This window comes from Melitaea cinxia, chromosome 21 (assembly GCF_905220565.1).
Source record: "Melitaea cinxia chromosome 21, ilMelCinx1.1, whole genome shotgun sequence".
In the NCBI taxonomy this organism is placed as follows: Eukaryota; Metazoa; Arthropoda; class Insecta; order Lepidoptera; family Nymphalidae; genus Melitaea; species Melitaea cinxia.
This window is the reverse complement of record NC_059414.1, coordinates 10,928,803-11,000,891: the sequence shown is the minus strand read 5'-3', so window position 1 is coordinate 11,000,891 and position 72,089 is coordinate 10,928,803. Positions and strand designations below refer to the sequence as shown.

The 72,089-nt window shown below is 32.0% G+C and overlaps 5 protein-coding genes and 1 non-coding gene across 6 annotated transcripts; 3 read left to right on the top strand and 3 right to left on the bottom strand.

Annotated features, from left to right (window-relative positions):
* Positions 1 to 21,255: 21,255 nt before the first annotated feature.
* Positions 21,256 to 27,984, bottom strand: LOC123664024 (serine/threonine-protein kinase 40-like). The gene is made up of 8 exons (XM_045598651.1): positions 27,948 to 27,984; positions 27,314 to 27,795; positions 26,609 to 26,842; positions 25,362 to 25,494; positions 23,893 to 24,073; positions 23,139 to 23,232; positions 22,645 to 22,836; positions 21,256 to 21,864 (listed from the first exon to the last, which is right to left on the bottom strand). The coding sequence occupies exons 2-8, from the start codon at positions 27,791 to 27,793 to the stop codon at positions 21,319 to 21,321; spliced, it is 1,860 nt and encodes a 619-aa protein (XP_045454607.1). The 5' UTR covers positions 27,794 to 27,795; positions 27,948 to 27,984; the 3' UTR covers positions 21,256 to 21,318.
* A 1,422-nt stretch (positions 27,985 to 29,406) lies between these two features.
* Positions 29,407 to 33,676, top strand: LOC123664148 (AFG3-like protein 2). The gene is made up of 2 exons (XM_045598749.1): positions 29,407 to 30,998; positions 32,742 to 33,676. Exons 1-2 carry the CDS (start codon positions 29,546 to 29,548, stop codon positions 33,605 to 33,607), a joined length of 2,319 nt encoding a protein of 772 aa, XP_045454705.1. The 5' UTR covers positions 29,407 to 29,545; the 3' UTR covers positions 33,608 to 33,676.
* A 284-nt stretch (positions 33,677 to 33,960) lies between these two features.
* On the bottom strand, positions 33,961 to 38,565 carry LOC123664147 (transcription initiation factor TFIID subunit 3-like). Its single transcript, XM_045598748.1, has 2 exons — positions 38,345 to 38,565; positions 33,961 to 38,192 (listed from the first exon to the last, which is right to left on the bottom strand). The coding sequence occupies exon 2, from the start codon at positions 38,170 to 38,172 to the stop codon at positions 34,660 to 34,662; it is 3,513 nt and encodes a 1,170-aa protein (XP_045454704.1). The 5' UTR covers positions 38,173 to 38,192; positions 38,345 to 38,565; the 3' UTR covers positions 33,961 to 34,659.
* A 3,421-nt stretch (positions 38,566 to 41,986) lies between these two features.
* LOC123664149 (general transcription factor IIH subunit 1) lies at positions 41,987 to 54,155 on the top strand. Its single transcript, XM_045598750.1, has 11 exons — positions 41,987 to 42,140; positions 42,612 to 42,813; positions 43,772 to 43,908; positions 44,851 to 45,052; positions 48,270 to 48,375; positions 49,377 to 49,502; positions 50,169 to 50,405; positions 50,848 to 50,946; positions 52,807 to 52,933; positions 53,355 to 53,545; positions 54,033 to 54,155. The coding sequence occupies exons 1-11, from the start codon at positions 41,987 to 41,989 to the stop codon at positions 54,153 to 54,155; spliced, it is 1,704 nt and encodes a 567-aa protein (XP_045454706.1).
* On the top strand, positions 47,630 to 47,702 carry Trnat-ugu. The gene has a single exon. It is a non-coding gene; the product is annotated as a tRNA-Thr (tRNA).
* Positions 54,156 to 62,888: 8,733 nt separating the features above from the next.
* Positions 62,889 to 70,250, bottom strand: LOC123663988 (syntaxin-12). Its single transcript, XM_045598623.1, has 6 exons — positions 70,096 to 70,250; positions 69,528 to 69,755; positions 68,348 to 68,513; positions 66,520 to 66,648; positions 64,253 to 64,391; positions 62,889 to 63,082 (listed from the first exon to the last, which is right to left on the bottom strand). Exons 2-6 carry the CDS (start codon positions 69,746 to 69,748, stop codon positions 62,907 to 62,909), a joined length of 831 nt encoding a protein of 276 aa, XP_045454579.1. The 5' UTR covers positions 69,749 to 69,755; positions 70,096 to 70,250; the 3' UTR covers positions 62,889 to 62,906.
* Positions 70,251 to 72,089: the final 1,839 nt, after the last annotated feature.

Below are 72,089 nucleotides of genomic sequence, written 5' to 3'. Positions count from 1 at the left end.
AAAAATCTAACAAAATGGTATACACTAAGTCTAACTTCACAAAAATGAATGAACAAAAACAGAACTCCTACGAGTAATGTATTTCGAATTGCAAATATGCTCTGTTTTGTTATTTTAATTTGAAAAAGATTTATTGCGCACACAACAGTGGACAATCTGGGAAAGCAAAGGATTAACCGGTGTATGAAACAAGATGAATAAATTACAAACAACAATAAGAAATCTAAATTCCAATTTAATTATTCAAGAATAATAAATTGTTGCCAAATCAAATATTTATGATTTGCTTACTAGTATAAGAGATTAAAAAAATATCGATGATAAATATTAAAAACTTTCAAATTCAAACTATTAGACCCTAGACCGATGATGTATTTTACTTACGAGAATAATATTGAGAATAAATTATAAAACTTAAATGTAACGTACAATAGTACTACGTCTCACAATCATCACATATTCTTATATCGCCAAATAGAGCAATCATGTCAGCTAATGTTATCAGAAAGTCTTCTGCAACAATATAGCTTTACTTAGGTTGGGAACAATTACTCTATATATACACTTTTGGAACCCAACTAACGGTCTACCAAAAACACATTCCGTATACATTTTCTTGAAGTTCATGAAATGGAACAAAACCACGTTGCCAGTATCTTAAAAGATAATTCGAAACGTCATCCTCGAGGCTACGCTATGAAATCGAGAAACGTTTTAACCCGATAAGTCGGTTGTATTTCAACCAGGCTGGGTGCCTGGTTATCTTTGTTCTGTATATCGCTTACTACTTATTCTCACTAAAAACTCGAAAATGTTCATAAACGGATTGATTGGCAGCTATCGGCTTACACTAGTACATTTAGAAGAATAAAATTTTGATACAATAATAAAAGTAATACTGAAAACTCATCCTAAATTCCGGATAATATTGATTATTCTTCAAAATATGTAGCAAAACGTAGAAGTAGAGGTTCAATCAAATAATTAGGTTAACAATACAAGTAGGTTAGTCTAAAGGAGGTTGAAATAAAAAGTTTTGTTATGAACTAGTTTTAGTCTCGTAGTAGCGTACTTTACAAAGCCAGCTGCAGGCGAAGCATGCATTATGTATAACTTTTTATAAGACGCTCCAGAAAATGCAATTTGAAACAAAGTATCAAGTTTAATGTGATTTCAGATTAAAAATGGCGAGAAAACACTGAGTCGGAAGTGTATAAAATGATTTAGTTTCTTATTCGGCTTTTATACGATTTTTGTTTTTGTAGCGTTTTCATGAATTTTGACACTTTAAGATAATTTATTATTTGACAAATTTGTAAGTTATAAGTAAAAAATATGCTGTGTGGCTACGGCATTAAAAATATAGTAAATATAATAAATACTTTTTCAATACTTATTTTGATTAATATTTATACAGCGGGATAACCATCCAACTGCTGGCTTTGAAATACACAGGCCGAAGACGGGCAGCAACGTCTTCGGTGCGATAAAGCCAGCCCTGCGGTCACCAACCCGCCTGCGCAGCGTGGTGGTGGACTATTGGCAACACACATGAGTTCACGCCATTTTTGGCGCGAACTTGTGGAGGCCTATGTCCAACAGTGGACTGTAATAGGCTGAAGTGATGATGATGACGATGAAGTGAAAAATAATTAAACGTTTTAGAAAAAAATAGAAAACATTAAGTTTCCATTTTGGATTGTTGTCTATAAAAAATATATTATATCACGAAAATAAGTATAATTAGCTTCATAATTTTACGCCGGCAACACAACACCGAAAAATAATATTCAAAGCGTACGAGAGAAATAAAAATTCACAAAGAAAAACAGTATACTAATTAAAGCATAATCCCGTTCTTTATAATTGCATCCATTAGCTAATAACTCTAATAACAATTTGAGTTCAGAGGGATGTTTTATTACGTCCTAAATTAAAACCAGCTAGAGGTAATCCGTCAACAAACGTCTGCAAACAAGATGGTGGAATAGGATAAACAAAATGGCGGACGCAGGTGCAATTTTAAATGCGGAATTTTTTAAAACGATTTAAAGCTTCTTCTTTTTTAACAAGGAAGGCTGCGTTCTTTCTGTTAGTTTATTTTATCCTGAAGTTTAAATTTCATATTTAAAATCTGTTAAAATGTGAAAAAAACGCAGAAATGAATATAAGTATATTACTTATTATTAATGAGCTAATATATAATAGTAATATGAAAATTAAGTGTACTGTTATTTTCTAAGAACATTTTGCGGTATTTATGATAATTCAAAGCTAGTTTGAAAATTAATGCTATTGTTTCATATGCTACGCTGATTCCATCTAGATCAATGAATCCACATTATTCAGATTTTTTTTCCAAGATTTTAAAAATATTTTCTGAACAATTGTTATTTATCTATTTAATACAAAATGTTTTTTTTAATAAAAATAAGTAACAGCAACAAGAACTACAAGTACTCTTTATTGCACACCAAAAAATTTGAAAAGTATAAAGCAATAATTGTAATTAAAAAAAACCAGAGTTATTTTGATACTAGCGACCCACCCCAGCTTCGCACGAGTGCAATGCTAATACTAAATATAAAATAATTAAATGTAGTATGTAATATATGCGCGAAAAACGTGTTTATTTACGACATCACGTTAGAAACCTTTAAAACTATCAGTGTTCCTCTACTATATTATGCGTGTGTTATACATATAAACCTTTCTCTGGATTAACTCTATTTACTAAAGAAAACCGCATCAAAATCCGTTACGTAGTTTTAAAGATCTAAGCATACAGACAACGGGGAGCGACTTCGTTTTATACTATGTAATGATAATTCGTTAAAACTCACTTATTTTATGTAAAATTACATTACTGAAATTCGCTTTCAAATTATTCCGTGGCATTATATATTGCAACTTATACCGTATACGATGGGATTAACTAGCTATAAAAGCTATTGAGTGTTCCAATCGTAAAGCGTGAATTACCCGCTCGATTGCATCGCATCTATTCATGACGTTATATGAGTTTTATGACGTCAGAACTATGAAATAGTAGAATCGTTTATAAATTTGTATTATATTAAACGTAATCGTTATAATTGTTAGTAAAATTTGTCAACTGTCGCTTCAAAAGCAATTTTATATTGTCATTTTTCGAATTAAAATCATATTAGATTTTTACTAAATTAAGTTAAGTATACTACCGATTCGGAACGTTGATTCTGCCCAGAAGAATCGGACAGCAAGGAACTGCTGTGCTTCATTCCTTTTAAAAAACTGTCCATATTTATCTATACTAATATTATAAAGAGGTAAAGTTTCTAACTTTGTTTGTTTGGGGGTAATCTTCGCAAATACTGATCTGATCATGAAAATTCTTTCAGTAACAGAAGGCTATATTTAAAAAATAATCGTATATGTAAATCAAGTTTGAGAAATGCGAGGGAGATGAAACGGTCATTCTCCAATTCGGCGTTCTTTGCCTAATTACCGTGACGTTTTTTATTTTTCACTGATTTGACTTAAACACATTAAAATTAATATGAAACAAATCAAAAATACGAATTCAATAATTAATTTGGCACGTGACAGTTAATTATGGTTTTCTAGATAATGAGACTTAAAAAATTTATGGGTATGGTAATTAGAAAATTTTTAGGTTTAATGTAACGGTAATTAGAAAATATGCTGTGTGGTTACGGCAGTAAGAATATAGCCACTCCCTCTCTTCCCGTGAGTATCGTAAGAGGCGACTAAGGGATTACACAGTTCCACTACCACCCTGGAACTTGAAAGTGCCGACCGATGGCGGGATAATCATCCAACTACTGGTTTTGAAATACACAGGCCGAAGACGGGCAGCAGCGTCTTAGGTGCAACAAAGCCAGCCCTGCAGTCTCCAACCCGCCTGCCCAGCGTGGTGACTATGGGCAAGACATGACAAGACACATGAGTTCACGCCACGTTTTTCTTGAAATATATTCTCTCTTGCCAGGACAAATGCGACTGATCTCATCTTGCTCTACAAAAATTTGGACGTCTTGTTTGGTTTTCTCTACAGTAGTCCCTATATTATTATTATGTAAATACTTTGGTTCTATTTCTTTATCATGACTTTGTTTTGGTTTTGGATGTAGCGTGTTTTATATTTCAGTCTTAATGCTTGCTTCCTGTACTTTTCTTTTGCTCTTCTTAGCTCCTCTATTGTTTTGTCTCAAATATGACATTTTTTTATTTGTTTTCTATACATGCCTTCTAAATAACAATAAGAGTGAGATTTTTTACGTATCGGTTTCTCGACAGTTTTGAAGATGGTGACGTTGGTGAAGTTGGTGTTGAACACAAGGAAGACGCTCGTTCCGTAATATTCACACTTGTATCTTTATTTTTGGTCAAATGCTCATTATTGATTAATAATAAAATAACATACTTTCAGTAGAAGATGATGACAGAGTACTAGATGGACGCGGCTTTGATGTGGGTAAAGAAGGTTTAAAATTTGGTGTCTTTTTCAAGGGAACTAATTCTTTTTCAAAAAAAGTCGACTCCAGAAAAATTTCGTCTTGCTGATTATCTTCTTTTTTTGATTTGGGATTTTCGGGACAATTTTGTACTCTTTTAGTGTACTTTTTCGCGCAGCGAGTATGATAAATCATTCAGATGTGGTGTGACAAAGTTTCAAGAGGATCTGTTATATTGTTATCAAGCACCTCTATATCTAAGGTCATTTCTTCCTCGATTGTTTTCAATTTTTCCTTTTCCTTTTGTTTTTTATAGTAAGCTCTGAAATTTTCTCTACTTCTTTTTTGAGTTTTCTTCCGGCTTTTGGTGACATTTCGCAGATAGGCAGTAATTTTTTAATTTTTTTATCGTACCCTTCTTTCTCCTTTATTTTTTTTTTTGATTGCTAATACAAAAAGGGGCATTTTTAATTCGTTCTCGGCATTGTCGCGCGGCAAGCCTTCTATTTTCTTTAACTTCCTCTTTGGTCTTTTTAGGTTTTCCTATCCTATAAATTAAATAATTTGATGAATGGTCAGCATATATATAGACATATTTACGGACAATAATAATAATAATCGACGAAAACCGCGGTAAACAAGTATTACTTTTTCATACAACGGTAATTATAAACATATGGTAATTAGTATACGGTAATTAGAAAACGATAAATTTTCATAAAAATGTTTAAAACCGACACAGTATACAAATTCTAGCTTATTACAACGTACGGAGGCCAAAGTACTGTCTCCATTTACATGATCAACTTGGGTCTATCTTAAAAATCTAGTATTAAAATAAGAACAACGGTAATTAGAAAAGTTTTTAACCAAGGCTACGGTAATTATATACTCACGTGCTTCATTGGCGGTACACTAACATGAGAGTCATACAACTGTTGATGGACCTCGGTACACACTGAGGAGACGCGATGCGTACGGTAGTGATGTGCCAAATATTTTTATTTAGGGATGTGCACTCGAGAACAGCAGATGTTACGGTAATTAGAAGTTTCCATTGGACATACGATTACTTCATAATAATTATTTGTAGACTGGTTCTATTGAGTTGATATTTTGTTATGCGATACACGCTGCTTAATATCGTTTAAAACGTTGAACGGATCAAAGTAAATCTATACGCTATAAAAATTACGAGCAAGTTTTAAGATTAAGTTGGTGTTCGGACACGCCACGGTAATTAGAGAACAGAGGTTTTTTGAACATAAGTTAAATTAATTTAGTCTTAATTACTTAAAACAGAAGCGAATATTTTTTTTAAAGCTAGGTACGGATGCTATCTAAAATATATAAAAAAGTGCATGATTGAATATGATAATATTACGGTTTAAACAAGCCCGGACACGAAAAATTTGCTAATCGGAGAATGGCCGGAAAACTTTACTATATATTTGAATCGCAAAAGTAATAAACCGCCAACGAAGTCGGCACTGGTCGGCTAGTTTTAATTATATATCTGTTGCATGTGTCATAGTAAATAGTGTAATGTTACAACGTACGTAACCTCAATCTTTGTTTATGATTACAATCGTTTTATATTATTTTAAATACAAAAAAAAGAATAACTATAGCGTTATTTTATTAGAAGAAATAATTCCACATTTATGAAAAAAATATTTGGAAAAAAAATGTTTGGGGAGGCCTATGGTTAGCAGTGGACTGCAATAGGCTGAGCTGACTGACTGACTAACTGAAAAAAATATTTAAAAAGTTTTAAGCTATACACCTATAGAAGACAGGAAAAATCACGCTATTAATGACTACTAGTAAAAACGTAAACCAGATCCTAACACAAAATAATATGTACATTGTACATATATAGAATTTTTGTTATAACTCCGTATTCAAAACACGTGAGATTTATTACATATAAATAATTAAACTCGCATATCTACTAGGTAATTTGATGGATCTCGTTAAAACATTGCCTCAGGATGTAGTTCAGTGGGTAAAGCTTTATTTAATTAAAGGGTAGCGAGATCATATACCGACAATTTGAGGTTAAGTGGTTCATCTTTCATGATTCTGAGTGTATTTGTTAAATTAACATATCGTTTCATATGTTACCGGTAAAACAATATTCGAAACCCAATGAATTCGTCCCATGTTGAAAAGGTATATTTTAATGTTCATTTTATGTGATTTATTACCATTACCGTTATAATATTTGGTATGTATTTATGACATCTTACCGTTTATATTGGCATTTTTCTGATTATATCTACCAACCGGAAGTGGAGCAGCGTGGTTGATTAAGCTCCAATTTTTCTTCTTCGTGGAGGTAGAGACCTATGCTCAGCAGTAAGATGTTATATGAATCGTACTTGACATTTATGATGCATATATTATATTCATAGTTGACGTTATTTAATTAAATTGGTTTATTATCTCGTTCCATTCATTCCATAAAGAAGATATATATCTATATTAAATATTATTTGGTTTTTATCCAAAAACACTGTTTCTACTTATTTATTATTTATATTATGCATTAAAGTTTATACACATAAGACAGAATCGGTACATCTTATACAATACGTAAATACTAACCAAAAGAAAATCTACCGCTATTATTTAAACAGTAACAGTGCAGTGCAATAGTATGATCAAATAAAATTATCCTTCTTTTAGTGCTACCCCATCACAAACAGTAGTTCAAAGCGTATAGCCCGCGGTCACAATTTGCCTAATGCTTGTTAAACAAGAATAGTGGATTGAGCCTTCCGTACTACAGATTGAAGGGAATTAAATATGATATATCATTTGATTTGTTTATATAGATGAGGAAAATTGTTTATGTTTGTTACTGATAATATTTATTAATTTAAACATTAGCTCATATTGTCTTTAACAAAATTCCTGTTTAAAATTTTACTTAAATTTTAAAAAAATGGTGTGTGTTACATAGGTATATGCACTTTGGCTAAACATTAGATCGGGTAAAAAGTTTATTCGTATTTTATATAAAAATTCAAGTTATACAAACAAGTACAACAAAATTTATTTACATTAATTATAATATATATTTACCATTTTTACCATGTTCGATAACTTGCCGCCACCTCGTAAGTAGTGACAGGATTCCGTTGCTGTAGAAATGTTGGGACTTCTCTTTAAAAAAACCACGACAAGGATTTTTAACAGTCCTCACAACAACTGAAGACAACAATTCAACAGTCACATTTTTCCCTTTTTTAAAGTAAAACTTTAAAATGTACCGAATTTCTTCCTTGGATTCATCAATTTATAGGGACAGAAAAACAAATGAAAAGTGGCAGAAACCGGTTTTTTAATTTTTAATTTAATATTTAAAATTTAACCTTTTAATGGTATGAAAACCCGCCAGTTACAAACAATACAACCAAAAAGATTTTATTGCAACTTTTCACTAGCAAATACAAAAAAAATTACCGCAACTAATTGTGTATTTGTTACACACTATATTATTTAATTGTATAAAAATTGTGTAAATTTTAAGGGTTTAATTTTAAAACCATTCTCTACCAGTCAATATTTGTTTCGGCTAATTACACACAACTTCTTTTTAGTTATATCATATTAAGCTGACCCAGCAATAAAATGACCACCACATTTTTATTAATTATTTTCTAATTTTTCTATAAGTATGCAAACCTTATCAAATCTAATTTAGTGCAGTTCTTCGGAAGTTATGCGCATACATACACTAAAGCGATCCATTTTTATCAATATAAAATACATAGTATTATAAAATATAATACAAGAAATCCAGACGAAAACTTAATAGAATATTGATATTTCCAACGTAAACATTTCAACGTTTCAATTCGCTGCATTTGACAAGGATGCACGAATATAAACATTATAGACGTATAAAAGGACAAAGCTAAAACAAATGACGGCGATCAATCCCCTTCCGACGGTACTGAATGAAGGCCTAATGCGTATCATCACATTTGCACACACAATTCAATTCAATTGTAACAGGGAACTACTAAAGGCTAAAATAAAGTATATAAAAATGTAATATGTTACATTTTCATTTCAACTTGCTTAGTTATATTAAAATATTTACATATTTTCAACAATTTCTTTAGGAATAAAATTGAATCTTAACGTACATGCCAACATGCTTGCTGTTAAATAAAGTATACAGACACATATAATCAATATGTTTCAAAGTAAATCAAAAACATTGAATACTTTAAACAAAAGTCAATGGGAACGTCTTACTTTTGTAAATAAATAATGGTTTAAGTACATTTTTTTTATATATGTATTATCCGTTTCGTCTATTGTACAAAACTCAAAAAACCCTACAACATATATATAACACACTATAACTCTTGACTGCTTTAAAATGTATTAGTGCAAAGTAATTTTTAACATAATAAATTAAAACAGTTGCGAAATGTACCTAACCAAGACTATCTATCTACCTAGCTGCTCTATTAAATAATAACTGTTGAAAAACTCACTCTCGTAAGTTGTAATCATTGTTTTCTATAATGTAAAAGTTATTTTCTCACACAGAAAAATTTCACAATCAGTATTTTTGAAAAATCGTTTTTATAACCCTCCATAATTCACCAATTATTTTAAAATAGTTATATTGTATTTTTTTTTTTTTTTATAACGTACCACATCCAAAATCTATTCATCCCCTCTATGATCCTCGACGTATTTGTGCCAAACAAATGACAGTCAATATTTCAAAAAGTGTATCTCTCTAAATTATATTATTTGTTCGCGCCAATTTTTCACGTCCGTTTTATATTTTCATCTGATATTTTATTATGATGATATCCAAATGATTACTTATTGTTTCTTTTGTTTGTGCGAGTTTTCGTTTTTTTTTTTTTTATTGTATCTCTTTGGTAAACACTAGAAAACAAAATGTTAATAACATTTTGTTTTCTAGTGTTTACGCGAATTTCACTCATTGAAATAAAACAACTTTTTCTGGACTGACGGAAGTCCTCCTGTGACCATGGTTGCTGTAAAGTATCCGAAACGACGGGAATCTAAAGAAGTTGATAAACCGCGAATCCGAAAAAGTTGTTTTATTTCAATGTTTTTAACATTATTGACATTTATGACAGATGTTCTGTTGTATGTTGTAGTGTGATGCGAGTACTTGAGTAGATCTTGTCTGCTCTTTTATTTTTCTTATGATGCGAGATTTATCAAAATTGCTTATATAGTTTTCAATTTCTAGATTGGAAAACAAAGAAATTTTACCTCTTTAAACACAACGTATTTTATTTACTGGCCCATTCCAGCTCACTAAATGTACTAAATATCAGAGGTCAATAAAAATTCATGATAAACTCGACCCCTATAAAGGTAACACAATAAGTCAATATAATGTTACTTTTATTATCCATACCAAAGTAATATTGCTATCATATGACCATTACCGACTATCTACTGTAAGACGAACGTGATTTGTTTGAAAAATATTCCTTGTATATCTTTACTTAATATATGTATTGTCTATATACATTGCTTATTTTTTTTTTATATCAGTAATTTAAAATTCAAATAAATATATTTGTGTTTATTTATTATGTTATTAATAAATTAAACCTAATTCCTTAGTAATACAATTTATAAGATATATTTATATAACACTAACACACGATTTTGAGCCATCATCTATACAAATAAATAAAATTGAAGTCTCTGTTTGTAATATTAAAATAACTCCTTTTTATTAAAACCATATGTATATATATACACGGTACATACATATACCAAAATAACATGTTTTATAATTTTTGTCTGTCTTTCTGTCAGTCTATCTGTATGTTTGTTAAGGCTAATCTCTGAAACGGCTGGACTGATTTTGACAGGAATTCTACAGGCAGATAGCTGATGTAGTAAGGAGTAACTTAGGTTACTTTTATTTTAGAAATTTATTTATTTTATAACTCTACTAGTACTAAACAATAACTTTTTTGATAAATTCCATACAGCGAAGTTGCCGACACTACTAGTTAAACATATAACAGTAAATGTTTTGGACAAGTTAAAATTCCTAGAAAGATGGAAACCTATTTAAATTTTTAGTTGTTTTGGATTAAAGTTTTACATATATTAAAAACGGTATAATGGTATTATTCTTGTTATTGTGATCATATCTCATCACACTAACATTTTCAAATATGTAGTTATTTTATTCCAAATTGACAGTAAAATATTATAAAACTTATAACATACTCATATTTCTAATCTTAATACTCTACATAGCTACGCTCGTAGCAGATGTATGTTAACGTAGCTACAGTTCTACATAAATATGACATGAGCACAAAGCAAAATAAAAAAGCAATCGAAATGAAATCTTGATGACAATGCATATCAGTCTTTATGGCGCAAATAATAAGCGGAAACAGGTATACAGTAAGAACAGCGCAAATAATTTATGACTTGATGACGTCAAATGATATATCTGCTCCGCCTTGCTGCCGTAACCTTTCATACGTGAAACATCAATAGAGGATGTTGTTTGAAACAATTTTTATATTTTTTTTTTACGATTTAATATTGATAAAGAGGTTTTACTATATCTTATAATTTCAATAAGTGTTGTTTTGTGTTAGATATTTTTAATATATAAAATATAAATGATTTAGCTAACCTGTAATATTTATTATTAATCTTATATATAAAATTCTCGTGTCGCGTGTTTGTAGTTAAACTCCTCCGAAACGGCTTTACCGATTCTCATAAAATTTTGTGTGCATATCGCGTAGGTCTGAGAACCGAACAACATCTATTTTTCATACCTCTAAGTTATAAGGAGGGGGGGGGATTAAGGGGGCTTATAACATATATGGCGAAACAATTTTTGCGGGGTCAGCCAGTAAATTAATAAATATCTATTGATATACTATTTAAGCTGCCATTTAATTGCTTCATAAATATTAAGAAAATAAAAAAGAGTAGGTATTATAAAATCAGAGCAAATCAATAACATAAGCAGAAAGGTTGAAATTCAGACGATATAAACTCAAGCTTTGGTTCAGACTTTAAAAAAGAAATAACGCATCCTGTGCAACGTTTTCGCTGACAAAAGCCGAATGTACGCAGTGGCTCTGTCGCCTCGGGCGCCGCCTAATATGCTAATACGGTTTCCGAGTAACTGTAAAACGTAAACCTGTACGATCGAATTTTATTCTTGAATATGCAAGACATTATACAGTATTTTAATCTATTACTATCAAAGTATAACAGTATTTTTAAAAAATCACGTCAATAATAAATTTGATTATTATTTTTATTACAAGTGTTTCATTAATAATGTTCATTATATCACCAATACTATTGATTTTTTTTACGTAACATGTAGTTGTGGTTTGTGGTAGGTAAAGTGTACAATAAAGAAATGTAAATAAATAAAAACGAGTGTGCTTTAGACCACACAACTGAAGTAAAGCTTCTTTAGCTGCATCTGACTTATATCACCCTCACAACTCATCCACCTGCATTCACCAGCTTACTCCTCAAGTCAAGCAAGCGTACGTAAAGAAGTTTTACTTCAAAAAATAATAAATAACACAATTTTATTTTCACAACTATGCCAGTAAGTGATCATCATTTTAAAGTTATAACGAAATACGCCTAAAGTTTTTGCACAGCAAAACTATTTACACGTTGTTACGATAAAAGAAATAGTGACTTAATTTGTAAAAATAAAAAATATTGCAATTGCATGGTAGCGTACGTTACGTTCGTCTATTGGAAGCGCCCTAACGATGAAAACGAATAACAATACCCAAAAGAATCCATATCATACGCAGGAGTAAATAAAAAATAATTCACCTTCGCTTCGGGGTACAGACTTTTATTGGGAACCTTTATCTCATCCAATTGACTTTGAAAAAACCTTATGTATGTTAGCGGAGTTGAGTAATATTATATTTAGAGATAATTTTTGTATCGTGTAGTATTTATATTGAAACGATAAGATGGTTAAAATTGTTACTTTTTTAGCCAATGAGCTATTTAACGGTTGAAGTAATGATAAGATCTTCTTTCTTCTTCTTTCTCCACCGACTTTTTATTACAGAATAATAATAACAATATAAAAAGTAACGTGCACGTAGTAAAATATAAAATAGAATTTATAAATAGTGAAACATAAATTATCATTATCATATATAATAAAACTAAGTTGATAAAATGTGCGTGCCGATAAAACTTAAAAAGGAGTCCCGGCACGATATAGTGACTTATATAGTGTGATAGCCCTTTATCCCCCCCTCGAACAAGAAAGTTCCCGTTTTAACCTAAAGTATGTGTTTTTAAAGATATAAGGTCTTTTCCAACCCTTCAACTTGGAAATTAAGTGTAGTGGCGCCATCTGTTGTCGATTATTTGAACTTCATTCAGAACAACGATTATTTGGGTTGCATTTAGAAAGGCGCTGCGAAATTTAAAATTCAAATTTCAATAAAGTCTTAAATTACATTTGTTACTATAATAAAGTTATTAAATTTTATGTATTTACACAGCTAACTTATATTTTGGAGTTAAAGCGACATAATTTTATTTATTCAAATTAGTTCTGAAAACATTTTAAAATTTAAGTTTTTAAATTTCGCGCCTTTACTACGTATGCTACAACTGCAGAACCTATTGTTACGGCGGACGATAATGTCGAGAACATTCTAGAAGGTGTGAGAAAGAAAATATTCACAAAATTTCTCGAATATCCTAGAGCCTAGCTCTCTGATTGTATAAGAGCACGGTGTCGCCCGCCAGAGTTAGTTCGATTTGAACAGCGAAACAAGCGATTTCGAAACGAAAAGGAAAGAAGTGATTTAAAAAAAATTAGGGATTGGAAATTTTTGTTAAATACCCGTGCGAAGCCGGGGCGGGAAGTTAATAAAAAATAATTTAAAATACAAATTCTTGACATCTATCAAAAAATATTTTTATAAACAAAATAAAAACAAGAAATGAGGTTTCATTATTATTTCCATATAAAAAGGCTATATATGTGGATACGCCACACTTTTTTCACTGTTAAAGAACAAACTTACTTTATTTATAATGTAATACTAGGCTGGGCCAAAAAACTCAACTATTTTTTTAAGTTAATCGAAAATATTATTTGGGATAACAAAAAAAATATTTTGAGAATTTGAGCCCTTAATATTAATATTAAGGAGTCTATCATCGCAACTGATGATTTGTGTTTTCCTGAGCAGGTTTTTGTCTTATATCTGCTAAACCATCGAGGTAAATGAAAGTGACTTGAAAATATTTTTTAAGAGAATTAAATGTTCTACAAAAGTCCGATTGAATTTTTTGTCTATTGAACCGTTTTCTCATAACCACGCTTTGAAAATATGTATGATTTCACACTTTGATTTCTTAATTTTGGAATTTATTCAATTAAAAATCAGTATCCGGAACAAATACATTAGAGGTTCTTGAAGTTCAGATAGACATATTATTATGCTGTCGCGGACTTTTTTGGAACATTTAATGGCGATCTATTTTGTCATACAAAGTTTTTGGGTAACCGTTTGCGCAAGGTACGCAGCAAAATCTATCGAAAAATAATTGAATTACTACAATTTAATACTTTTGCACGTTTTCGTAACAATTTGTATAAATGCTCATCTCCTATTGGTCGTAGCGTGATGCCTTTTTCGATAAATGGTCTTTCAACACAAAAATAATTTGTCAATTCGAAACTGCAGTTCCTGAGATTAGCGCATTTAAATTCTACAGTTTATAATTTTAGTATATATAACAAGCTATAATCGTGACATCCTTTGTGATTACATATTTTGATTTTCATACCTTCCCCAGCGGACTACCTACTGAAGGGTAAGATATCATAAGAAGTGCTAACAATACACACAATACGTACAAGTATACCAAAATATAAAAATATGAATATAAAAAGTACAAGTATACCAAAAATATTCGCAGTATAGCCCAAATCGTTCTAAGTTTAATAATACAAACTAATCCAGTACTTTCACAGTTAAAGAGAACAATTAAAAAAAAAACACAACTGCACTATACATTTCAGTATCAATTACAGAAACTTTAAAAAAAAATATTTCAAAATTTCTTCAATTTACAGAATTGGACCTGTGAGTGTTTTATTATAAGTTTAGTTTTTTTAGTATAAAATTCAATATATTTTTTATAAAATTAAAAAAAAAACCGCCTACGCCGTGAACGCCTACTGAGTTACCAGTTGTCGAGCGATAAAAAACGTTTAAAAATAATCATAAAAACTGGATTCATCGATTTTATCCACACATACTTCCTTCGCTTCATTTACCTATGAGTAAGAAAGCTATAAAATAAACAAGAGAATAGCTTTCTCCTCTGGCGGGACCCATAAAACCTCTTCAATAGAACGCAGTCCATCGTTCGGGAATTTTTAAATTTACGATCCGTTGAATCGTCATTTTATGATTGTTTTAGTGTCGATACCGTTTATATCTTGCTTTTAAATATTGGAAATTTAATCATCCGTAAACAATTTTAGATTCGTTCATTTTGCATTGCAATCTCTGTTATTCTATACTAGCTGTGCTCGCGACTTCGTCCGCGTGTAGTTAAAAAAAAATAGTGTTCAGTTCGCAAAGTTACAAAATAAATAAATGTCTAGAAGTAGCCCAAGTTACTCCTTATTACATCGGCTATCTGCCAGTGACAGTCCCGTCCAAATCAGCCCAACCGTTTCAGAGATTAGCCGAAACAGACAGACAGACGGACAAAAATTGTAAAAAAATGTTATTTTGGTATATGTACCGTGTAAACTTCCATGATATATTCGTTTAGTAAAAAGCGGTTATTTTAATATTACAAACAGACACTCCAATTTTGTTTATTTGTATAGATGTAGTTAAATTCTACAGTTCAATAACAGAAAAATCTGCAAACGCAAAAATCACTAGATAATATCGTAATGTATGTATTTTGATTAAATTTTTAATGCCTTTCCTTTAAAGGAGAATTGGTTTTTACTTAGTACCTACTAGGATGATTATAGTCAGAGATATAAGCAATATAAGCAATTTAAATTTTTTATAAACAATAATAGTAATAAATTAATACGATTACATTTTACGCTAAAATATCAAAACATAAAAGGTTTTGTAATTAAGTATCAAAACAAAGCAGATTGATGTCTACAGTATTATAAAATCAGACGAAATATTAATATTAAAATTAGTTTTCATTTAAGCGAGGGTTAAGTCTGACGGGCGCTGGGTTAGACACTGAAAAATTACACGCTCGTCTCGCCTTCACGAATATACAATATAAGAGAAATGTATTTATTTTATAGTAGATGAAACTATTTATTTATATAATAATACTTCTTACTTAACTTAATTCTATTTTTATTTATTTAACTTATTGATGAACGAATTAGTAAAACAGTGGGAACGAAAGACGGACTTAATGCCCTGGTGGCGTTTTCTTTGTAAATAAAATGGTAAATTAGTGTCGTAATAATTTGTTTGTTTATTTGAACGTGCTAATCATATTACGTTAATTTAACACGTGTGAATCCAAATTTAAAATATGCTTAGAAATAAGACCAGAATATGTACGATTTTATTTTTGTGTTACCCACACATTAGAAATTCTAAACAATTTTGAATATCATATCAAAAATTGACCGCTCCAGCGGGGTTCGAACCCGCGTCTCCGACTGACCGTGTCGGCGCTCTAGCCAATTAAGCTATGTGTAGGTTCGCTTTCTCTTTATTTTTGATAATTGTGTTTGCTCGCCAACGAAAAAAAAACCGACTTCAATTACATCGACGAGTAATACAACGTAGATCGACGAAAAAATAGTCAAGTAACTGCGCGTTATCAAAGATTACTCAAAAAGTAGTTATCTGATCTCAATAAAATTTATATGTGGCCACATGACAAACATCAGCTTTCGACTAAATTAAAAATTATTAAAATCGGTACACCCAGTAAAATGTTATTGCGGATTTTCAAGAAGTTCCCTCGATTTCTCTGGGATCCCATCATCAGATCCTGGTTTCCTTATCATGGTACGAAACTAAGGATATCTTCTTTCCAACAAAAAAAGAATTATCAAAATCGGTACACCCAGTAAAAAGTAATTGCGGATTTTCAAGAATTTCCATCAATTTCTCTGGGATCCCACCATCAAATCCTGGTTTCCTTATCATGGTACTAAACTTGGGATATCTCCTTTCTAACAAAAAAAGAATTATCAAAATCGGTACATCCAGTAGAAAGTTATGCGGTATAACACAACGTAGGTCGACGAAAAAAGCGTCAAGTAAAAACGCATTATTAGATATAGCTCGAAAAGTAGTTGTTAGATCTCAAATACCTAAATTTAAATGGGACCAATTGGCACACACCACCTTTCAATTAAAAGAAAATTTGTCGAAATCCACCCAGTCAAAAGTTCTGATGTAACATACATTAAAAAAAAAATACAGTCGAATTAAGAACCTCCTCCTTTTTTGGAAGTCGGTTAAAAAGAGAAGTTATCTCTATACCACTCAACACAGACAAATCATCCAAAAACATCGTGCCAGGCAATACCTAATATATAAAAAACTAGCTGACCCGGCGAGCTTCGTATCGCCTAACACAAACTTTATCGTATGGTATTAAAATTCAAATTGACTTTTAAGTATTATCACAAATCTTTTGTATGGGAGTATAGAAAAGTGTTGTTTTTAGACTTTTTCAGGAAATTTTAAATTTTTTTTTTAGAATTTTTCTCTCCGTAAGAACCATCCTCGTACTTCAAGGAATATTTTAAAAAAAGAATTAGCGAAATCGGTCCAACCGTTCTCGAGTTTTGCGCTTAGCAACACATTCAGCGACTCATTTTTATATTATAGATAAATAAAATGTTTACTGTCTTAATATTTTTTCTTCGGAGTTATTAAATTTGGTTTGAAATTAACAAAATGGGAGCACTTTTTTCTATTATGCGCTCTCCTGAAAAGTAGCTGTTTTGTATATAACTCTTTTTACTTTGCACCCGTCGATTTGTGCGACTCATTTTGCTACAAGAACAAATTAAGCTTTCGTTTCAAATAAACTTATTAACTAAGGTAGGGCACAGTGGAAAATTTTCTGCTCAAAATATGGAGCAGCCCGACTGGAGTAGCTCGACCTTACAGAAGATCACAGCTAAATAATACTGTTTTTAAGCAGTATTGTGTTCCTGTTGGTGAGTAAGGTGACCAGAGCTCCTGCGGAGAGACTGGGGGTAAGTCGGCAACGTGTTTCTAATACTTCTGATGTTGCTAGGGTTGCCACCCCTACTTTATAATAAAGTATTGTACGTTTTTTTTCAGTTTCCATGGAAACTGAAAATAAAATCGGTGAACGTAAACTTTTTATTCAAAGTGATTATACAAATTAAATATATAAATATTGTCTCGTTATAGTTTTGCGTTATGAAACTTTAAAAGAGTAGCAAATGTTACTTGTACCAGTCACACCTTTTATAACCAATATGTATCCAACATTCTATTTCAATATTTTTATAGTGATCAAATCTTATCGATAATATTAGATAAAGAAAGTATTTTATTGCTAAGATGTAAACGGGGAAAAGGAACTAGCAAACTGTCAAAAGACAAAACCATAACAAATCTTTAATACATATAAATAAAAATTAGTCGCTGAAATATATGTACGCACCTAGCTTCTGATTGCATCAAATTAAATAAACCTTTTATTAATAAATTACAGTCATAACAACGTTTATATCAAAGAAAATTAAAAAAAATCAATGCATTCGAGAAAAAAGTTATGGCGGTATAAAGTTCGGCAAACGGATAAATTCATCATCAGAGACATTACGCAGATAAACAAAAATAAAACAGTTCATTTAAAATACATCTTTATTAGTCTACATACCGCGATGCATCTAACAAATAACAAAATTGTCTACTTACAATACCTTAATAACACCGATTTTAATTACGTAACAAAAATTCGATAACTTTAAAATCAGTTCAATTAGATACATGTAAAAAATAACAGTGCCCATGCGTGCTATTGACAAACTAAAGCGTTTCTGTTAGCATGAAATTATATGAAATCAATGTATTAATAATTTATTTCAAAACAAATACAACATTTAACAACTAATTAAAAAGTCTTCAATATTCTATCGAGATTGTAATCTCGACCGCAACGATTAATCTCTTTTGTATTTTTTAAAAATAAAACAGTAATTTCGTTAGCAAGACCTAAACACTATGTGGAGTTCTGAAATAAGTTATATAAATACATACATACATGTGTATTACTTTTTCAGTAAATATTCAAATTTAAAAAATTCATAAACGCTAGTTTGACAATACACACGGTACATATAGAACGTATAAAATATAACACATATGTGATTAAAATTTGGCGGGAATTTGTTTTATAATTACAGTTATTAAAATTGAAATACAACTAATATCTTTATACAAAAAAAAAATCTAGTTAGACGTCAATATAAAATATTTTCGTTAAATTCTTTGTTCTTAAAATAATTACAATAATGGACGACAGTATTAAGTAAAACAACGTTTTTTAAAATATACCAAATATTCCATGTTCGCAACTCAAGTACTTTTTATGTTAGAATGTCTTTTTTTTTAATTTTCGGTCACCATTGACATAACTAAAACTTAAGGAATATGTTTATTCGTATCTAAATGTAAGTTTTAAATATAATACATTTACTCCTTTATGTATTTAATTTCATAATATAACCCTCAGATAAATTACATTTAAACCAGATTGAGTAGAAAAAAAATTAAAATACGAATATAACACACAAATAAATTATATTTAAAATGATTCACACATCATATCTATAAAATGATGCACTCACATTTTGCATGAGTATGTAGTAGGTATGAAGTTTTAAGGTCTTATCCAAAAATGGCTACTCTTTCGATGCTATTACCTGGAAAGTAAAACAGCCTAAAGGAGTACTCATACTACATCCAAATGAAATCTCCTCTCGTAAACAGTTTTCTCATCTTGTGCCCGATGTAAGAATGTAAAATTTTACCATAAATACGAGAAATTTGCCAAGATCTTGACAATAAAAAGTACTACCTTATGTACATTAGATATCATTTAATCTTGGATAGTAAACAAATTATGAATTTGTAATTCCTCTGCCGAGTGCCTGGACAAGTACACCTTTCCAAACAACTTTTCTTACTCAAAGATATTATAGATAAGAAAAAAGGACCTGTAGGAAGTTTAATCTTTCAATAAGAAATTTTAAGTTTTTCTTGGTTGGCAAACGCAGTGTGGGACGTTCTACAGCCCGCTGGACAGACGATCTATGTAAGATTGCCGTTGTAGGCATGATGAGGATTACGGAAAACCGGGATGTCTGGCAACTTGGGGAGGCTTGTGTGCAGCAGTGGACTGCAATAGGCTGAACTAACTGAATGACTGTGCGCATTAGTTATTTAAAAAAAAAAATAAGAATACTAATTCTGGTAATGCAAATGATAACTAAATTTATCACCTATAGATAACATTATATCTTGAAAAATGAAATATTTTATGTCTTCAAATTCGTTTTTCCAACTTTTATTATGGAAAAAGGATACTAGGAGCCCCAGATTATAACATTTACAAATCATTGTGAAGTTACTTTATCAGTTACATGTACATACAAAACTGTTTAATTTATGCTTCATATCATTCTCTTATATCATTAAGCCATTTTATATATGATATATTACAGTACAAAATATATAATTCATATTATTTATACAAAAAAATATTTTATGATCAAAATAACCAAAAACAAAAATACGAATCACAAATATCACAAGTAAATTAAAGAAACGTACAGAAACATACAACTTGCGACACTTTTACTTTTATAAACATATATACATATATATTATATACTATAGGTATATATTCTTATGTTACTTTCTTTAATTTTTATACCCACTACTAAATTATAATACTCATATTTAATTGATTACCAAAGAATGGTTATGATTTTTGAGCATAATTATATCTGTTATATTTCATATCAGGTCTTTTAGGGGTAAAATTTTACATTTATTACTAAGGATAAATATTCAAATAATTCTCTAAATAGATTCTGAAAGTACCGTATGCACACCTCTATTTTGCAAGATTTTCCTAAGAAAGTTTTAAGATATATTAATTATTTTTTACAAAATTGTATACAATTGTTATATCAAATTTATAATTTTCATACCTTTATTTTTTTTTTTTTCATAGAACAAATCTGCACGGCTATGTATATAGTAAAAATAAGTAATTACAATTTATATGTACTAAATAGAATAACAATTTCGTCCCTAATTTAAACATCTGAAAAAAAAATTATATTACAAATAGTCAAAAAATAAAATAGCATAATAAAAAAAAAATACACTAATTATCAAGAAAACGGCGTACAAAAATCATTTGAAATATTTTGTTGTAGATCAATATCTATAGAAATAAATAAAATTGGAGTGTCTGTTTGTAATATTAAAATAACCACTTTTCACTAAATTCATTTGTATGTGTACACAGTACATATACCAAAATAACATTTTTTTATAATTTTTGTCTGTGTATCTGACTGTTTGTTCCGGCTAATCTCTGAAACGGCAGGACCGATTTTGACGGGACTTTCACTAGTAGATACCTAATTTAATAGGAGTAACTTAGGCTACTTTTATTTTAGATTTTTTTTTTTTAGTTCATAACTCTGCAAACTGTCCAATAACATTTTGTTAAATTCCACGCAAATGAAGTCGCGGGCACAACTAGTTCATCAATATTAATTATAGTCAGCTTCAGAACTATCGGCTTGCTGTCTTGGATTATTTACAACAGATTCAGGATTAACCGTATGCGTTGGAGCCGGATTCATAATTCTATTACCCATTCTAGAAACATCTAGAACTGGCAATCTTAAAACGTAATCCTGGTCTAATCTAGATCTTTCCGACCAAGGAATTACTCTAAAGTCTGGATTAGACGTTGAAACAGCGTTTAATCTTGGAATTCTCTGCGCTAATGTTCTTAATCTAGAATTTTCCGTTCGCTCTCTTGTTTCCGGAACAAAATTCTGTACTTCTGTTCTTCTTGGATTATCTGTGCGTTGGTTTGTAAACATGTGTTGATATCTGGCTATTTCGCATGGTAATAACGGTCTAGCGTCTCTGCCAATTCTTTGAACGGTTATTTGTCTTTGATTTTGGTTAGCCGACTCGACTGGGGTTGTTGGGTGGACCAAGATACTATTTTGTGTCATTCTTGTCGGTGATGGGAAGTTTAAAGCTAGAAAATCGGGGAGCGGTACGCAGAAAACCCCTAGTTCATCCTGTAATAGATATTATACGCATTAGTTTATAGGCAAAGTATTTGTAATTAGTAACTGAAAATATATATTTCACAAAATAACTTTGATATAAATTAATGTTGCTAAGCGCATAACTCGAGAATGGCTCGACCGATTCGGCTAATTTATTTTTTGTATGTTCTTGAAGGCCCACGAAAGGTTTTAATAGTTTATAAAAACTAAAATAAAAAAAATTACTATTAACTTTTGACAGAACAAAATCTGTCCGAGCAGCTAGTTAGCTAGTAAACGCATATTATTCTGCAATAAATAATACACTAAGATTTACAACAAAATATCGACCACACTTGGCATCCTGTATACATACCACTGCTGGGCCATATCTACTTAATCTAAGTCTCCTTTCCCAAACTAGGTTCATAGCATTTCTCGACAGTTTTAGAACTGCTGGTCTGAAGTTAAACTATTGTAAAAAAACGCACGCCGATTATAAAACAACTATTTTATATATTACTATATTACTATTTTATGTAGTATAAATGGTTTGGGCAAATAAGAGTTCGTGCATGTTGTAAATACAATTTTAAAAAAAAACTAGGTTAAGTAATTTTTTTATCCCTTGCATTAACTTACATTAGTCACACTATCTAAAATATTTTCAAATTTAAATTGAGGTTGGTATCTCGACCATACCGAACAATCTGTTTTGTCTTCTCAACAATCTGTAGTGTCTTCTCAACAACCTAACAGATACGTCTAAAATATGGATTTTATTTTACAGATAACAAACTATTAACTTACATTAGAATTAGGTGTTTTCTCTCCATTTTCTGGTATCGTGAGGAATGGTTTTCTGTCTACTTCTGTAGATCCACTGTTGGCTGGTTTTTCCTTGTCTCCGTCCAGTGGAATGTCAGGTACTACTTGTAAATCTTCAGGTGGATTCGGTATTACGACGTAACTCGCTATTATACTCGATAATTGGTCTAGAACCTAGAAATTATAAGTAAAGAAAGGAAGAAAACTTGTTTATTTTGCCATAAATATAAAAAGTTTACAATTAATAAATACGAAAGAGTAAAATACAACAATTAAAAAAAGAAGACTATATAAAAACTTTTACACTCCACAATCCAATGTTACAACTCAGACGGCATGATATACGAAAATTTTTCATATATCTGAGCGGGTATGTGCATATATATAACAATTTATCTTATATCTGAGCGGGTATGTGCAGGTACGTGTGACATAGAAGTTGATAATATAATTTCCGAAAAATTAATATTTATTACCTGATCTGCCAACAATCTGTGCTTGGGATCCTTTACTAATAACCTTTGAATTAAAAACACTGTGTTGTCTGAAACTTGCACAGAGTTACCATCCCTAAAACAAAAAACAAAAAAGATATGATCAATGTAAACAATTGTTTTAACAAGTAACTAGATATTCATAATAGTACCTAGTAAATTAGTCAAATAATAAGTCAATTAATCAGTAATTTAATTTAGTAACTAATTAATTTAGTTGAGAGTCAGATAATTTAGTTAAGTAAAAACTTATTCAGAGGCTGTTTCACCACTTGTGGAACTCTATTAAACGGATGACAGTATCCGACAGTAATATGTTTTTGATTCATTATTATATTTTAACATTGAATTCTACTATAATTATGAGATATTTTTATTCACATATATTAATCTTAAAGTTGCAATTTATTATTTGAGGACAAACACGTCCTACTGGCCCATTCTACATTTTGCTGTCAAAGTCTATTTGTATCATCATCTGTCAAATAGCGTTATCCACAACTGATAAAACAGGCCCTTAGTGTAGTAACACTATATTTATTTTGTTAAGTAACTAGTAGTTTAATATATTATTTTTTTTTTAAGATACACATACATAAAACCATGCACTAAGATAAATTAAAAATCTGGACCGCTATCCCGACCGATCTTGTCTGACAATTAAATTTCTTATCACAATAACAGGATCTAAAAAAAAAATCCTAAATCAAACTGACTAAACTATAACAGTACTTACGGTGGTATATTGTAGTTCGCAGCTTGAATACGACTAAATAATTGAGCCAAACTTGTATCACAGAACGGAAACTGGCCATATAACATTGTGTACAATACAACACCAAGAGCCCACATATCAGAAGGTTTACCGAGATATGGCTTACACATTAATACATCCGGGGAAATGTATGCTGGAGAACCTGAAACGTAAGAATTCGTCAATTAATTATTTGTAATATTATACGGTCTTGCTCGAGTATAGGCACCTTTATTTACTGTTGTTTTAAAAGGTTTACGCTATTACATTTTTTTAATGATTACAATTACAGTATTTACAATTACATTATTAAAATACTACAATATATTTTACCAAACCTAAATCATTGGTATAATATCATTAAATTCAAAGAAATTAAAAACTATCCTATGTCCTCCCATGACCATGGTTTCTGTAAAGTATCTAAAACGTCGGGCATCTAATAATTTTTTAATAAACAGCGATAAAATCCGAAAAAGTTGTTTCATTAAAAATTCAAAACTAATATTTTTTAGATTATGATTAATATACTTTAGTGTCTTTTAACTAAGCATGGCAGTCTATGGTAATATGGCAGTATATAAAATATAAATTTAGTAGAACAACTCCTTATCATAGTAACACTGTCTTATTATTATCTTTAATAATTGTCTTAGATATTTTCGAGTTACCATTAAAAATTATGCTATTATTATACAAAATTTTGAAATAAAATACTAATAAATTCAAAATATAATATCATAAGAGAAACTTGTCTTGGGTTCTGCTAGACAAATTCGATAAATATTTTAGGTTGGAATAGAAAGCCAATTTCTAGACAAAGCCCAGTGCCATGCAATGCTACAACGGGGAGTTGTGGCTTCCCATTTTAAAGGTAAACATAAAAGTTGATAGATATTAAAAAACGAGTGTGCTTTAGACCACACGACTGAAGTAAAACTTTTTTAGTTGCCAGTATAGCAATATACGAAACATAACTCTCTCTCTCTCTCTCTATCTCCCTTTCAACTTCCGTTCGCCTCGCTCGATCACACTTTTCATAACGCTCGCTCTCGTCACGCATTCACCAGCTTAATCCCCAAGTCAAGTGTGCATAAAGAAGTTTTACTTCAAAAAGAATCTTTTAAATCAATGATATAAGAAACATTTTGTTCTTACTGAAATAATTTAAAATGGTATATTTACCATGCTTTTTATTATTATTTTGTGGTGCTCGATATTTTAACACTATCTATCTAATGGGTTGTTCACATTCAAAATAAAAAACATGGTTATTATATTAGCTATGTTAATTAGAATCTTATTTTCCCCCCTTATATTTATATGTCCCTTTTTCAGTTCATATTTTTTACATTTTTTTTTCTTTTATTAATCACAAATAATTAATTCTCTATTATAAACATTACAAATAAAGTTTTGAGAATGAAGTATACCGTGATGTTATACCTTACCTCTTTGATCTTTTAAAAGATCCCTGTCACTTCCTAAATGTGTTCCAAGACAAAAGTTTGTTATAACAATCCTTCCAGTCCTTTGATTTAAAACTATATTGCCAAGTTTTAAGTCTCTGTGAACTATGTTTCTCTGAAAGTAATTTATGATATCAATTAGTAATTTATAGCAGAGTTTTACCACTATATCAGAGATTTACTACCAGTTTCATTTAAACTTAGTTAAAATTTAAATACTTTTTAAATAGTAATAACCAAAATAAAATTTATTTTACATTTTAAAAATATTTGTGTAAGTACACAAGACTTGACATTTGGTTTTGTTTGTTTTGTTTACCACTGGTATCTGCTTTCGTTGAATGCACTATAGACATACTATTAGATGGTTATATCTCAAATCATTTTTTTTTATATATCATTAAGTCTAAGTGATAAATAATAAGATTTTAGCATAAAAGTAATTTCTTGTGCAATATGTTTGTTTTAAATTTCTTTAGTTAATTTATTAAATGTTTATGTTATCCTAGCAATTACCAGTAAACTAAAGAAAGTAGTAAATAGTTGACAGTAGGATAACTTTTTTGAGTTTACAACTTAAGAATGGATTTTCATAAAAGGTCCCGGTATGAAAAAAATATGAGGAATAAAATCTAATGACCTCGTTACGTTTTTCGTAACGCCATCTATCGCTTAAGTCTAAAGGCGTAACGTTGTTTTCTAATAACGCCATTTTATCATAGCGTATCATCGACAGATGGTGTTATTTGGTTCTTTTATTTAACATTTGATATGGTATTAATCTTGTTTCTTAGACTCGTAAGCCTTTTTTGTGCCTATTTAGACAGTTGATCTGAATGAGTAAACTCCAGTCGTGCGTCGTAGCTGACACACAAACTTTTTTTTTCTTTTAATATCCTAAAAGTGGGAAACAATTGTACAATTCTACCTGATGGTAAGCAGACACTGTAGCTTATTGATGCTCTCCCAGGAGATCAGGCCACCTTACTCACCACAGGAACACAACACTACTTGATAGCAGTGTTATTTAGCTGTGATCTTCTGTAAGATTGAGGTATTGCTAGTCAGGCTACACCAAATTTTGAGCAAGGCATTTCTTTATGTATCCTACTTATGTATTCATAGTATATCTATAAAGCCTGACGCATACATATTACATATCAAATTGGACCATAAAAATTAAAGCATGTATAGAATATTCTCAAAAAATAACAATTTATTAGACATACCTTATGCAAATTAGCAACAACCCTGACAATATCATAAAAAATTAATATTGCTTCTTTCTCTGGAACTTTTTTTACTTTTGTAACATACTGTTGTAAATTAATAAGTTCACTGCCTTTCTCGCTAAACTGATGTGCAGTAACACAGTCCAATACTAAGAATAGCCTTTGTCGTACTCTTCCTGTATAAATGAAACCTGGTCCGTTAGGATTTGGTATTTCTTCGAGAGCGTGATCCTGAAATATAAATTACATATCAATTTTATCATAACATTCTTCTTATTCTTCAGGGTTATGGGCTTTCAATAGTGCCAAATGAGTACTGATGATTTCGCCAATGTCACATTGAAATATCATTACATTACAAATATTTGCCACATGCAAGAATCCAACCTACAACCACCAGTGCAAGAGTCAAAAGCCTGTGCTGTAATAAATATATGAAAATGACAGTAAGAATAAAAAATAAAGGAGGCAATTAATTTTGTATAGTACCAAATATCATTTACCAGACTAAATAATAAAACATAGCCATGAGTAAGTAGTAAGTAACAACCCTAGTAGAAACATGTATAAATGAAGGTCAAGCTTATCTTACAAAGCAAGGGATGTTCTCACTTAAAACTTTTAGATGGGTATCAAGTTGCTATAGAAATGGAGAACTGACCAAGTAAAAAAAAAACATTTGTAGTAAGGAGATTTTCATACCTTAAACAAACCATGATGATGAATAACACCATCCTGGTCCTTCAAAAGAGATAATAGCGAATATTCGGTGTGTAGAAGCATCTTCCCCTGTCTGTCATCTTGCGTTTCAACCTGCCCTTCATTACGAAGAGTTAGGATTTTTATTTGGTAATAGTCATCAGTCTTTTCTTTACGCGCTAAGCACTGAACTATGCTTTTAACGGGACTAGGTCCTAGTTTCGGGCCTAGCAGGTAAGGACCAGCCTTACGAACGTGTTTATCGGGAACAGGTGTCCCTGGCGCTGGTACGTCACTCTTGTTATACAATAATTTTGGCTTCCTAGGTGAATTTGGACTCAACTTTTTTGAATTTTTAAGCACGGAACTAGACGTTGAACTTGCGTAAGCGGATATTCTCGCTATCTTCGGGCTTGGTTGCAGTAACAAAGGTCGAGTCCGTTTTCCATGATTTACACTACAACTTGGTTTCTCTTGATCCATAACTATTAACAAAAGTAAAATAACGTTAGATAAATTTACAGAGTAAGACTATCGACTCACAAAAGACACGTAAGATTTAGAGACGTTTGATGAACGATAAAAATAAAATCATTATTTTAATACGATTTCAACGGTATAAAAGTGAAAAACCTACTTCTTTTATTTACTTGGACAGATGTCCAGTGTCCACTTTATAATGTTGTTTTAAAATTTATCCCCAATAGGGAAAGGCAAAGGACTATAATCCATACAGCCAGGTCCACTTTATAAATTGTTGTATTATCGCACAGATAACTGTAAATATATTAGTACACGTTTATTGCTATATTTATCGACATTTTTATCGATTTTGTATTGAATCGATACGATCTTAAACACTGGAACAAAGAGCAACACGAAGTGAAACAGGCACCTATATTTTTCATACAACTGAATTGAAGAGTTGTATCGGAGAATTATAATTAAACAAATTAAGAAATATTAATAGTTAATGCTGTCCGTCTGTGGAACTCTCTTCCGCTTTCAATAAAACAAGCTCCAACACAAGCTTGCTTCAAGCAACGCCTTAAAAAGCATTATAATATGTCGCTCATTAAGTCATAACTGTCGCGATTTGTAGTTTACTTTATGTGTACATATATGTATATATTTATGTGTGTGTATATATGTATATATTTTTATATGTGTATGTATGTTTATGTGTGTGTATATGTATATTATATAGTATACCTACACTAAAATATTTACTTATTTATATGCTTTTTTTCTTTAATAATTATGTGTCTATCATATCGTAGTTTTTATCTATTTATTATTGATTTTTCATCCTTAATTTGTGCACACTTCTAACCGCTGCTACTGTATCGTGTCCAGTACCCAAAGGTTATCTGGAAGAAATCACTATTTAGCGATAAGATCGCCTTTGTACATCTTGTATTATTTCTTTCTTTATATGTGTCTGTATTTTGGTGTACATTAAGAATAAATAAATAAATATATTAATGACTTTGATTCATATACTTGTCTGATATAATAGTTTGAGTAGTCACTTTAACCTCACCGGGATCGCATGTTCGTTATTGTTTAGGGTAAATATTTCTTGTAGTGCAAACTGCAAATATTCGTTTATGTTATTTCGTCGTATAGACGTACAAATACAACTATATGGATCTCCCCACCATGTCTCGAAAAGCCTGTAAAGCCTTCAGCCCTGCTTTTTATTACAAAGACCTTATAGCAGTCGTTAGGTGTTCATAATAAATTTATTATCCACCAACCCACTGTAGAGCAGCGTGGTGACTGGTGTAATGCGTGGATTAAGCTCCAAGCTTTTCCCTATGTGTGGACTTTCATGGTGCTTATCCTGCTGGTGGGAAGTGGACAGGCCGTTTTAAAATCAAAACTCACTTTTATAATGACGCAAAATAAAATCTTTAATTAACCACAGATACAATGAGAAGAAAGTATTTTTATTCTTATGTTATAAGAAATACAATTTATTTATTTTATATCAGATCTAATAAAAACGTAGTCATCATGTACATGATAAAACTGTAATGACATTAGAATTTTCGTTGTGCAATATACAACACTAAACTTAAATCTATGATTATTACTATTGACAGATATTTTTAACCATGTTTTTGTGGAGACCTATGTAGTTCTTGACGATTATTGTGACATAATAACCCATCTTATTGTGAAATATTTCATTAAAATAAGTTTTGTAAATATTAAATACCATAAAACAATATGTGGAAGAGCCTTAAGCTAACGCAGACACAGCTATCCAAACTACATTTTAATGGACATAGACTTCAATCCATTGGTGTGCCAGCTCTCGATTCTGTATTGAATCAATGGTACGAATTTTGCAAGAAACCTCCTAAGGGATTCGAAAAATATTTTCAACCAGAAAATAGTCAGAAACAAGCTAATAAACCTGATACTGATGCAGCACCAGCACCGTCAAAAAGTACGCCGCCTAGTCCGAAACCAAGCTCGTCACAAGATAAATGGAATATGAACATGTTCTCTGGTGGTTCAGGAGGTGGCAGAGGCCCGGGGCGCGGCGGTTACGAGGGCCAAGATAGAGAAAAATGGATGATGTTTGGAGCAATGGGTGTTGTAACCTTACTAACAACTATAGCTTACTTCGAACTTCGATACAGAGAAATTAGTTGGCGGGACTTCGTTAATTTATATCTTAATAAAGGACTCGTTGAAAAATTGGAGGTTATAAATAAAAAATGGGTTAGAGTACGCCTGCAAGGGTCTGCTCTTGATGGAAAGATAATATGGTTTGCTATAGGTAGTGTTGATTCATTCGAAAGAAATCTGGAAAATGCACAAATAGAAATGAATGTTGAACCACCTAATTTTATCCCTGTTATCTACAAGACTGAGGTCGAAGCAGCAAGTTTAACAGGAATGCTGCCAACTTTATTGATAATAGGTTTCTTGATCTATATGATGAGAAGATCAGCAGATATGATGGGCAGAGGTGGACGTAAAGGTGGAGGTCTTTTTGGTGGGGTAATGGAATCTACTGCTAAACTCATCAATCCAACAGATATTGGTGTAAAGTTCCAAGATGTAGCTGGTTGTGAAGAAGCTAAGATTGAGATTATGGAATTTGTAAACTTCTTGAAAAATCCTCAGCAATATATTGACTTAGGAGCTAAAATACCTAAGGGAGCCTTACTTACCGGCCCACCTGGTACTGGAAAAACTTTACTTGCTAAGGCTACAGCAGGAGAAGCAAATGTCCCTTTCCTTACAGTGTCAGGGTCGGAGTTTTTGGAAATGTTCGTAGGTGTGGGTCCATCAAGAGTTAGGGATATGTTCAACATGGCCCGTAAGCATGCACCATGCATTCTTTTTATTGATGAAATAGATGCCGTGGGCAGAAAGAGAGGTGGCCGAAGCTTTGGTGGTCATTCTGAACAAGAAAACACACTGAATCAACTGCTAGTAGAAATGGACGGCTTTAACACTACAACAAATGTTGTAGTTTTAGCTGCTACAAACAGAGTTGATATTTTAGATAAAGCCTTATTGAGACCGGGTAGATTTGATAGGCAGATCTTTGTACCAGCTCCTGATATTAAAGGAAGAGCGTCAATCTTCAAAGTCCATTTAGCAATATTAAAGACTAGTTTAAATAAAGAAAATTTGGCACGTAAAATGGCTGCACTAACTCCAGGTTTGTTATTATATTTTCTTGTGATACATGTATTGAGTATAAGCACAGCAGGAACTTTATTGCCAAAATCAGGAGCAGTCTGTTTGGGTAAGTCATAAACGTTACAGAAGATGACAGCAAAACAAGACTGCTCTCAAGTAGCGTTGAGTTCCTGTGGTGAGTAACGTAGCTATAGATAGGAATGGTCAAGGGTAGGTTCACCAACGTGATTTTAATGCACCTGGTGTTGCAAGTGTCCATTGAGTACGGTATCCACTTACTATCAGTGGAACATAACTTCTTTGCCACAATAGTGCTATTAAAAGAAAAAATTTCCATTTAAGGTACAAGGAAAATCTTTGCTATATTCTAGATCAATGCATATAAACAACTAATCGATGATTTCAAGAAAATACAGAAATTTTAACGACGCGTTGGCGCAGTGGTCACAGTACTGACTGTTGCGCTGGCGGTCACGGGTTCGTTATTTGTCGTGGTCTGAGCATATGTGCTTGTATATTTGAATGTGTTTCCGGATCCCCGACACAGGAGAAAATCCTACTGGGGGCCGTTGAGTGTGAAGCGTTTATTTATGTATTTTTTTTAAGTATTAATATTGAATATCCCACATTCAAAAGCCCTCACTAGGATTTTAATCCTATATCCGGGGTCAGGAAACATAAAAGATGTATACAAATTCCAGACCATGACAAACAATAATTATGACCTGTACAGATATTTGTTATGTGGGTCCATTGAACCCACAACAGCTTAAGCATCAGCCTGTTCATTTAACCATTGTGTGTTTTTGTGTAACCAAAAAAAACGGAAAATTACCCATGTGAAAACAATTTCATAGAGACCGCTAAAAAACAGATATATATAACTGAGGTAGGGCACAGCAGTAATTTCCTGCTCAAAATATGGTGCAGCCCGACTGAGTAGTACCTTGACCTTACAGAAGATCACAGCATAATAATACTGTTTTCAAGCAGTGGTTTGTTCCTGTTGATGAGTAAGTTAACCAGAGGTCCTGGGAAGAATAGGAGTTAGGGTCGGCAACGCACTTGCGATTCTTCTGGTGTTGCAGACGCCTAGAAGCTACGGTAATCGCTTATCATCAAGTATCGTATGGCTCATACGTTTGTTTGCCGACCAAGTTAGATAAAAAATAGGAACGTTAAGGTAAAGAAATTATCATAGTGAGTTGAAAAGAGTAGGCTAATTAATAAGTTCCACGTGACGCTGCCACTTCAGGTTAAGATTCCAAGAGTACTATGTTATTATATAAATATGCATTGTGCATTCAGCCTGTAACATTCCACTGCTGGGCCTCTTTCTCCATGTAAAAGGATCGGAGCTTAATCCACCACACTGCTCCACTGTGGGTTGGCGGGTATGTTCCCTACTATGAGTATCAGGTATTTATAATAACAACCGTGACCGACGGCTTAAAGCGCTCTGCGAAGCACGGTGGGGAGAACCCTTACCTTTCAGTTGTATTTGTTAAAATCCTGCCGATAATGTCTCTAACAGCTTATCAAGATATATCCACACCACTTGACAGCTGTCCATGAGTTTTCGCTTCCTTCTTTAACTGCTGGCGATTACGGCTCCTATACTGTCTGCAGTGTCGTATATATTGTTACGATATTCTTTTTAGCTTACTGTCCTATTTTCAAACCAACACAGACTCATACCATATAAGTCAATATTATTATTTTATATTGTAAAAATAATAAATATACTTTTTTATATTTACAGGTTTCACTGGTGCAGACATCGCTAACGTATGCAATGAAGCAGCTCTTATTGCCGCGAGAGAGTTAGCTAATGACATTACAATGAAAAACTTTGAACAAGCTATTGAAAGAGTGGTAGCAGGTATGGAAAAGAAATCGAACGTACTACAACCGGATGAAAGGAAGATCGTCGCTTACCACGAAGCTGGACACGCAGTTGCAGGCTGGTTCCTACAACATGCGGATCCCTTGCTTAAAGTATCAATCATCCCAAGAGGTAAAGGGCTTGGATATGCTCAATATCTACCAAAAGAACAGTATTTGTATAGTAAGGAACAACTTTTCGATAGAATGTGTATGACACTTGGTGGAAGAGTGAGTGAAGAGATATTCTTTGGTAGAATTACAACTGGCGCCCAAGATGACCTTAAAAAAATAACTCAAAGCGCTTACGCTCAAATTGTGCACTACGGTATGAATCCTAAAGTAGGTAACGTTTCGTTCGAAATGCCACAACCTGGAGAGATGGTAATAGATAAACCATATTCAGAGAAAACAGCGGAATTAATTGATTCAGAAGTAAGAGATTTGATAAATTCTGCGCACAAACATACTACAGATTTGTTGATAAAACACAAAGCTAATATAGAAAAAGTTGCTGAGAGGCTATTGAAACAAGAAATTCTGAGCAGGGATGACATGATTGAGCTTTTGGGTCCTAGACCATTCCCAGAAAAGAGTACTTATGAAGAATTTGTTGAAGGTACTGGTTCATTAGATGAAGATACAACTTTGCCTGCTGGCTTAAAGGATTGGAACAAAGAGAAACAACCTTCGACACCACCCCCAGAAAGCATACCATCAGGGGCAAACCCCAGTAAAAATTAAGCTATTTTATGTAGTACGTATTGTTGAGTTTTTAGTCAGTTTATGTGAAATAAATAGATTACCTTAAGATTCAAGGCTTTTTGTTATTTTAAAAGAAGTATATTTATTTGACTCAGAAACAATTGAAAAATACTTTAAATTAAATGTTTAAAGAAAATGTGATTGTATAAAGAGCATTGAATTAATAATAAAGAAATAAAAAAATATTAATATATTTTCAATCAGTGCATTAATTATTGCATTTACTCTGATAGCTTTTTGTATGCAATGCGCCTGTTTTATAAATATAAAATAAATAAATTCTTTTAAACAATAGTTTTTGTTTTTGCATGAGGATTAAATAATTTACTACATTTTCAAGTACCAATATATTTAATTGGCCACTGGCTGAAATCAAGTTTTTACATTTACCTCCCGTCTCCATGTAATTTTACGTGTTAAGACGAGCACCTTCGCGCTTTGCGTGTTCAATATTTTAATGATGCGCTTACGAGAGGAATGCGAGATTGTGCTAGCCCTGTACATAGACCAGAAGGAACAAATTCAACAAAAAAAAATGGGGTTATATTAAAATTATAATATGAAAATATTCAAATATTAGCTGAACATACATCCAGCCTTTTTTCTGTTTATTTAAATATTTACTACATTACTTTATACATCACCATCATATCTTAAGTAAATTCAATTTTTGTACAATATAAAAAAAATCTTATATTACCTATATGTTTATATACGAGATGTGTACAACACGTCCGTATTCTCATTAAACTTGATCTAACCGAGCGAACGAGAAATAAGAAAAATTAACAAAATAATTAAAATTATGGTAATTATTAATACATGTAGCTAAATTATTCTCTGTTCAACATTTTATGTCAATATTCAATTATTATCTATACTTAATTTTAGCTTATTATATAATAAATGATGAAACATATCTGTATGATATCATTCAACAATAACCCATTAACAATATACTCAATCCATTTATTCTCGTTTATCGAACGAAACATTAAAACTAATCTCAATAACAACAAAAAGTCCGACGGTCAATGACAGTCTCTGATTTTTTCTCCTTTTGGTTTACGACCGCGCTTCTTGCCAGAGGTAACACCGGCTAACACTAACGCGGCTCTCTTGGCTCGACATGATTTACAGAACCAATCTTCCGTTGCTCCCGGTTCCTCCGTAATTCCCACACAAATCCAATGGTACCAACCATCGCATCCGTCACAACCGATCATGGGCGATCCGTTGTCCGGTCTTCCGCACGCAGGACACACCCAAATTTTGTTACCGTGTTCGTCTACATAATAAGGTGTCGGTAATGGCCCAGTAGGTTTGTCGACAGGCGCAGGCGCAGGCGCCGGGGCCGGTACCGTTTCCACTGGTTCCTCTGATATAGAGGCCGATTCCTCTTCGTAACTTTCGACCTGTCCTTTTTTTAAAGGTTTGAACAGTATCCTCTTGAACTTTGAATTATTTGAAGGTGGACGATATTTTCTCGGCGGGGAACCAGAAGGAGGTGATGATGAATGCGCTTCTGGGTCAGCCAAGTGATTATGCTTAGAATGTTTTTGTTTAGGTGGTCTGGTTACTAATGCAGATATTTGTGCTAACTCTGGCGATCGACTGTGTTCACGAGATACTGGTTCATCCTTAATGGGGGAAGAATTTTCTTCTTTTTTAACAACCGGCTTTATATTTAATTTAAAAATATCAGGTGAACTAGGAGGCATAGGTGAATTCGAGTTAGATGAACCAATTTTAAGTGTCAATTTAGGTACTAAGCCATCGGCAACTGACTTGTCTTTTTTCTTATCTTTTTTTTCTTTCTTTAACTTTTCTTTTATTTCTTGTCGCTCCTCCTTATCTTTTTTCTTTTCAGACTTATCCTTATTTTTATCCTTTTTATCTTTTTTCTTTTTAATTTTGACACCATCTTTATCACGTTTCTCTTTTTTATGTGATTTCTCCTTTTTCTTTTCTAAATTATCAAGTTCTTTTACTTGTGATACTTCGGGTATGGCCTTCACAGCTTGTGGTTCGGGTATAGGTGTAGGTTCTGGATTTAGTAGAGATTCTTCTACTTCAGGCGACGGCAATCGCGCGGGTTGTGGCGGTTCTCTAGCTGGTTCGGCTCGAACTTGTTCAGTTTTAGGAGGATTAAGTTCAATTGTTATATCGGGTTGTACAGGAGGCATTTTGTATATACTTGATTTGTGATCTTTACTAGATTTTGATTTTGGTTTCTGTAAAATGTTTGGAATGGTAGATGATTTGTGCTTATCGTGTCGATCTTTATCACGACCCATTGGTGACTTCCGCATTATTCTTTCTTCTTCGTTTTCTACGGGTATAACCTCCAAACTAGGGCGTCGAAGCATCGGTGGAATTTTTAACGATGACGACCGAGATGTATGAGGGAAATTTCCCATTGGCATTAGATGGTTTGATATGCCTGCACCAAGTCCGCCGGGTAAGAAACTTGAACCAGGAATAAGTCCAGGTCCAGGACCTCCTAACGCAAATGGATTACCAAGTAAATTTGGTGACTGTAAACCCCTCAAAGCTGGATTGTTTGCTAAACCAGCCAGAAAATCACTGCCAGGAATCAAACCAGGATTTGGTATCAAGCCAGGACCAGGCATTAAGCCTCGTCCTGGGGGCATCGTTGGGAAAAACGGAAAACCAGGTGGCATTTGTGGAAGCTTTGACTCATTCTTTGGCCTACTTGATTTGGGTGGCTTTTCATTTGTCAATTTTATTTTCTTTTTCTCAGCAATTTGCACCATTTCATACGCTAACTGCTGTTGCTGTTTCTTTAATTTAGCTTCTAATTTTGATGCTTTATCCTTTTTATCTTTATGTTTCTTTTCCTTTTTTAATTTTTGACTGGCATTAGCTACTTCTTTGGAATACGGTAATTGCAATGACTTATTAATTGATAGTCCACCTTGTCTAGGTTCCGTCATTGGAACTCTAGACTGTGGAACAGGTTGTGTGTCCAATGAATCATCGTCAATATCAATTACTTCATGTGATCTAATATCTATTTCTCTCGACAAATCTACAGGACTATTGTTATTGTTCATAAGGCTTTCTTCACTTTTCACTCTAATATTTTCACTTGTTACATGTGTAGAATTTTGCAATCTTGAGATCATAGCATCAGACTGTGTTAACGATTTATCAGTTGCAACTTCTGCAGTATTCTTATCTTCTTTAGATTTGTTCGATATTCTTTTAAAAATATTAATTTTTGATCTATCTGGCTGTGAGGCCAATTTTTCTTGTTCATCCATAACTTCCTTCTTAATTTCTACTTCTGGAATAAGAGAATGTGTGGAAGTCGAAAGTTTATTCACAGGTAAAGAATTTGATACAAGAGGAGATCTAGAAATTGGTATTTTCCTCGGAACAGGTATTGCCTCTTCTCCGGGTATAGTTGAAACCGATCTGGGTGATGGTGAAGGTGGATCAACCGGTTCTTGCTTAATAACTGGCCTTAAAGGTTCTGGTATTACAGGAGTTGGAGCTGGTGGAGGTGCCAAAGGAGGCTTTGGGGGTGGCAGAGCAGGCCTTGGCGCTGGCATTGTTATATGATTGTGATGAGTTGGGTGTACATCTTTACTTTTGATTGGATACCCCGGGGGTAACCTGTCCAATTTATTAGTATCCCTAGATTTACTACTTTCACCTTTATGACTCTTATCTTTTCGTTTACTCTTCATTACCTTACCATTTAATAACTTATTTTTCTTAGACTTTTTGTCACCTTTTTCTAAAGCAGGTGCTTTCAATGGATTTGAGTGATGAGAGTTAATTTTGTGTTTGTCATGATGTTTATCAGAAACAATTGTAGGGGGTCGAGCTTCAGGAAGTTTACCTTCCCTTGCTGGGGAAAGAAAACCAGACATTGTCATCATAACACTACTTATTTCTCTTGTTCTTTCTTCTTCCTCCAGTCGTAACCTTGGCCTTTTACTATTTGGTAATGATATTGGGTCAATCGGTCTCTTAAAAATGTCTTTCGGTTTTTCTGGACTATCTGTTATAGATATTTCAGGGCTTGTACATGTTGTATTGCTTTCAATACTGTCAATGCCATTTTGACGGATCTCAACAGTACCCGCGACAACTGGTGTATCCCGTTCTTTCTCGGGATACATTGGCGGCAAGTGTTCATGGACATGCATTGGCCTTGTAACCACCTCATGACTGCCAGGTTTCAAGAAATTTAAGTTAGATTCTTTCGGTTTTGGGAACTTTTCTGTTTTGACAGGTGGAGGTACAGGTGGTACGCTGTGGGTGTATTCTGATAATTCCGGTAATTGTATATGAAGGTCACGAAACACTAACCCTAAGTCATGTAAATTTGGCTCCGTTCTGTTGAATTGATCAGCATATCTATTAGCTTGTGTGCCCAATGTACACATGTATTTTTCCAAAACATGAACTAGAATATCGAGCGGTGTAGAGTTTATACCATTCCATCCAATAGTTTGACATATTTGCGCAACATTCCTTCGTAGTATCTCACGGGCGTACGCCTCTGACATTATGACACCAACAAAGTTATCTGGAACAAATGAGTATATAAATGAACGCGAGTAAACGTTCAAATACAGTATGTGGAACTTGCTGACTACAACAAACAGACTCACTTTACACTCCGGTATCTGTATACATGATATAGGATAGCTAAAACAGCAAATCTAATGATTTTCATACCTGCAAGTGTCTAGTAGTACAGAGACGATATCGCAAACAGGTGGAAAGTCCAAGTTTAGAACACACATGTATGCTTTGCTATAATATTCAAAAATCACGGATAATTTATTGTAACTGTTTTTAGGATCACAATGAAATATAGCGAAGTGTTTACGTAAAAACTTCTCAGCATTCTACAAACACAGTGCCCCGTGCGCCATGATTGCATTTTGGGTTGTCAATGTAAGGTGTTGCAAGGCAATAATAAATAAAATGGCGGTCTATTAAGGACGCGTTCATGCATGAAATCTTTTTAAGTTGTTTTCTAATTCACATTGTTCAAGTTAAGCTGTTTAGTATTAGTATTTTTAAACTTTATAATTATCTATATCTAAGCAAATAAATAAAATTGGAGTGTCTGTTTGTAATATTAAAATAACCGCTTTTTACTAAATGCATAATTATGGATGTACACACGGTACTTACACCCAAATAGCATTTTTTACAATTTTTGTTTGTTTATCTGTCTGTCTGTTTGTTCCGGCTAATTTCTGAAACAGCTGAACCGATTTTAACGGTACTTTCAGTGGCAGATAGCTAATGTAGTAAGGAATAACTTAGGCTACTTTTATTTCAGAAATTTATTTATTTTATAACTCTGCGAACTGAACAATAATTTTTTGTTAAATCCCACGAGGACGAAGTCGTGGGCAGAGCTAGTTTTGAATATTACTAGTGTAAGAAAATTGAGTTAATATTACTACTATAAGCCAATGTATGAGATAATAAGAATTACGTTAATCTTACCGTTATCTTCCATTTTTATTAACATAAAAAGTTACGTATTTTAATGAATGAATCTAATTTTATCAGGCTTTGTTTGACTTTTCTTAAAAAAGTTAACTTTGTTTTAAAATTAAAAAATTTGATAAATACTTTTGGCTCGGTAATTGAGTATCAGTTGGTTTGTATCAATTATTTTTTTTGAAATTGAAATACTTCTTGAGTCAATAATCTTGATTATGAATGTATGATACCAAATTAAATTGAATTATAAAGAAATACATAAATAAATACATATTAACTAGCTGACCCGGCCACGCGTTGCTGTGGCTAAAGTTTTTGTTATATTACATTATAGTAAACAATCTAAGAGGAACAATAAGAGAACATCAGTCACGGAGTCCACTATGCTTTTTCACACAGATGGTATTTGTAAAAAAATATGGTGATCTCCTTATTTGACTTTCTACTACTATAACCCTTTAGTACAATGAAATTATTTACGAACAAAGACGAAATTTTATAGCGTCAACAACACCTGGTAATTGTGCTGTTAAAATGTAGCTTATATGACACGTTCGTAGATTTACCATAGCAGCGCCATCTATTGATTACTTACTCAACCCAGTCGAAAGGTATCGACATCAGTTAGAATCATTTGGAGTTAACAGTTAATTGTGACTGTCAAATAATAACAGACAAATAATTAGCAATAAATTAAAATTGCGTCTATAATTTGAGATTTAAACTATCCTATCTCTCAAGTTGGATCGAACTGCACATTGTGTGCGAATTTTATTATAATCGGTTAAGTGGTTTAGGAGTCCATTGAGGACATAGATATAGTAAAAAAAAGTAGATAATGCGCGGCCTTTGTTGTTAGTGAAGCCACAAAACTCGGCTCCTTCAAGTAAATACACGCGCTCACGCACACATATGCATCAAACTACGCTCATTTTCGTTAGTATGTCACGAGGCTTCATACAGTAACTTTGCTTATAAAATGCCGTCTTGTGTGATTAAATGGTGCAAAAACAATACCAAAGTAAACAAAAAATCTGAAGGAATATCGTTTCACACGTAAGTACATATAAAACTTTAAATTTATTGTTATTCCAAAATAATATTGAGGTTATTCGGAACTTATAATTTCAATGTCACGAAATGACGTACCACGGGAATGTTGCCAGTAGTTCTTTTTTCCAATACCCCAAAATGTGGGTAAGTAAATTGTACGCAATCAGAAAAATAATTAAGTAAAAAGTAGACATAGTTATTGTTTTTTTTTCTCGTGTTATTTTATGTTACATACATTGAAAATAAAAAAATCAAAATATATTTATGAATTATTAACTCATTTGTTTTATGTTTTAACTTTTTACAAATTTTGAGTAAACTAGGTACCCATATTTTACTATCAAATTTCATGGTTTTAGGTTTCCAACGAATATTTTAATAAGAGGTGAATGGATAGCAGCTGTAAGACTGAGAAAATGACCACGATTATGCTGGCCATGCGCATAAAGTCAATTTAATACGATTAGTGATTGAAAAATATTTGAACATAAGACTACATCATATTAGTAAAATGCAAACAATGACGATGACTCTGAGTTCTAAGCGACAAAAATTTAAAAACTTATACAACATAAAGGATTCTAGGTTTAAGAAAAATAGTTAAAAAAAACCGACTGCAAACTGAAAAGAGATAAACAGAGGGGATAGGAAGTGTCCATTCATACGACTATCTTACGAATATATTTTTTTATTATTCTACCGATTTTTTGTTTTATTTTTATTAAATTTATTTAAAACTATAAACAGGTTTTTATTTTCACATACCCATTTTACCTATATTAAATTAATTGTTTAATAAAAATTTTAGGGACTTTTTTTAAAAGGTGTCAACACTTCACTCACTAACACATCTTTAAAAAAGTGGCTTCAGTTTTCTGTTCTAGGTGCGTTATCTACCTTTTTTTACTTGATCTATGATTGAGGACAAACATTGTGACACGAGATTTATATATATTAAGATGACTTGTCTACCGCGGGGTTGAATTCAACCCCAGATTATTTTTTTACGCATATGTCACGATCTCATAAGTTTTAATGCAAACATTTGTATAAAGATGGATGAATGTGTGTTTGTATTCTTTCACGAAAAAACTACTCAATTAACTGTAATGACACACGATACGTAAATAGTAAAAGACTAATAAAAGTAGATACTGAAAAAACTTGGCATATTAAAAAAAAAAAACACATTCTGGTAACTTCAAAGACGCGATAATAAACTTAATTTATTTATCCTTATTACTTTCAATTACTTTGTACAGCTATTAAAAACTAAATAATAAAGCTTAACCACATAAAATTGTGTGAACAAGAATCAGTTAAATAGGTTATTACGGCTTAGGAAATTTATAATATACAACTCATGTATACATTATTTTATAATAGATTTTTAAACGTCGTCTACATTTCTGACATTATTTATTCTCATATTAATGATTTATATGGTATTTTTATGGTATTTTTTTATATTAATGGTAATATAATCAAGTTTTCTTTCTGCAACACCGAATCCTTCTTTAGACAAACTTGACAGTACGTCAAACAAAACCGCAAATGGTTTTCTGACGATGTGCTTTTAGAAGATGCAATTTCGTATATAATTTGACATATTTGTACATTCAACACTGTTTTTGTATTCTTATATTCAGAAAACGAATAAAACTCTGCGGGAAAAAATAATTTACGTTCGATATTAATTGATTCGGAGGAAAATGAAGAATATTTCCTAGGTATTGAGAGCTCAGTACATTTCCAAGTTGTTTGGTAAATTATTTCTTAGAGAATTTTTATAACATCGTCAAAATGACTACGTCCTCGGAGGATGTATTATTGAGCGTGAACCACGTAAGGTACAAGAAAGGAGATGGTACGTTGTATGTGATGAATCAAAGACTGGCTTGGATGATGGAGAATCGTGATACTGTGGCTGTGTCACATAAATATGCTGATATAAAAAGTAAGTAAAACACATTAAAAAACGTATGATTTTTCATCTATTAATCACCTTTATAAGTGATATATCTTATGTCTAAAATCTTTCCATTTTCTTTAGTAAACAACTTCTGTTATATACAAATTAATTTATCAAAAAACTTGATTTAAATGATGTAAAATTGTAGGCAGGATATTATCTTATAAATAAAAACATCATTCAAAATCGTCAAGTAGGCTTAAAATCCTGTTTCAATGTTTTAAAAACATACATTACACAACCGCCTAGGCTATCATAAACAATCGACTGATACAATAATTTCTTATGAGCTGAGTACAATAACATAACTAGATGCTAGTTCAATAGCTAGTTACTGCTTACACTTTGCAAAATTATTATCATGAATTAGAACTAAAGAGGAAAAAGAATAATAAGTGTGTAAATAATTTTTGAGTATAACTCAAATTAAAATATATATTATATTTAATTTTTCAGCTCAAAAAATTTCACCAGCCGGTAAACCAAAGGTACAGCTACAAGTAGTTCTACATGATGGCACATGTTCAACTTTTCATTTTGTTAACCCGGCCGGAGCTGAAGCTCAGGCTAAAGACAGGGACCAAGTTAAAATGTTACTACAGAACCTCTTACCTAAGTTTAAGAGACAAATAGATGGAGAACTAGAGATGAAATCAAGGTAAGTTCAATAAAAGTATGTTAGCAAACCAATTAAAAATTTTGATTAGCTTGTTGACGCAGTTTGTAGTGACCCTAATTTTTACTCCATGGATTGTTAGTTTGAGTCGCAAATTATAATTATATTAGTCTACAAAATATTTTCCAGATTTTATTGTAGCTTATTAAGTTATTTTAAATATCCGACATTTCATATACATATTTTACAGTAAACATGGTCACATGTGGTCATGGTCACCATGGAGAACTTGTAAATAATTATTGTCAATGACAAGATATCACGGCTTTGGTACACTGATTCTGTATATAAAAGAATCTACAAGAAAATCATTCATATGTATTTTAATCATGATTCAAGAATCATGATTAAATTATTACCCAATAAAAGTCGGGGTGTATATACTTAGAGGTCTCTGAGTTATGCCTCAGAGAGCATGTAAAGCTCTCTTAGTTATGATAGACTTCTGTTAGCAATAGTTGCTCATAGTAGGGTAATCCATATCCATATCTAACTTTCTGTGGAGGTTTGTGAATTAAGCTCAACCCATCTCTTATATACATTCACTTTATTTTATCATTATTTTGATCCACAAGTGTTATTTATCATCTATATTATTCATCTTGGGAATCTGCAAACTGTGTTTTAGGCGACTACTTGCTCCACTAAACCAGAGCAGTTGTTCATTGTATTTTGATAGTTACGTACAATTTCAATTGCTTAATATAATTAGTTTTTGTATTTTTTAAGTATAATAGACATTTGGAAATAAACAACCTCTAAGGCTTAAATTCACAACTCTTTAATTTTCATACCAAGGCCAAAAATTATTTTTAAATATAAGTAATAATTTCTTTTTTAACTTTGTGGTGGGATAACAAAAAGCCTCAGATGTGTTACTGAATATTTAGCTGACATTAATTTTGTCAGTATATTTGATTAAAATAAAACTTATTTTTAGACTCCTGTCTCTTCATCCTACATTAAAGCATTTATATGAAGATTTAGTTATATCAAAAGTAATTAATAGTGAAGAATACTGGAACACACCCACCTTGAAACATTACACAGATTCCACTAATATGAAACAGGAGGCTGGTAAGTGTACAATGTCCAAATAAGGGAATAGGAAACACGAGGAATTTACTTGTGTGTATGACTATGATGGCGATGACATATGTTCGAGGTCCTTCAAGCTTTCACGTAATGGCATGGAAAGGCCAGGGAATTAGAAAAAAATATTTTTGAAACTTGTGCACTGAATTTTTTAATGATAAAATTATTAGGTTATATCTACCAGTAGTAAAATTGTCAAATTAGTAAAATGTCTATTTAGAGTGTTATTGCAGGCTCAAGTGAAATGCTTGATGTTTCCTGCTCTTACCTTTTAAGTGTTTTAATATTTTTATTATTTTCTTAAATATAAATTTATTATTTATTATTATCATTTAAGAGCAATAAATTTGGTTTCTTATAAAGCAACTTTCGTTTTGAAATACACATAAAATTCTAAGTTTTCCCACGATCATTTGAACATACTGTTTACATGTGTGTGTTACATTTTGGAATATTTTTGTTATCTTTTCTATCGAAGGTTTGCATTTCAAGTTCATATAAAGCATTCAACGCGTTGGCGCATCGGTTACTGGCTGGCACTGGCTGTTGCGCTGGCGGTCGCGGTTTCGATCCCCAACTTATTATTGACTTACACTTGACTTGACTGACAGACTTATTATTAGCCATTTAGATATTTGTATTGGTCTAGGTGTTTGTGCTTGTGTATTGTGTGTTTCCGGACACAAGAGAAAATTCCACTGGGGGCCGTTGAGTGTGAAGCGTTTATTTTATTTTTTATTTTATTCAATATTTACAATAAACTATTTAAAAGTATTGTTAATATAAAAATAAATCGTAAATAATATTTTTCTTTTAAAATTTTGAAACCAGAGAATTGTTTTTGACATAAAAAAGGCATAAATTTATCTATAAAGGTTTATTATTATATTTTTTAAAAATTTAATTTAATTTTACTTTTAACAGGTGTATCGGGAGCATTCTTAGCAGATATACAACCACAGACAGATGGATGTAACGGACTTAAATATAACTTAACCCAGGATATTATAGATGCAATATTCAAAACATATCCCGCGGTCAGAAAGAAACATATAGATTATGTGCCTAATAAAATGACAGAAGCAGAATTTTGGACCAAGTTTTTTCAATCACATTATTTTCATAGGTAAGATGTTTTTGAAATTTTTAAAATTAAATTTTTAAAAGTAAATAAATAAATATTAATATTTGTTTGCTCGCAAACGAAAAATAAAACCGACTTCAGTTACATCGACGAGTAATAGAACGTAGGTACACGAAAAAATAGTTAAGTAAATACGCGTTATCAAAGATTACACAAAAAGTATTCAGCTGATGTTGATCAAATTTAAATAGTGTCACATGGCAAGTATCAACTTTCGATTAAAACAAGAATTATCACAATCGGCACACCAGTGGAAAGTTATGGGGTATAATACCACGTAGATCGACCAAAAAATTGTCAAGTAAATACGTATTATTAGTATTGACTTAGGTCAGGTGAAACCAAGTGCAAACATAGTTTATAATTACTTATTTATTACAACTTGTAACTTTGCTATTCGATTAACAATTTCACAAACGTCTTCTGCCATAAATATTTCGACTTTTTATATGTTTTTAAGATGGGGTCAAATACCTACTCTCACTAATCATTATTAATTATTATTTGATTCATAATATTGATACAAATTATAATAATAGTAACAATTTTAATAGATACTAATATTAAAGTATTATATATCCATATTATAAAAAGTTTAATCACCAAGTTTAAACATTCAGACAAGGTTAAACTTTACAAATAATAACAATTTTAATAAATACAAATAATAAAAGCTTATACATAACTTATTTATATTCATATTATAATTAAAATTCGAAAAATTAAACAATATCAACAATTAATTATTTCCGGTAAGAACTATTTAGCAGGAAATCAATATAATTAAATATAACTTACATAACTTTAAACATTTAGTAAGGATAAACCTTACATTAGATATAACTCGAAAAGTACTTGTTAGATCTCAATTAAATTTAAATTGGACCAAATGACACACACCACTTTTCTATTAAAAAAATCATCAGATCCCGCTTAAATAAGTAAATGGCGTATGATATCGTTAAGTGCGGCATGTCTCGAGAAGCGAATCTCATAAGTAAAATTTTAAGGGTATCCCCTTCAAACTGAGATTGCTGGTTTGGAAGGATCTAGAAACGCTTTCTTAATTGCATGCCCACTGTGGACTGGTATTGCAAGAGACGATGACAAGAGTCCGGAGGGTATGAGTTTGATTCCATGGAAGATGGGCCGGGTGCTGGTATGGGATGCAACCTGTTCAGACAGGCTGGCCCTTTCCCATCTACATGGAACCAGCAACCATGCTGGTGCAGCTTGTGAAGTAGCTAAAAAAAACTAAAGCATACAAATACAGGGGCTCCGAATATGATTTTGTCCCATTCAGTGTCGAGACCCTTGGTCCGTGGGGTCCTAGCGCTATAAGACTTTAAGGAAATAGCAAAAAGGTTATTCGACGTTACAGGCTACCAGGACAAAGAATTAGTCTAGCTATTTAAAGGAGACGCTGCCAGTATCTTCGGAACCTTGCCTAAAGGGACTCCTTTTAATAATATTTGTAACCGACTTCCAAAAGGAGTTTAGGAGGAGGTTCTCAATTCGACTGTTTTTTTTTTATGTATGTTACATCAGAACTTTTGACCGGGTGGACCGATTTCGACAATTTTTTTTAAATCGAAAGGTGGTGTGTGTCAATTGGTCCCATTTAAATTTATTTGAGATCTAACAACTACTTTTTGAGTTATATCTAATAATGCGTTTTTACTTGACGCTTTTTTCGTCGACCTACGTTGTATTATACCGCATAATTTTCTACTGGATGTACCGATTTTGATATTTTTTTTTTGTTGGAAAGGGGATATCCCTAGTTTGATACCATGATAAGGAAACCAGGATCTGATGATGGGATCCCAGAGAAATTGAGGGAAACTATCGAAAATCCGCAATAACTTTTTCTGGGTGTACCGATTTTGATAATTTTTAATTTAATCAAAAGCTGATGTTTATCATATAAATTTTATCGAGATCTGATAACTACTTTTTGAGTAATCTTTGATAACGCGTAGTTACTTTACTATTTTTTCGTCGACTTACGTTGTATTACTCGTCGATGTAATTGAAATTTTTTTCGTTTGCGAGCAAACACAATTATTTAGTTATTGTATTATGTAATATGTAAAATTCTCGTGTCGCGGTGTTTGTATTTAAACTCCTCCGAAACGGCTTGACCGATTCTCATGAAATTTTGTGTGCATATTGGGTAGGTCTGAGAATCGAACAACATCTATTTTTCATCCCCCTAAATGTTAAGGGTAGTCCACCCCAAATTTTTTTTTTAATTTTTAGATAAATTATTTATTTTTTATTTTATTATGATTTGGCGTTAAAAATACATACAACCCTAAATTTTCACCCTTCTACCACCAACCCCTATTTGTAAATAGCGTTTAGCGGCAAGACAACGTTTGCCGACTCAGCTAGTTATATATATATATATATTAAAGTTTTTTAGTTTTAGGTTAATTGTTATAACTTAGATAGTAAATTTTACTAACATAATTTTGTAAACAGTAACTATTTTATTGGTACTATATTATTTTAGAACAAAATCATATAGTTCACAATTTCATTCATTAACACGTAGCCTCCATAGCTCAGGGGTTAGAGCACTGGTCTTGTAAACCAGGGGTCGAGAGTTCAAATCTCTCTGGGGGCATAGATGTAAATATGTTTTTTTATTTATATGTTTTTTTTAATCACACGTTAACAATATTTTTCTTTATTTACGTATTATTATAACTTAATATTTTATGTTATATATATATTTTTGTTTTTATTTTCAATACTATTCTATCAATTCATTTCTGTCTTACGTTACGTTTTATCGCGAAATAAAGTATTACTTTATTTAAATGTTTTTATAATAATATTATTAAATTTTTTGTGTAAATGTTGCTAAAAAAAATATTGAGGCTAATTAATAAATGTAATTGTTAAACATATATACGCCAGTTTATCATCATTTATATATATCTATAGTAACAGTTAGTAAGCTGTATTTCAAGCATGAATTTAGCAAGATATTACTAAGTTTGTATAAAAACACGGTTCATATGTATATATATATTTAAGTAACTGCGGAGTTTCTTGCCGGTTATTCTCTGCAGAATTTGCGTTCCGAGCCGGTGGTAATTTCACTTTTGTAAATTATTTCTTATTTTGATTTTGATTATATCCGTGTTTAACATAAATATTTTTCATAATAATTATTTTTTGTTTACAGGGATCGTATAGCGTCATCATCCAGTAAAGATTTGTTCGGAGAATGTGCCAAAATGGACGATCAGGCTATAGCGTCGGCTATGAAACACACGACATTGGACTTAACAGTAATTTTAATGTTTTAAATATATAACGCACCACTTTAGCCTGTGCCCACTGTAGGGCATAGGCATCTTTCTTCGTGTAGGAGAAGGATTTATCCACCACGCTTCTCCAATGCGGGTTGGTGGATATATTCCCTACTATGAGTAACAATCGCTATCATGTAAATGACAACAACCGGGACCGACGGCTTAACGTGCTCTCCGAGGCACGCTGGAGAGACCCACAAGCACTGCATTAACACCCAGACTACGGCAAACATCTGTATGGCCAATACAAATGTTTGTCATCTTGTGGAGGGATCGAACCCGCAACCGCTAGCGCACAGCCACAAACCAGTGCTGTGACCGTTGCGCCAACGAGTCGTCGCGCGTTTTAAATATATGTATAATTTGAATTTTCTCGCACATTTTAAATAACTAGATCGGCAAACAAGCGTACGGCTCCTGATGGTAAGCGATTACCGTAGCTTATAGACATCTGCAACAACAGAAGCATCGCAAGCGTTTGCTGACCCCATCCCCAGTCCCCCCAGGAGCTCTAGTCACCTTACTCACCAACAGAAACACGCTGCTTTAAAACAGTGTTACTTAGCTGTGATCTTCTTTAAGGTCGAGGTACTACCCCAGTCGGGCCGCTCCACATTTTGAGCAGGAAATCTCACGCTGTGCCCTACCTCAGTTAATTAGAAAAGAGATTGATAAAGATAAAAAGATTTACGCAACCAATATACAGAGTATTTGCTCGTTTTAACTTTCCAATTAAAAAATGTGCTCTCTCTAGACTATGTACTCTGTTTCTTAAAAAAAAAAAAAAAAAAACTACAATTTGTATAAAATCAAAGTATGCCCATTCTTTCAAGGTGAATTAAATCTCAAAAATGCCTCTTCTTTTCATAAAAGACTTGGAGCTTAATTCACAACTTCTCTACTGAGGGTTGACGTGAATACGTCAATATTAGTAGGATTCGATGATTATTACTTATATTATATATTATATTTTCCAGGTCGATTTACCTCAATTCACGGAACCCGTTCCTCTCCTACACGACGAAGACCTCCACGAGAAAGAAAAGGACGGAACTTCGATACACCGCAGTATGATAAAGCGGTTCAACCAACACTCCATTATGGTAGGCATTTCTTCTACGTTAATAATTTTGTCTTAATATTTAACCAAATTTGTAAATATTTTGGACTTAAGGCACCAACCAGGCCTATGGCATACTTTCTAGTGAACTTATGTCATATTTCCTACTGGGCGTATGGCCTATCTATCGAGTCGCAAACCATAAAATATAGCAATATAGCTAAAGTAACTATGTATCCAAAAAAAAAAAAAGTCATATAAAGCCTGGTTCCTATATTTAAAGTATGATTCGTTTTTCTTATGAATTGTTAAATTTCGAACATAACATTCTCGAAATTTGAAAGTTCGGTAAAACAACTTTCTACATATTATAGGTATTAGTCGCTAAACCCGACCCAACTGTTTTATCGACGATTACGTATCTATGATTTTTATCGCCTCTCTGAATAATAATTTTTTGAAGTAAGACTTCTTTACGCACGCCTGACTTGAGGAGTAAGCTGGTGAGTGCGTGACGAGAGCGTTATGAATAGTGTGATCGGAAGAGGCGAACGGAAGTTGAGATGGAGATATAAATTAGTGAAGATAGAAAGAGAGACAGTTACTTTTCGTATATTACTGTAGGGGCTAAAGAACTTTTACTTCAGCATACTCTTTCTTTGTTGTGTTATTTTATATATTAATAATTATAGAATATTTTTTTATCCAGGTGCTCAAAGCTAGTCATAAATCAAACTCCAATAGCAATAGTAATAATAGCAGTAGTAAAACAAATAAAGTCATCGAGAACGGTATGAAAGAAAACGGCGTTGAAAAGAGGCCGGCAAGCGACAAAGATCCAACGGAACCTGTCGATAAGAAGAAAAGAATAATGGAAAAAATACATTACGAAGATCTTGATAGTTTAAATAGTAATGAGGATGCGCAGGAGTTGAAATTGTCTAAAGTAAGTTGACAATTACTTTTCTAGTACAATTTTCTGCGCTCAAAAATTCTTTAGTTTGTCACCAAATTTGAGAAAATTTATACAAAAACACTATGACTTTTTTTCTAAAGTGCTGGCTGTGCCACGCTGTTTTACCCGTGTAATTACCGATCCCATGAGAATGTCGGGATAAAATGTAGCTTATGTGTTACTCTGTATGTCTAGTTATTTACATACCAAGTTTCATTACAAATAATTTAGTAGCTTTTGAGCGAAAGAGTAACAAGCATCAAACTATCCTATCAATCTTACGAATTAACAGATGTAGTAATCAACTTTTGTACTATAAATTAAGATTGATATGCGTCAATAAAAGTTTGAGAATCACTGCAACATTTTACTTTTAAAGTTTTAATATCAATTGTATCTATTATTATTTATGTTTGATTATATCTATTCACAGGTCGAAAGATATCTATTAGGTCCCGCTTCACAAGTTAGCCAATCAAGTGCGGGCGCAAGTAACCCACCGCCGTTGTCAGCTTTAGCGTCGGTTTGTCAGGTCAGTGGTAAATTCTATTTTATACCATTAAACCCGATTCTTGTATTCAAAAACGTTAATTTTGCTCACAAACTAAAATTACCAAAACAATCAAAACATTCTATTCCCAAGGCCCAACCTAAACTTAGGTATCTGTGAATTACGGCGCAACGTACTAAAATAGATTGCTCGCTGCCCAAGACTTTTGAAAATGACAAATGTACACTGTTGAAATTTAAAAATGCGTTCCAGATTGATAACTTTATAGTTAACAATCTGGAACGCATCTTTTTGATATAAATTATAAATTTCGGGTTTCTGTAAATTAAAAAAAAAAAATGGCTTCACATATTGTGTTCCAATTTCAAATCACTGGGCCGTATTTTCATGATTTTTGGAACAGTATTGGCCTGCAATATCTAAACGTTTTTATCCTTAAAGCAGTCAAAGAATCGTGAAATTTCTGTGACGTTATTTATGGATGGTCTCTAGTGATTTTTTTGATTAGTTTTTAATGTTAATTAGTAGGCCATTATTTTTTTATGTCGAGTTAAAATAGTTCTAAATATAGTCGCTTTAGTGACGTTAACAGATTATAGAACGTTGTGTTTCCTATAAGGGAATACGTATTAAATAATTTAATAATGAGTAGATATAATGTGTCATATGTATTCTGTGTAACTATAGACTGTTAAATAAATCTTAATATACCACTATATTCACCTAAAATATTCAAGGTCACCATTCTGTGTATTCCTTGAACTTCAGATACACTAAACTTGTAAAACGATTCGTCGATATTATTATCTGCCTCGATTATACACTCGATAGAAGCATTCTAAATGGGAATCATCGCGTCATTGCAACGAAATTTTCCTGCTGCGTCTTTTAGTTTATTTAACCGACTTCCAAAAAAGGAGGAGGTTCTCAATTCGATTGTATTTTTTTTATGTATGTTACATCAGAACTTTTGACTGGGTGGAGCGATTTCGACAAATTTTCTTTTAATCGAAAGGTGGTGTGTGCCAGTTGGTCCCATTTAAATTTATTTGAGATCTAACAACTACTTTTCGAGCTATATCTAATAATGCGTTTTTACTTGACGCTTTTTTCGTCGACCTACGTTGTATTATACCACATAACTTTCTACTGGATGTACCGATTTTGATAATTCTTTTTTTGTTGGAAAGGGGATATCCCTAGTTTGGTACCATGATAAGGAAACCAGGATCTGATGATGGGATCCCAGAGAAATTGATGGAAATTCTTGAAAATCCGCAATAACTTTTTACTGGGTGTACCGATTTTGATAATTCTTTTTTTGTTGGAAAGAAGATATCCCTAGTTTGATACCATGACAAGGAAACCAGGATCTGATGATGGGATCCCAGAGAAATCGAGGGAACATTTTGAAAATCCGCAATAACTTTTTACTGGGAGTACCGATTTTAATAATTTTTAATTTAATCGAAAGCTGATGTTTGTCATGTGGTCACATATAAATTATATTGAGATCTGATAACTACTTTTTGAGTAATCTTTGATAACGCGCAGTTACTTGACTATTTTTTCGTCGATCTACGTTGTACGCAAGATATTTTTCAAGCTTTGAGTTCCAGTATATTTATAATAGGTAAATGGCAACGTATAAAATTATCCGTCACGTTGTTTGTCCGCGATGGAGTCCTAAACTATTTAACCGATTTTAATCAAATTTGCACACCGTGTGCAGTTTGATCCAAACAAAAATATTTTATTTTGATATATCTAATTATTATACTTAAGAAAAAAGAAATAATGTGAGAGGAAGTTCGCCAGGTCAGCTAGTAAATATATAATCGTAGGACACAGGTAGTTAACAACATATTGGTCGGTGTGCAGGCGTGGTCCAGCGGTCAGCAGTGCCAGCGGCCGGTGCGCGTCAGTGCCGCGGCGGCGGTGGGCGCGCTGGGGGAGCTCAGCCCCGGGGGCGCGCTCATGAGGCAGCACCACGCGGCCAGCATGGCGCGTGAGTACCGCGGGGGGGGGGGGGAGGGTGGTAGTGGTCAAGTTGAGAGTGGTGCGAGTGGATAGGGGAAACCGCGTAACACAGCTAGTCTTAGTATAGAGTCAAATTAATGATTACGAAATCAAAATATCTACTTACTGGTACTGGCCCAACGTGGTGAATTAAGCTGCGACGCTTCTCCTTCTTGTATAAAGTGCTCAGTGCTCTGCCCAGCTATCGAAAGTTAGGCTGAGTAGATCGATCAAACTAATCAAATTATTATAATGAAACAACTTTATCGGATTTTTTTTCATGCCCGACATTTCGGATACTTTACAATCATGATCACAGATTGAGGTTCTCCAAAGTTGTTTCATTATAATCAGTGAAATTCGTGTAAAATTAGAAAAGAATAATCAAATTATTTAATTTCCCCCCCCAGAATTAGTCCCCCCGGACGTGAAGATCGAGTTGAACCGCCTCTACCTCTCCGGCGGGGAGTTACTCCGGGAGCTCTGGCGCTGTTTTCCGCAGCCCGGGGCCGGAGTCGACACTGAGGACGCCAAGGAAAGGGCTCACAAGTTCTACGACGCGCTGCTCAAGTTCAGGAACGTTAAGTTGAGGCCGTTCGAAGTGAGTATAAAGAAGTCGGAATGTTTGCATAGATAGGGTCGCTGCAAGTTGCAAGAAACATTTTGTTAAAATTGTCAATATTTTTGAGAATTCTTTGACGGTTAGCAGGAAAGTGGACATAAGGTGCCAATCAAACCACTAATTGCAAATTCATGCGACGTTTGCAATTAGTGGTTTGAATTGGCACCTTATGTCCACTTTCCTGCTAACCGTCAAAGAATACTTATAACAAATAGACACAACGATAAATAATTTTTGAGAATATTCGTTTCATTTATTATTAACTTTATTTGTGTGTTACCTGATTACTTTTTACTAGGAGTACCGATTTTGATGATCCTTTTTTTGATCGAAAGCTGGTGTTTGTCATGGGATCCCGTTTAAATTTGGTCGATGTTGTATTATTTGTCGATTTAATTCAAGTCGATTCCCTTTTCGTTTGCGAGCAAATACTTATGTTTCTATAAACTTTTAAATCTTTTTACAGGAGAAAATGTTACGCGACCTCACCCCTCTAGCAGCCTCACTAACAAAGCACATGAACCAAATGATCGACACTGCCTGTGCGAAGTACGCAGTATGGCAACAGAGACAAGCTAAACTGCGGTAGTAGTTAATCATTTACTGTCTTACTTTATCTGGTTTGAGTCGGCTTTAGTGCCTTAAGTCCGATACCTATCAATTAACGGCTCGTTTTGCTTAAGAACGATTCGTTAAACGAATATAGGAACCGGAATACATTATTAAAATATTAAACTCACGATGGTTGAACCTGAGTAGCAAACGTTTTATACCAACTCTGAAATGTATGTAAGTTCGATTTGAGTATTTTTTTTGATGAATGTATCTTATATTTAAGTGGCCTTTTAATTATCATCTTTAATGGTATAAAATAGGATTGTTGACTGATTTCTCAATGGTAATATTTTTTTTTTAATAATGGTAACACATAAATAATTTATATTTTTCTGGTACTTAAATAGGGTACTCTTTTAAAGTTATAAATTTAAATAAAAATGTACAATATTTCTATTTACTCATTTCAAATTACTTTTTGAAGTAAAATTTCTTTACACACGCTTTACTTGGTAAGCTGGTGAATATGTGACGAGAGTGTTACGAAAAGTGTGATTGGGCGAGGCGAACGGAGCAAGAGAGAGGTGCGAGCACACATTTTCTTTCTCTCTTCCTCTTATAGCTAGTTTCGTTTCGTATATCTAAGACACAGTGCAGGTTTATTGCTAAAGAAGTTTTGCTTCAGTCGTGTGGTCTGAAAAACACTCGATGTTTATTCATTTTTTTCCACCAGTTTCAACTTTCGTGAGTCAGACTGTAATAGTATAATTATTGACATATTTCTTTCTTGTTTCCATAAACCGTAAAATGTATTAGGAGTTCCATTTAAAATTATTATTTATTTCTAATAAGGAAATATTTAAAATTTCCAGCAGTAAAAATTAAAGTTTTCAATCAATATATATCAAATATAAAAAGTGTTTTTTTTTAATAACCATCAGAGGGTTTCAAATCTATCAATATCAGATTTTCTTTTCTTGAGATGGTTTTCTGACACAATTTAGATTTGTTAAAATTCTATTTTTAGTAAGCAAAATAAGAGATTAGGATCATTCAAGTATTACGTAAGCTGAATCTTAGAAATCTTTAACCCCCCACACTCCTATGCTATAAATATTACTACTACATTTTTTTTCCTTTCAACTTGTATAATATCATTTATTTAATTATAATAATTGTAAAATAATTTTTGAAATCTATTCAGGTTTGTTTATTGTTATTCATGTGAATTTATTGCACAATTAATATTCTAATATTTATTCAAGAAAATTGTTAACATTCATAAAAGTATTTAAATATTCTTAATATAAAAACGATATATTTGTTTTCTATTTAAAATTCGGTAAATTCTAATTAATTCTTGTTTTTCCATGAATCCATGACTCCAAGTTTTCGATGACATTGAATGTTTGCTGTTCGATGTTATAGACATCGTTCTCTTCGAACCATTTAACAACTTGGCGTCTGAAGTTATTATTATGCACATTAATTCCCTAGCATAACGAGGAGCCACTCTAATGGGTCTCAATGTTGTTGCTGGTAGTCATATTGGCTTGAACTCAAAAATTACAAAATTTTTCAAATTAAATAAATACCGCTGACGTAACCACCATCTAGACCCCATCTAACCCCCCTTCGGTGTTTACGTAATACTTGAATGACCCTTATGTTGAATGTTTACTGGTCCAAAATATAATTTATTAAAATATATATATTTCTGCGATTTTTATTTCACCTTAGTATACATAAATGGAACTCTAGATGCTGCTAATTGTAACTCATAAAATCGCCAAGCTAAAACCGGCTCTCTATATAAGAAATTCGAATAAAAAGTTCAGAATAACGTTAAATAAAAATCTTTTATACCTTATTCAATTATTATTAAAGCATATATTAGACTGTTAACTGCCTCGGTTATATTATAAAACAGTATACTGTGAAAAGCAATAAATATAGTATTCTTTAAGGGGTCATCCATAAATGAGTGTATTTTTTTGGTATAAAGTATGATAACATTCTTAGAATATATATCACGTATAATCTGTTACAATTTTGGAAAATTAAACATCACGACAAAAATATCTATACTTTCGAACCTCACGTGATGACCCCCTAAATTCTAGAATATTTTAATGTAACAAAAATAATACAATAAATGTTTAAATTAAAATAAATCGAAATATGTAAATGTGTTTAAATTATTTTCGTGTATTTTAATTTACTTTTCGTTAGATGTTCTGTCCCTTTCACATGTCCATGTTGATTAATTTTTGTATAATTAATAAAAATGTTGCATTTAAATGTTTCTTTGTCAATTTTAAAAACAATAAAAAAAATTAAAATGTATTTATGGTACAAAACAGATTCCCTATTACATATCAATATCAAATACACATATTTTTTCGCGTTGTTCATTTAAATGTGTAAAAATGTACAGAATTTTGTATTGTATAGATGTTGATTTGCAGACACAAATTAAAGTATAAGTATGTGTACAGTCTATTTCAATAGGATTTCTACAAAACATGAAACGATAATCACTTTTTTTTTGAAAACTTTGATTTTGAAATACAAAGAAATAATGATATTGATCTGAAAATCGAAGACCATAGTTAGTTCAAATTAAAAAAAAAATGGAAATTTTTTTGTTTTGTCCAATTGTTTGTTGAATTTTGACATAAATTTTAAACAATTGTCAAAATTCTATGCTCCGTAGAACCATAGATATTACATCAAAATAAAAAATTGCGATTTTTTGCCGAAGCTTGTCAAAAAAATAGTCTTGTTACACATTCTATTGAAATGGATTATAAATGTGGCATTTTGTTGGAACCAAATATGTGCTAAACTGTAAAAATGTATGTTATAGTAATCGTTTAGTCAATTTATTGCAAACGTTAAAACTTTGTTATAAAATTAAATAACCCGACTGTGGCATTTGTTTCCAAATAACTATTTACAAAAAGTAGATAATTTTGTTCTGATTTTTATCTTATTTCAATATAATTGTGAGGTTTTGACTATTTTTTTTTAAAATATTGATGTAGGTATTACTTTTTATATTAATTACTCTGTCAGGCTTTATAAAAATTATTGTTATAATAAAATGTTCGTTTTCTATAGTCGGGCTGAAGTTTATTATATTGGTCAAAAAACTTTAAGATTATTTTGACGATATATTAAAAATGTGGTAATACAACACTGTACCAAGTTCCTTTAAAATTACGAAATTATTTATATTGACAATAATCGTTTTAAGATAAATGGGAGTCGAAATTAATGTTACCATATCGGTTTAAAATTATTTTGGTTATAATTCGGAATTACTAGTGTTTTGTTTTTAAGTAATGATTGTGTTACAGTCGAAAAAAGTCGATTTATAAAATCAAATAATGTTTAATATTAGTTTTTATTATAAACCAACCGGGATATTGATACATGCATTTAAATAATAAAAAAAATATTACTGTTTCAATGTTACTTGATGCTACTTGTTAGTGTTCTCTGGAAAAAATATATTTATTTTTATAAAAAAAGTTTTTTAAATAGTGTATAATATATTCCTACATATGCCCACAGCTGGGCGCAGGTTGTTCACACGAAATCTTAATGTCCCGGTCGGTTGCATGTATTATTAGTTTATTTATTTTAATCAAATCCTCTCACAATATCCTGTTCGAAGATATCGCGGTTGCAAGTCTCTCAAATGGAATAAATTGTAAATAAATAAAACAGTATTTTTATTCATATTTTTTTTATTTCAAACTATCCTATCTTTTCCTTTAATTATGTTGTCCTAGGTACATCTGATTGATGTTTGATTAAAACAATGCTATCGCTAATAATTGTGTTTGCTAACAAACGAAAAAAACCGACATCAATGACATTGACAAGTTCTTAATACAAACGTAAGTAGTATAAACGTACGTATAAAATTAACCCATACACTAGTCGACACTACGATTGTCGAGGGTTCCCCTCGATTTCTTTGAGATTCCATCATCAGATACTGGTTTCCTTATCATGGTATCACACGGGATATCTTTCCAACAAAAAAAGAATTATCAAAATCAGTTCATAAACGAAGAAGAATTCCCCGAACATACATTATATAAATATATATATATAATTCGTCTAATTGAGTAACCTCCTCCTTTTTCCTTTTCTTCTCCCTTCTTTGAAGTCGGTTAAAAAGACTTACTAGTGGAAGAAAAAGGATACCATATTATGAAATGGTAAATAAACTAGTAAAATAACGCCATCTATCTATCTAATGTGGCGTTATTAGAAAACGTCGTTACGCAATCAATCGGAACCCTATTCAAAATCGGTGTACGCAGTAAAAATTTGTATGGTGTAATGCAACGTCGGGTGACGATAAAAAAGTGTGTGTGTCAGCTCTGACACACGACTGGAGTTTACTTCTTCAGATCGACTGTTTAAACAGGCACAAAAAAGGCTTACTAGTCTAAGAAAAATATTAATACCATATCAAATGGTAAATAAATGAATCCAATAACGCCGTCTATCGAAACCGGATGGCGTTATTAGAAAACGTCTGAACGCCATCTCGATAGAGGACGTTACAACGTTGTAACGAGGTTATTCGTTCAGTAGATTTTACTGTTCAAATTTTTTTCATTCCAGCGGCCTTATATGTTAAATAAAAATTATAATATATATATATATTAATTAAAATCTGAAATCGCTTGTTAAGGAGTAAATTCCAAAAACAGTAAAGTAAATACGCCATATTAGATATGATTCAAAAAGTACGAGTCAAATCTCAATTAAATTTAAATGGGACAACAAAACACTTCGATTAAAAAAAGAATCATCGAAATCGGCCCACCTATTAAAATAGTAATGAGGTTAATATAACGTTGGTCGACGTAAAATAGCAAAGTAAATACCCATTAATAGTGATAATTCGAAAATTAAAAGCTCAAATATAATTATAACGAATAAACTGCTACTCTCTACTTTAGTGCAATATACCACTCACTGCGATTACATCATTTGATCGATAATGAACGAAGTAATTTCATTAAATTCTGATAGATTGTGGGGCGTTGTGGCAAAGTATTGAACATAACCACAGGCACGTCTCAGCACCGTCATGTATATAAATGTCATCAAAGATTATTCAAAAAGTACTCATTATATCTCAATCATATTTAAATGGAACCACATGACAAGTATTAGCTTTTGATTTATACAAAAAAGATCAAAATCGGTGCACCCAGTAAAAAGTTATAAGGTATAATACAACGTAGGATGACGAAAATACCGTCAAGTAAATAGGCAATATTAAATATAACTTACAAAGTGCTAGTCAAATCTTGATTATATTTAAATAGGACCACATGACACGTACCACCTTTCGATTAAAAAAAGAATAATCGAAATCGGTCCAACCAGTAAAAAGTTCTGATGTAACATACATAAAAATATACAGTCGGATTGAGAACCTTTTTTTGAAGTCTGTTAAAAAAAAATTAAGCTATCGTAAACTCTCCTATATAGGTTGTATGTATATTTTACTCTTTGCTAAAACTGTTATTTCGTAATTTAGCTTTCTAGTTTGTCTAATATTGAGACTTAATTTTTAATTGTTAGATTTATCATTTACGATTTAAGTAGTTTCCTAAAGTGAATGATGAAACTGAATTATTAGATTCTTGTTTATTTGACCATCATTAAATTGTGATGTTTTCGACAACACTCGCAACAGTTTATAGTATGTTAAAAACTTAGGAACAAATAAAAGACGATTTCCTTTTGATAAATGATTTATTCATAATTGGTAAATACTTGAGGTTACGATATCTAAATACATTTTTAAAACATTTAATTCTAAATCTTATATTGTAAAATAGTGGCAGAGTAAAAATGAATACTGTTTTTATAATGAAATAAGAGGCGTCGTGTTGACTTTTTAAAATAGTCACAGAACGTTCAATTTTATATACATCTCAGGGTCTATTTGCAAATATCAAAATAGTACCCAAAGTGTATTTGCAACCATTATAATGGGTTCTGAACGTTACTAAAATGCAGTACAGTACAAAAAGGTTAGTAATTAAATTCGTTGCTTTTTTTAAACTATATAAATTAGTAGTAATGTAAATATGAAATTAACTTTGATAATTACAAAAAAAAAAGAAAAAGAATATGCTTTTACACTATGTTTAGAAATAAATTAATTATAAATATGTATATACAAATTCTACTCTATTTTTTAAGCATTGCTAGTGTGAAGAGGTCGTAATTATTATTTTTTAAATTATTCATAATTTTTGTTGAAATATAATATACGTAAATGATTTTTTAACACCCAGAATATTACTTATATAAGTATATGTTTCAAAAAAATAAAATAAAACGGAATATTATAAAAACAATTTATAATTAACTTTGTTCGTATTACTTAAGTAGACTTGAAATAACAAACAAAGGAGGGAACAAAAATATTAGATTTTTATCAACTGATTATTATTGGTATACACCTACATGTAACAGTCCAAAGAATTACCATGAAATGTAGGTACTTACTGTTTTACACTCCGTTGCTATACTCATTAAATGTTTCGTTTTTCTTAGGAACCGTTAAATTTGGAGCGGGTAAATAATTATTTTTAGCATGAAAAAAAATTGTTTGCTCGTAAACGAAATACGCGTATTGGAACTCCCACACATTTTTTTTTGAAAGTGGACGGTTCGTAAGTAAAACTGTTTACTCATTACAGCAACCGGGATTTAGTGATTGTTTACATTTTAATACATATCAAAGGAGTTATTTAACGTTATGGTTATTTTTCTTTTAATTCTTTTAAATCAATATCAATTAATTAAGAATTATGTAGGTACATACCTGTAATTGGCATGTATACTAACTTAAAATTATACAGAGTACCTTTATTATGTAACGTTTGTTATACTGCTGGTATGTATGTAAATAAATAAAAAAATCATATGTACATTGACATCCTTCAACAAAATATTTAATTTCAACATGACATTTTTGAAACGATCTACGTTTTTAGACAAAAGCAACGGCCGAAAATCTATTGAATTGAAATCATTTTGAAATGCAGAACAGAGCTATGTAGCCATTTATTTTATCAACAAGTCATGCTTGATGATGATATTTTCATCATCGACTGATATTGATGTTTTACATTGTTAGGCCGATATTTATAGTTCAAACATCAAAATTACTAACCAATGACTTAAAAATTTACAACTGTACTGAATACATCAAAGCTACTTATGTCTCTTCTAACGCGTGAAATTAGATCCTAAATAGAGGGGTAAAACCAAGAAACTATAAATGTCTCCAAATTATATTATAGTGCTATTAAACTAAGTTTGATACTTGACGAATATTAAACAAATATATATTTTTTCAAACTTAACATTAAACGACTGAGAATTATACATTTTTAATGTTGACTGTACAAAAATAAAAAATTGAACTAAATTTTTTTTTACTGTTAACTTTTTTTAAAAATAAATATTAGAATATACATATTTACAATACAAAACATAAAATAAAAACAATAATCACTTAAAGATAGTTGTGGAATACTATTGTGAATGCTAAGAGTATTTATCTGTTTATTCGCAATTTCGGCTCTTCCTTTTGACAAAAAAACGACTCAACTCACCTATTGCAAGTATAGGCCAATGTGAATAATTGTTTCAGTAATTAAGTGCGCTAGTTGAAAATGTTTGTATAGATTGTTCACTTTTGTTGTTTCTGTTGTATGTTTTCTGAATAGAATTTTCTTCCTAATAAAGGCCATTGAGTGTGGAGTCGTGTTGTGCATAATATAGGACCATTTACTGACATTAATCAACTAATCCTTCCATTTATACACATTCTACTCTCTTGTGTCTGATTATACGAAATAAATAATTAAAAAAAAATCTAATAAATAACACATCCTATACACAATTAATAATACAACATTTTTGAACAGAGCAATTGGTGACAATTTTATGTCACTTTGACTTCTATAGTAATCGATTTTCATGCTGAAAAATTACACGAATGTGTGTTAATAAATAGAAAATCAATGTTAAAATTACTATTTTTCTATTTATGATGAACAAATAAGAAAATAGTTTCTATATATTTTATTGGTGATAGATAATAAAAAAAAAAAAAAAATAATGAAGGCAGCTAATATACTTACAAATATAAAGTTTTTGTTTTTTCGCTCTTAATATGTATTTATTTCGTTTTCTTTAAGTCTTAAATTTTATCACCGTGTACTTTATTATTATAATGATATTATAATAATCAATTTCAATATATATATTCTAATTTTTTTTATTAGTGAAAAATAATAATATTTACTATAATGTTTTGGGATAGTTTTTACATTAATTATACAATATACTTTTTATGAAATTATCCATAATAATTGAGAATTAAGTTAAATTAATATATATTTTTACTGTGAAAATCAAATGTACAAAGTATTAAAATAGGCGTATAATTTTTAAAAGTCGTATGGTAGTATTCGTATAATAGGGTTTAGTTTTAAGTTATTATATTTTTTTTGTTCGATAAACTATAAGTGTACTTTTACACAAAATTCCACTTAATTTTTTAACACAACTACTTTACTATATATTTATTACATAAGCATAATTAAAACCTTTTCTAACATACATTTAGTGTAAAAAAAAAAAAAAACGAGTAACAAATCATAAGAAAATAATTGCCATATATAAAAAATAAAACATGGACACATTGTAAATAACGATAAATAATTTATTTGAACGCTTTAACTATCCACACTATCAAAATAATGGCAAGGATTATTCCGATTAGTGAGAAAAAGAACATTTTTCGTCTGAGTCGACGTTTATATTCAGCTGCTTTCGCTAATTCATCGACCCCCGCTTCGACACCAGCACTGGCAGCTTCGATGTGACTTTCTACTGTATCTATAATATCACATACGTTTTTAAAATTACCAATAAAAACAATCTAAAAAGAAAATGGTAGGACGCAGCAGGAAATATCCTTCTCAAAATTGATAGCTGCCCGAGTGGGGGAAGTAGATCAATCTTACAGAAGATTCATACGTTTCAGCCTGTAACATCCCACAGCTGGGCATAGACCTCTTTCTCCACGTAGGAGAAAGATTGGAGCTTAATCCACCTCACTGCATCACTGCGGGTTGGCATATATGTTCCCTACTAAGAGTAACGATCGCTATCAAGTGTACAAGATAACAACCGGGACCGATAGCATAACGTGCTTTCTGAGGCACGGTGGGGAGACCTACAAAGACAGACATCCACCCCGAGCGGGAATCAAACACGCAAGCCGACGGTGTTTTAGGCGACTACACGCACCACGACACCGGAGCGGTTATTAAATTTTACAGAAGTAGTTTTGTGTTCCTGTGGCGAGTAAGGGCTCCTGGGGATGGTCGGGCGTAGGGTCAGCAACATGCTTGCGATCCTCTGGTGTTTGTCTTTAGACTATGGTAACCACTTACCATCTGCGTTTGCCATCATAGTGGTATTAATAATAAATAATAATAATAATAATACTTTATTTCAGACTAGATTTTAAGTCCATATTGGGTTAGTACAACAAAACAACGTTTAGAATAAAAACAAAACAAAATTAAATTAAAAAAATCAGTAAGAAAAAATAAAATTAAATAAAGTAAAAGTAAAATCAAAAATCAAAAAATTCAAAAATACAAAAAATTCAAAAAATAAGAAAATAATCCTCATACAGTCTAGCGAGTAGGACTCTCATTGCTTTTAGGTGTCTTATTTTGCTGACATTAGGTCTCCAATGTATAGTCAATATTAAAATACATAGATAGTATAATAATAGTATTTGGTAAGTGATGATTTTAGTAACTTTTAACTCCCTACCTCACCTTGGTGATATGTTGTGAGGATTTAGACTACCCAAAAATCACGTATTTTTGGTGCTATGTATATTGAAATTTTCAGAATCTTCTTAATCAGAAACACATGTGAAATCTCATTGTAACCCTTGTTATATTTCGTGATTTTTTTCGGACCCCCTTTCACCCCTACCTTTTCACGTGATAAATCGACGGCCGAAACACAAAAAAAAAATTAACTTACCAACAGTCTGAGCTTGGACACTGACCATTTCAGCGAGGTCCTGCATTATTTGATTAACATCTAAAACATCTGCTTCAATCTTGTTCATATATGCTTCCTTGTCTATAAGCATGCTTGTCTCGAACTGGACAAGACGAGCCTGAAATTATATATTATTTACTTAAATATTATTTTTAACGTTTTTTTTTTATCCAACTAGGTCGGCAAAGAAGTGTACTGCTCACTTGATGGTAAGCGATTACCGTAGCTTATAGACAACTGCAACACCAGAGGCATCGCAAGCGCGTTGCCGACCCTATCCCCCAGGAGTTCTGGTCACCTTACTCACCAAGAGGAACACAACACTGCTAGGAAGCAGAATTATTTAGCTGTGATCTTAAGATCGTAAGGTCGATGTACTTCTTCCAGTCGGGCTGCTAGTTATCTGCTATAGTATCGGGCTGTTAGTTCATAACATTATTATAATATATGCATTATATATACATAGTTTTCTTTTCCTAAGGTAGGCAACGTAATGTTTGTGTTGGTAATCGACTTATACGTAGTTATATTGGACCAAAGTATGAGAACAATAGAAGTAAATGCTTAATCAGCGGAATAGGAATAACAAATGATTTCTCACGTTGTCTCGTGCTTTGGGATCATATGTCTTGAGAAGTTTTATTACAATTAAATCGGGGATTAATCCAGAGCATGTAATTCTGTTCGGACGTGTCCATTGTAATTTTAAATAATTTTTAATTAAATAGTTTTAGTTTAATTAATCGCGCTCCCGTAAACTTGTCTACGTTGATACTGTTTATTTACTTTTTTAACCGACTTCAAAAAAGGAGGAGGTTACTCAATTCAACCGTATATATATATATATATATATATATATATATATATATATATATATATATTTATGTATGTTCGGGGATAACTTTGTCGTTTATAAACCGATTTTAATAATTCTTTTTTTGTTGGAAAGGAGATATCCCAAGTGTAGTACCATGATGAGGAAATCAGGATCTGATGACGGGATCCCAGAGGAATTGAGGGAAACCCTCGAAAATTGTAGTGACGTCTAGTACGTTTGTTAATTTGTTTCGTCTAAGTACTTACATTTACGTCTTACTTTACGTTACTTGTCGATGTAATTGAAGTTCACTGTAAAAATTTTTTGTAAAATTATCATTTTTTTACTCAACATGAGATGGCTAAATTACTAATCAGTGTGTATGAATTCAAATTATAACACATTTTGAGTAATTTTCCAAGACATATGAGAAAATTTGCTAAGATGCGCTTTAATTTTACAATCTTAGAGTATAAATCTTACTTGTATTGTAATTTCACGGAACAGTTTATTAAATTTTAATAACAAACTTTGAAGATTTACCAAAATTTTTAGTAATTTGAGATACTATATTTTTTTGTAAAATTACCAAATATTTTATAATTCGAATTACTGTAAAGTGTTTAGAAATTTACAAATTTTGTTATTATTTTTACAATTTGAACTGTAAAATTACACAATACATTGTAAAATTACTAAAAAATACTATTTGTCTGTTGTAATTTTCTCAAATTGAGTTGAAGCATTCTGTTTAGTAAATTTACTAAATTGTTTTGCGTTAAAACTTCCCACACATTTTTAGTAAGTTTACCAAAGAAATTTTTAACAGTGTTGGTTTTTTTTTCGTTTGCGAGCAAACACAATTATTTCATGTAAGTCTACTTTACTTGAAGTTGAAATTACTCCATCAAGATTTTTTTTAAAGTTATTCGTATCTTAAGCTTGCAATTAAAAATAATTTTAAGGTAGAATTTGAGAGAGTATTAAGCAATGAAAGTTTGTATAATTTTTTTTTAATTTCCTTATTTTATGTTTTTTTTTTGCTGCTCTTAATTCCTACTAATATTACACATTTTTATTCGATTTTTTTTTATAAGGATAGTTTTAGGAAAAGTTTTATGATATAATAAAGTTATGATCGAGAAATCCTTAGTAGCGTAAAATATCAATTAAGTAACACAGTAAAAAATATATATATGTTCTGAAAATATAAGCATTGTAACAAACGACTAACAACAAACATGGAAAACATTTTGTTTTCATAAAAATCCTAACGATCTGACATTTTTAAATTAGGAAATTGTAAAACTGAAAGAATTGACAAAAACGATGTTAGTTAATTAGTTTTTGACATTAAATTTATTACCAATATCTTCTGATGGTAAATTTCGTCTGAGACTCCAAAAGAACATATTAATGAAATTTTTACCTGAGCTTGTTGGTTCGCTAATAAAGTCGCTTCTTCATCGTCAGCTATAGCCTGTCTCTCTAGAGCTTGAGGGTCGTTCCTTGGACGGCCTTGTGTTGGTATGTGAGCTGCCATCTTTTCTGACACTTGCTAAAAATATCATTTAGATTCTTTATTAAGATTTCGTAATAGTGTAGCATTTTTTATTATGTGTGTAAGTAGGTATTGTGATACATAATATTTTGAACATAGTTTATAGTTTACATAATTTATATAAAATATCTCAATAGTGTTAATTTGTTGTATGTAAATTGTATGTTTGTTGAGAGCGATTTGTATAAGCCAAATATGCCAAGCCATATAGACCAATAAAATCATAATCAACAATTCCTTAATTCAAGTAGGCTTCAAGAGCACTTTGTAATTGTCATTTTTCATATTAAAAAAAAAAATCATATACCTATCAATCATATAAAAAAAAATATTAATCATATTACCTTAAGGTAAAGCTATCACCAATTAATATAAATTAAATCATAAACTACGTGTGTACTGTGTGGCTACGGTACTAAAGAATATAGCTACCCCCTCTCTTCCCGTGGGTGTCGTAAGAGGCGACTAAGAGATAACACAGTTCCACTACCACCTTGGAACTTAAAAAGCCGACCGGTGGCGGGATAACCATCCAACTGCTGGCTTTGAAATACACAGGCCGAAGACGGGCAGCAGCGTCTTGTAAAGTTTCTAATATATGTACCATAGTAGTGCAAAAGGTACCTACATCTTTAAACCTTGTTGTTAATCTTATTAGATGAGATGGCCTCTATCTACTAAGTGTATTAGAAGGAATTCATTATTGTAGATATTAGCCTTTATACTTTGATTATTTCCTAACCCTTTTAAAATAATTTTACAGTTAAAATTTGACTGTCTGTATTTTCATAAAGTAGAAAAGAATATAGTTTTTAAGTTGAACCATTTAAAATTTCATTATTTTTTGAAGTAAAACTTCTTTATGCACGCTTGACCTGGAGTTAGCTGGTGAAGCGTGACAAGGGCGTTACGAAAAGTGTGATCGGGCGAGACGAACGGAGCAAGAGAGAGAGGTGCGAGCACAGATTTTCTTTCTCTCTTCAGGTACATTTCGTATATCTAAGACACAGTGTAGGCTCATTGCTAAAGAAGTTTTACTATAGTTGTGGCCTAAAGCACAGTCGTTTTATTTTTTGTAAGTTTTTAAAATTGTCATTTAAATTTTATGTGATATTGATGTATTCAGTATCAATTTAAATTAGACTTTAGTGAACATATCCTCTACACTACTCTATATTCCTTCCTTTGCTCGCTTCAGCCTGTACTATTCGACTACTGGGCATAGGCATCTTTCCCCATGTAGGAGAAGGATCAGAGCTTAATCCACCACGCTGTTCCAATGCGGGTTGGCGGATATATTCCCTACTATGGGTAACGATCGCTATCAGGTGTACATGATAACAACTGGAACCGACGCCTTGTCGTGCTCTCCGAGGCACGGTGACGAGACCCACAAGGACTACACAAACACCCAGACCACGGCAAACACCTGTATGGCCAATACAAATTTTTGTCATGTGCGGGGATCGAACCCGCAATCGCCAGCGCAACAGGCACAATCCATGGCTGGGACCGTTGCGCCAACGCGGCGTCTTCTTCTTCACAATACTTTTAATGCAGACATAATATAAAGTCCAGTTAACATTATTAACAATATAGAACATATAACAAAAGAAAAATTTTGTTGATATTTTCAACATATTAAAAAAAAGATGCCAATATTTTCAATAAAAATCAATCAATAAAGTTACATTACCTTTTGCACAGATGAGTACTTAGCAAGCGCATCTTTGAAGGCTTGCGTTAGTCTTTCAACTTGTAACTTCTGTGGCTTGTCTCCTCTCCGAACAACTACACCCAGCCTTTGTATATCCCGTGCTGTTGCTGACACAGAACTGTTTACATTTTGTTGAGTGTCATGTCTAAAATCAGTAAAATAACAAATAACAAAAAAGCGTACTTCAGACCTACATCTGAAGTAAAACTTCTTTGCCTGCTACAGTAATATACGAAACATAAAACCCTCTTTCTATCTTCACTTACATCTCTCTCTCAACTTCCATTCGCCTCGTCCGATGACACTTTTCGTAACATTCTCGTCACGCATTCACCACCTTACTTCCCAAGTCAAGTGTGGGTTAAGAAGTTTTAGTTCAATACAGGCTTTATACTCAACAGTAATATTAGTAAAAATAATTAACATAACATTTTTGCTTAATCATTGACAGATGAAGACGTGTTTAAAAATTATTTAAATTATTACTTATTGATTGCTTTGCTGTTTTTAATTTTGTGTACAAATTACAAAAACAATTATAGCACGAGGGACTGTTCTAAGATAAATTATAATACAATTTTATACATATTGTTTTTATGACTAAAGTATTTAACACAATTGTAAAATGTTATGTATTATTAATCAAAATACTTTTTACCCTCTTCAAGTATTCTTTATCTCACCTTACATGTACCTACACAAATATGATTATAAATTTACTTAAATGTTTTATCTGAGAAAGGTGATGAATATAGTTTTATCAGTGCACTTAGAGATTCCTCCAACGTACACAATTTTCATCAAAATGTTTATCTTTACTGCTAATATAAAAATTAGCAAACAATAATTGGACTGATTTTGAATATTATGTATGTACTGTATTTTCTTGATCTATTTTTATCATCTGTTTGTATAAAAAATTGTTGAGTAATTAATTTATCACGAAATCTCAAAAACCACTGGGTACAAAAAGATTAAAACTGGCAGGGAGATAGTTTATAGTTAGTAGACATTCACTAAAAATGGATTATTTGATAAGGCTGGATTATAAGGGTCTGGCTCAAGTTTGTATGACATTGTGTAATTTTTTGTGTTTTGTTATTATATATTAAATAAAGTGTAACATAACATATTAATGGTACAGTATAAACTAATTTACATTTTGTCTCTCAGTTGCACGCTGTCATTCGGCCCTCCAATTTGTTTCATCATCTTTTCTAATGCTCTCAATCCATTATTAATTGTGTTAACATTGTCTGCAATGCCTTCGCTGAGATTGTATAGTTCTGTTGGGCTGAAATCAGCAAAGGCTACTGAAGGTGGAGCTGCAATGGCTCCGTAGTCGCGGCTTGATCCACTAATTGGTTCTCTTTCTGCCATTTTGAATCTAGAGTTTAAAAGATGAATTATTTTCTTTCTATTATAATCGATCAATAGATAAAAATTTAGATATAAATATTTTTTTTTTGGAATAGCTATCATAATATATTATATTTATTTAGAGTAAACCTTTCAAACATTTTTATAATGTTAAATTATCCCTAACAATGAGAACGAAGAATTCGGTTTAAGCTCTTCCATACACTAAACCTGTAATCTTTCACTGAATAATTAAAAACAATATTAAAGGCGTAGATAGATTTTATTACGATTTTGGGATGAATCACTTGGGTTTGTAACTTTTTAACAAAGAATCTTTGAATATTATTACGAAATAGCATACTAACCTTTACGAAATATAATGGGGAGAAACTCGTTATGAAAATTAGTTAATAATGTAAGTCAAATCGTAGTAATTTGTATTACTGCGGCTAAGACTAAGTTGTAAATTGGTAAAGAGAAACGTCAACATTTCATGCCATTCCACATCAACGTCAAAGTCAAAAAGAATGTCAATATTTTTGTTATTTTAATTCATGTTTAAAAATTGGGTTTCAAATATTTGTTTATAAAATATAATTTATAATTATAAGAGATTAAATTTACTTGAAATAAAAATGTAATAAATTATTTTTAATATCATCCCTAATTTTCTAAGTTTAGTTTAACGTACAATGTATAAAATGTACTTTTAAAGATGATCCAGAGATGTCTCTACAAGTTGTTATTAAGTAATATTACGTATTATCCACAGAGCATAGTAATACTTACAGAAACAGAGAGCCCTCTCAAGGTCTATTTCAGTCAACCTAATAAAAACAGCGCCATCTAGACTTTTGGCCTCGAACTAATTTTCAATATACCTTTAAATACCTACCTATTCATACTACATATAGCTCAAAATTTATTATTATAGTACTTTGTTGTTTTTGTTTTGTTAATAATTAACAAGACTAATTAACAAAACTAAATCGAGCGGTTAAGTTACTGATTTCCATTGAAAATCATGTAATTAATATGGAAGTAGACACTGGCTCGGCAGTTTCATGTATAAGTAGTGTTACATACAATAATAAATTTAGACATTTAAAACTCGAATACCGAGATGTTGTCTTAAATTTTTATAATGGTGTGAGAATTAAACCCGTAGGTGTCATAAAAGCAGTTGTCAAATTTAAGTGTCAGTAAGAATTTGGAATTATTTGTAATAGAAGGTGGCAAAACATCGCTTTTAGGTAGGCAGTGGTTGATCGAATTAAATTTCAGACTAGGATGTGTAGTTTAATGAGGACATATCTAATTTGATAAATAGGTATAAGGAAATATTCGGCGGCTTACTAGGTCGGGACACGGGCGGGCATGCGACGCTGCGACTGCGCGCGGGCGCGGTGCCGGTGTTCCACCGCGCGTGGCCGTTGCCGTACGCGATGCGCGCGCGCGTGGACGGCGAGCTGAGCGTGATGCTGCGGGGCGGCATCATCGAACCCGTCGACTGCTCCGACTGGGCCTCGCCACTGGTGCCGGTGAACAAGGCTGATGTTCCTTGAGAATTTGCGCTGATTATGAGGCAATGGTTAACCCGAATTTACTGATCGATCGCTTTCCTCTACCCAGAATTGAAGATGTTTTAGTTAGATTAAGCGGGTCGGCTTATTTTTCAAAAATTGACCTTTCATAGGCGTATAATCAAATAGAGGTCGATGAATCGAAGGAGTATACGACATCGATAGTTATAAGCACACATAGGGTAAGTAATTCAAGTACAATAGATTAGTTATTACTTTTTTTACGGAGACGCAAATCGGTAGTCCAGCAGACGTAGCGTATCTGCAGTACTCTTGGTATTCGCTTGAGCATAACTTTAAATCTCGCGCTGGCGTCTGTATGTATGCTCGTAATGATGTCTGCTGCCAGCGTCTGCGTAATTTGGAAATACCTAACCTTTCCATCATGTGGTGTTTATTGGACACGGGTGTGGAGCAGATTGTGTATGCCTGTACCTATCGGTCGCACAGCGGTGATCGAGAGACAACTCGAATGTTCGACTATCTCAGTGAGACGGCTGATGTGGTCCAACGTCGGTATCCAGCTGCCCAAATGGTACTTCTGGGGGATTTTAACGCTCACCACCAGGACTGGCTATTCCCATACCAAAATACCGACCATGCCGGGAGAGAGGCGCTCAAATTACAAATTACCCGACGTTGACGACCACACACCTAATTGTTTGGACCTTCTGATGACAACTGACCCAGACCGGTCCTCGATATCAATTGCGGCTCCCCTAGGCACATCTGATCACTGTGTGGTAAAGTCAATATCTAACTTTCACCCCCTTGAT

Coding starts and splice junctions, on each gene's coding strand:
- LOC123664149 (XM_045598750.1), top strand. CDS start 41,987: ATGACTACGTCCTCGGAGGATGTATTATTGAGCGTGAACCACGTAAGG. Junction 45,053..48,269: donor CAATCACATTATTTTCATAG/GTAAGATGTTTT, acceptor TTTTGTTTACAG/GGATCGTATAGCGTCATCAT. Junction 50,406..50,847: donor AGGAGTTGAAATTGTCTAAA/GTAAGTTGACAA, acceptor ATCTATTCACAG/GTCGAAAGATATCTATTAGG.
- LOC123664147 (XM_045598748.1), bottom strand. CDS start 38,172: ATGTCAGAGGCGTACGCCCGTGAGATACTACGAAGGAATGTTGCGCAA.
- LOC123664148 (XM_045598749.1), top strand. CDS start 29,546: ATGTGGAAGAGCCTTAAGCTAACGCAGACACAGCTATCCAAACTACAT. Junction 30,999..32,741: donor AATGGCTGCACTAACTCCAG/GTTTGTTATTAT, acceptor TTATATTTACAG/GTTTCACTGGTGCAGACATC.
- LOC123664024 (XM_045598651.1), bottom strand. CDS start 27,793: ATGGATCAAGAGAAACCAAGTTGTAGTGTAAATCATGGAAAACGGACT. Junction 24,074..25,361: donor TCTTTTAAAAGATCAAAGAG/GTAAGGTATAAC, acceptor CTTACGTTTCAG/GTTCTCCAGCATACATTTCC. Junction 21,865..22,644: donor AGAAAACACCTAATTCTAAT/GTAAGTTAATAG, acceptor TATCTATTACAG/GATGAACTAGGGGTTTTCTG.
- LOC123663988 (XM_045598623.1), bottom strand. CDS start 69,748: ATGGCAGAAAGAGAACCAATTAGTGGATCAAGCCGCGACTACGGAGCC. Junction 68,514..69,527: donor GTGCAACTGAGAGACAAAAT/GTAAATTAGTTT, acceptor TACTGATTTTAG/ACATGACACTCAACAAAATG. Junction 63,083..64,252: donor TGTCCAAGCTCAGACTGTTG/GTAAGTTAATTT, acceptor GTGATATTATAG/ATACAGTAGAAAGTCACATC.